Raw genomic sequence first — 72,089 nt, 5'->3', positions numbered from 1 at the left:
CAGTCCAGAGCCGGTTTCAAGAGGTCCGAAGAAAAGGGAAAAAACCACAGTCCAGGCAACTTCTTTGCCTCAGCTAGCTAAACTAACTAAAAGCATAAAAGAGCTCTGTCCTGCTGTCTGTCCATCCGCAGACAATAACAGTCCAGGAGCAGGAATGTGGAGAAGTGAGAGCAGTGTCTGAAAAAAAAACTGCGCGCTTCTTCTCTCCCCCCCCCTTCACTCTCTGGAACACATCTTAAAGGTGCAAAACTTATTATTCAGCATAAACAGAATGAGACGATTGGGGATAAAAGCATTATATAGCCAACCCAGGAAAGGAAGGAAGGAAGGAAAGAAAGGAAAGAAAGGAAAGAAAGGAAAGGAAGGAAGGAAAGGAAGGAAGGAAAGGAAGGAAAGGAAGGAAAGGAAGGAAAGGAAGGAAAGGAAGGAAAGGAAGGAAAGGAAGGAAAGGAAGGAAGGAAGGAAGGAAGGAAGGAAGGAAGGAAGGAAGGAAGGAAGGAAGGAAGGAAGGAAGGAAGGAAGGAAGGAAGGAAGGAAGGAAGGAAGGAAGGAAGGAAGGAAGGAAGGAAGGAAGGAAGGAAGGAGTGCGGGGGCGAGGGAGGGGGAATGGACAGGGGTTAGGTAAAAACATATCACTATTCTGGGGGTCCCAATGAGTCTCATTGCTCCCCTCCATCTGATCTTCCGGGTGGTGAGGGGCCATGCTGCCATGCTGCACTACACCACCACACCACACTGAGAAATATAGAGTCCATCGGATAAATATACATTTTGGGCAGGTGGGAATGCCCACATGCCTCCCTTGCAGGAGGACAGTTTGATACTGTCCACTGCAACACTGTGGATCTGTTGCATCATGCTGCAGTGCTCTGGTGCAGGGTCTGAGGCCTATTGGGGCAGGGAGGGGGCCTTTGATGGGCCATGACACCCCTCTGTCCTTCATGTAGATGCAGCCTCTCCTGGGGCGAAGGGGCCCCACAACTGACCTCCTCTGCACAGCAGAGGATGGGTGTTAACTGCCTCTCACCAGAGACTTTTTCATCACATACACAAAACCTCTCTCCCCCCCATTCTTTGGTGTGAGGGTCTGTTGGAGTCTGACAGCTGACAGCCCTGGGGCTGCAGTCTCCACTTAAAAGGTATTAGGCTTGTGCTCTGTGAATGTCCTCAGCCTTGAGTTGTTACTTTCTCTTATCTTTATCAGCAAGCAGTGTAGGCCCTCAATCAAGGCCCCACTCAGAATGTGGGGGTCTTCTCTGCAGCTTTTGAAAACAGTTTTACAATAATAGGCAAAAGTTCTTCATGAAGATGTTTAAGTCATAACCGATAATATTTCAGTCTCCAACACACAGCAGTCCAGGATCAGAACTGGGCCAAGACTTGGACCAAATTTTTTTCTTGGGCAAAGAAAAAATTTAGCAGTGGGTTTATTGACAATGCTGTGGTAACTGACCCTCGGAATGAGACCACATGGTTGCCATGGAAACAGGATCTGCTACAGGCCTCAGCTCATGCCCACAGCAACCACTTGTAGCAATGGATCTTCATGGAGCTGCTCCAGGACTGGTGTCAGCCATGGGTCCTGGTGATAGGCCTGGAGTGACAGGATGCGGGAGAATGCCTCCCCCCTGATAGAGAGCAGGTTTAGATCAGCTTCTAGAAAAAAATCTTGCCTGTGAGGGTAGTGAGGTCCTGGCACAGGTTGCCCAGAGAAGCTGTGGCTGCCCCATCAATGGAAGTGTCCAAGGCCAGTTTGGACAGGGCTTGCGGCAACCTCGTCTAGTGGAATGTGTCCCTGGCCATGGCAGGAGGGTTGGAAGTAGAGGCTCTTTAAGGTCCCTTCCAACCCACACCATTCTCTGATTCTATGATCCCATCAGTGGTGGGTGATGTGGAAGTTGAGAGTGTCTTGGGTAGAGCAACCACAAAATGACAGTTTTCCACTGTGGGAGTAGAAAGGACGGGGCAGCAGAACTGCCCCCTTGGACTGCTGGAGGGCACTTGTCCTTTTTAGGAGATCCATTGACAGAGTCCCTTGGGAGTCAGTCCTGAAGGGAAAAGGAATCCAGGAAAGCTGGAGATTCTTTAAAAAGGAAAGTTTAAAGCTCCAGGAGCTTTGCCCATGTGCCATAAGACAAGCCAGTGTGGGAAAATTACTGGCCTGGTTAAAGAGAGAACTTACACAGGAACTCAGGGCAAAAAAAGAACATGTGTCACCTCTGGAAGGAGAGGCAGAAAACTTAGGGGATTACAAGGATGTTGTGAGGTGATACAGCAAGAAAATTAGAAGGGCCAAAGCCAATCTGGAACTTAATTTGGCCAGTGTGATTAAAGTTAACAAGAAAAGTTTCAATAAATCCCTTGGCAGCAAAAGAAGGGCTCAGAAAAGTCTCCATCCTTTGCTGGGTGCAGAGGGCAGCGCCGTGTCAGGGAGGAGAAAAAGGCTCAGTCTTTAATACCAAACCAAGTTGTTCTGAGAATGCTCAGCTCCCAGGGCTGGAAGTTGTTGGTGACAGGGAGCTGAGTGAAGCCCCTGAATCCACTGACTGAAGGAAACAGTCAGTGACCTGCTCTGCCAATGAGACACACACACAAGTCCCTGGGCACAAATGAGATGCACCTGAGGGAGCTGGAGAAAGAGCTGGCCAAGCCTATTTCACTCATTTCTCAGCAGCTCTGGTAAACTGAAGGAGTTCCTGTTGACTTGAAATCAACAAATGTGATGCCCTTCTACGAGAAGGATTGGAAGGAGGATTCAGGGAGCTCCAGGCCTGTCTGAGACATAGGGTTAGGAATTAGAGGGGTATTTATTAGAAATAGATATTTAGATGATATTAATTGCTTAATATTTGCTGCATTTTACTGTGCTAACTGCCTGTAAAGGGAAGACAGGGTGAACGTGTGAGAGCAATACAAAATAATGCAAGGATGTGTGGTTAAGGGAAGGATGATGTTCATCAAAACAGGACAAAGTTACAAGGCTACTGAGATAACAAGGCTCCTCAGACCCCCAAACCAGATTAAACCAATCTCATGGTTTGGACTGTGACCAAAGGATCAGTAAGCATGTGCAAGAAGACAGGGTGAGAAGGTCAGCTTTGATAAAGACCACTTTCTTCATCCGCCTGTGACCCCCAAGGACCCCCAAGACAACCACCAACCACCAGAGACAAGTACGCAGGCACAAGGGACTGATAAGTTAAGTAGCATACAAAGTGGGACAAGGTGGAGCCAGGAAATGAATATGTATAAATGTATTGCAAAACCTAATGTATATGTAACATTTTTGAGGATGAAAAAGAATTCTGAGAGCGAGTAGATGTGCATGCCTTTGCAGAAGTATCCCACATGTGCCCAGCCAAAAAAAAATACATACCTACTTTATAACTCACTTTGCATTTTAGAGTTTTAGTCTTTCCGCGTATCATGTCAGCCTGACCTCTGTACTGGGGAAGGCCATGGAGGAGATCATCCTGAGTGCTATCCAACAGCATGTGGAGGACAACCAGGGGATCAGGCCCAGACAGTGTACATTTGGGAAAGGCAGGTCCTTCTGTGACAGAATGACCCACTCACTAGATGAGGGAAGGGTGGTGGATGTATATTTATAGACATCAGTAAAGCCTTTGACACTGGAGAAGCTGACTGCTCATGGATTGGACAGGGGAACTTTGCTGGATGAAAAACTGGCTGATGCCCAAGCCCAGAGAGTGGTGGGGAATGGAACTAAATCCAGCTGGGGCCAGTGTAGCAGGACATGTTCCCTGCCACAAGAGCTTGCTAATTGGTGAAATATCCCCACGTTTTGTGATGAAGTCCCACGGCTACAAGCGTATTCTCACCTGACTCTGAACGAGTCCTTTCTCGACTTCTGCAATGAGGTACACTGCGCACAGCATCCCGGTCCTCTGCCACTTCATTCTGTGATCTGCAGATAAGAAGGTGCCTGGGAGGGCAGCCGTGGGAGTTCTGGACAGGCAAAGCCTGAGATTTTTAACCCTTTTCTTGGATAATGGAAACCTTACAAATGCTGATCCTCCTGGAGTTGAATGAGAAGAGAGATAGAGATAAGAGGAAATGGGCCACGAGAGAAGTTGAGAAGAATCTTAGGTGGGAGGAGATGATAGAGTGGCCTTTGGCTGGACTTTTCTTGTATAGCCATGGACAGAAGCATTTTTCCTGTGACACAGAGACTGCATTTAGGGGGAGGCAATGGCTTGGAGCCAAGACACTGCAGTGATGTTATGTGAAGGAGTGCGTGAACAGAGACAATGGGTGAGGAGGGTGGTGGTACCCTCCATCTTCAGGGAAGAAGAAGACCTCTGTTCTCAAGACCCCTCAGCCCCAGAGGGTGAATTTGGGGGGAACAGGTGTCCCGAAAGTGAAAGACTGCTGCTTTTTTTGGAACTGGGAAAGCATCCTTAAAAGGGGAACCCTAGAAGCAGCTCTGGTCCATGTGCGGTGGTGAGAGCACTGGACATGGAAGGAATATGTCACAATGGCAAATGTTCTCCGAGCAGTACCACGTGTGACATGGAAACACAAGAGGTCTCAATAGTGTTTCCTGGGGAAGCCAATAGTACAAGAGGGACTCCTCTCTTCTTGATGAACTGAGAATTGATTGTCTAAAGGGTGGTGATGGACTTGAGAGTTGGTGATCTGAGGGGTGGTAACTGAATTGAGAATCCAAGGTTTTGTCCTACTGTGATGTATTGGAAATTTGGTGGGGGGAGGAGGAATGTTTTTGGAAGGTTTTCATTCTGAGTTCTGTGTGTTTCTTTTTACATATAGTTGTAGGTTAATAAAGTTGAGCTGGAGCCTGCTTTGCTCTATTTCTGATCACATCTCACAGCAGACACCAGGGAGAATATATTTTCATGGGGGCACTGGCATTGGGCCAGCGTCAAACCATGACAGAGAGTAAAAGCAGGACAGGTTACAAGAGTCAAAGAACAAAGCCGCAGAGCACCAGGCTAGTGGCTGCAGCATACCAGTTGTAAAAGGAGTGTGGCTGTTACTGGCTTATCAACTGAATTCACAGTGGCAGTCATAAGGATTAAAGTTCAGTGAGAGCTACTTGCTACTTGTGCTGCTACCTATGCCTCTTCCAACCCCTCAGTGGAAACAACTGTGCCTACCTTTAGGTTCCGAGATCCAGAACACAATGGTAGATGTAGCGGAGAAGGGAAGGACAGAGTGCATTGGTGAGTTTGATGTGCCTTATGTGGGGCACGCAGAAGGTGCAGGCAAGGCTCACTTTTACTTCTAGAGCCTTTTTCTATGCAAACAGCTGCTGGACGTTTGCAACAAAGATGTGAGAGTGAAAAAAGTGACAGCAAGTCTATCTGGGAAAGAAGACACAGAGCATTGTGCGCAGTTTAAAAGCTGTTAAGAAAAGGAGTTACTTTGAGAAATCTTCTGTCTTGACACTTGATCTGCATGATCTCTAGCTGCTTGGACACGGCCACAATGAAAGAATGTCAAAATATTTGCACTGTGAATGTCAGTTTGCACAGGAAAGAGGGTAGGTTGGCAAATGCCTTCTGTCCTGGCCCATCTGTCAATCAGAACTGCAGCTGAAAACGCTTGGCTGTAATGATAGTCTCTGCCACTTTGAGAAAATGTGCTGATGCTATATATATATGTAGTTGAGAAGGAACATGTGAATCACTACTAGTGTGTTTCATTTAGTTGACAGACTGCAAAGGAACTACTGTGGCCAGCACTGCCTTTTTGTTGTAGGATTTTTTTTTTTGAGAGGAGCTGCTGGATGTTTTGAAGCGGTTTGGGATCTGCAAGAGTTAGAGTGCAAGATGGTACATAGATCTTGAGGGAAAGTGCATATCTCCAGGGAGCTCGATGCAGTTCAGTGGGTGCGAGTTACATGTTGAGCAGCTGATGGCACGGAAAACGTTCTAAAAGGAAGAGGCCGTGCTGCATTTGCCTTTTATTTTGAAGCTTATCAGCTGCACAGCCAACAATGAAATGACTCCTCTTCCTTCTCTGCTACATGCAGGATTACATTCTTTCAGTGCCCAAGAGCCGGGATCCACAGCGAAGCTCTTGCCTCCACACTGATCCCACACGAACAGGGCTGGGCTAGAAAAGCGCTTGTCCTTTTCCTGGGCACTGTCAGCAGTCATCAAAACAACCACACCATGGCATTGTCAACTCACAAAACAAGGACATGCACCTAGCCCAGCTCAAAACCACCCCCAGGACACAGCCAAGTCAGAAACATCCCTGCTCTCAAATCAACTGTGTCAGGACAAAAAGATTTTGCCAATCTTCCCCTTCCAAGTGGATACTCTTCTTTGCACCACACTCAAAGGCCAACACCAACTCCTCTGCCCTAACAATTTTTTCACTCTCATAGAGTCTGGTAACAAACTTGAAAACATCTGCCAAAAACAGAGCTCACAAAACTGTTGGTGGAGAAAGCTCTTTGCTGCCTACAATTTCAATTGCACCCATCAAACTACAAACACACACCCTGCTGTCACCACTTTCCTTCTCAGCTCTAGGTACCATTGTAAGCCTTCAGTCTCAGAGTCAGGATCCAAATGGAATGGCACCAGGGACTGCTCACACACTAAAGCTACAAGGGACAAAAACTTGTCCTGTAGAGGCTTGGCCTCTGCATTCCCACTGACAGTTCAACAACTCTATTGGGAAAAGCCTTTAAATTCACTGACTCCACCCAAAGTGCCCATCCAAACTTGCTATAGATGGAATAATTGAGGCAAACACTCGGGCTCCAAGGTTCCAGAATTTGACATTATCATTGCAATCTGGGCTATATGTGTGTGTGCTACGCTTTGCTCATACTAATAATCAGTGTAGAGATGGTAAGTCTTCCTGGAAAGAGTGAAGCATAGGTAATCGCCCAAAAGTGCAAGGGCCTCCTACAGCCCTTCCTGGTATTCCTTTCCAGGCTCTATTTCCACATATCAAGACTATATTGTTTATTAACCCAATAGAAGCCACTCCAGGTAAAACTGGCTGAGGCAGGGTATGATTACACCAGGTAGAAGCATTGCCATAAATTCCCATGTCTGAAACATCAAGGCCAAATCTTTTATCAGCAAAGGGTCTGCTAGTATGATTCAGAAAGAAACACGCAAAAGACTGCATGGATCCAAAAATGTCCAATTCTTGAGGTGGTAGGGAAAGAGTAAAAAAGTCAGAAACTTTATTTACCCCTCATCCTCTGTCATTAGCAAAATACCACCCAACTGGTCTATTAGTCTATTTACAATATTTATCATTGCACCACCACACGGGCTCAATTTGACCTGGTGTGGCACAATCCCTGTGCATTGTCTTCTTGTATAAGGCATGCTATTCACCTTTCCCTAAAGGCATGACTATTAGGCAAGTCTGGAAAGGATCACCTGGGGAAGTCATGGAAAGGCACAGTGTAGATTCATCCAAAGCTTGAGCTAATGTAAGCCACACATTACATTCTGGAAGGGGTGGCATTGCAACCATTTCTCCTTCATCAAGGAATCCTACCAGAAGGATGAGCGTGAGAAAGCAGATCTGGCTCCCAAAAATACTGTCGGGGAAGCCAGCCATGCTTCTTCCCACAAACCAATTTTAAAATGACACAATCACCAAGAGAATAGCACAAAGGATCACACCACCATGGGCAATCCCGACACTGGTATTCTGATTTGTAATACCACTTCTTCTGGCACTTATGACACAAACACAAAGTCCACGCTTGGTGAGAATAGTCTCTGCAAATAAAACAAGGAATAGACTTATTTTCATGTATAAGTCCAAACCTCCTTTCACTCCGTCTCTTCCGTTTTTCCTGGAGAGAGACTTGTTCTTCAATTAGAGCTTCTACTATCTCTGGAATGAGTTGACTGTGCAGATCGCAAAGTAGTGAGAGGTCAATGAGTCTCCTTAGGTCAGGTAGAAGCTGGTTTGGGTGGTTGCGAGCTCTTGGTGGATCCAGACTCAGCGGTCTGAGAAGGCGAAGCCGGGGGGAAAGTGTTAGGGTGATCAGGATCCTCAGCAGAGATATGTAGGGATTCTCTGAAGGGTCTCGCATTCTTGGCTGGAATCCACCTCAGGCCGTTTTCTGTTGAAATACAAGCCAAACCTCTTCCCCATGTGACAGGGGGTTAAGCTCCCATGATTTTACCTGTTTCTGGGTCCTGAACAGGGACTGGGGCTTTCTGTTTTGCCAAAGCCTACCAGAACCCAGGCTAGCTCTGCACACTCCAGTAGCCACGACAGGAGTGGGGAACAGCTGGGGACTGGGGTTTGCCCACAGCTGAACCTAAAGAGCTGTAAGCTCTACAGTGCATGCTGTTACAGCCATGGCAGGGACCAGGTGAAGGAGGAAGCTCTTTGTTTTGAGGTTCCACGGGGAAAGTTTATTCCAGGTGGGGGGAGCAGGACAAAAAAGAGCCCCTCGTCCTCATATGCAAGGGGTTTTTGTTCAGATACAAGTCAGGGGGTAGATAAAAACAGCTAACCAATAAAGAATCCTCAGGGAGGAGCAAGGGAATTACATCAACACTTTGGGACCAATCAGGATAGGGGGAGAAGAGGAAAAGGTCACATGGGCCAATGGGACATCATGGATTATGGGATTTCTAAGTGGGTGTTTCAATCAGGGATTGGCCCAGGGGGTGAGTGGCAGGGAACATTCAGGAGAAAGGGGCAGGGTCACCTTGACAGGCAGGGAAGGAGGGCAGGATTGCCTTGATAGGCAGGGAAGGAACTAGAACAAAGGGAGAGGAATAGCTTGGGGGACAGCTTAAAGGGAGGGTACAACTTAGGGAAAAACCAACTTGGGGAAAATGTGGGAGGATAATAGAATGAACCATTTAACAAAAAATTAATGAAATAAACATGAACCGCAACACTGTTTGACTTCTAACTGAGAGTTATGACCAAAATGTCTTAAAATTGGAGGGTTAGGGTCCATGAGGGAACAATTTAAAAAGTTAAAAACGTACAATGCCTTCTGTAATCGCTCTGCCAGGGTGGCACTCCCCATTCCCCTTTTCTGTTGTAACAAAAGTTGCTTCAGTGAAGCATGGGCCCTTTCAATTATGGCTTGGCCCATTGAGGAATGAAGAATCCCTGTTTTGTGTGTTACCCTCCAGAGGGCAAAGAAGTTTGCCACCCTCTGGAAAATATATGCTGGGCCATTATCAGTTTTGATTTGTGAGGGGATGCCCAGGATTGCAAAGGCACTTGTAAAGTGACAGCAAACATCTTTTGCTGATTCTCCTGTATGACAGAATGCAAACAAAGCACCTGAGAAGGTGTCATTAGAAGACTGAATCTACTTAAGTCTGCCAAATTCAGGAAAATGAGTAACATCTGTTTGCCAAATTTGAAGGCTTTAGAGTCCTCTAGGGTTAGCACATCCTGCAACAGAGGGGAAAGAGTGTCTTTGGCACTCTGGGTACACAGCCACGATACTAGCAGCTTGGCGTGTGGTCAAGTCAAAGGCATGGGTGAGTGCAGCGGCATTCTGGTGAAAAAATGAATGACTGACTAAGTTTTGCCTGGGAAAAGTGGTCTGGCAGTTGAACAGCTAAGGCAAGCAAATCTGCTTGCTGTTTCCCCTCTGCAATGAAACTGGGTAAAGTTGTGTGGACCTGACATGCACAGCAAAGTAGGGGTGCTGTCTAGTATCTAAAAGGAAAACAAGTTGTTGTAACCACTGAAACAATTCCTTGTTGGGCACATCCTTTAGTACAGCAGCTTCAGCTCCCTCCACAAGTCCTGCAACATAAGCAGAATCTGTTATTAAGTTAAGAGGGATGACAAATCACTGAAAGGCTCAGACAACACCTGACAATTCAGCAATCTGGGGGAAACCTGAAACAGTAGAGACATCTGAATCCCATCGGCTGAGATCTGTGTTCCACCAAAGCAGTACCAACTTCTGGGTGTGGCCAAATCCATCTGTAAAGACAGTCAAAGCTTGCAATGGGACCTCACTTCTTGGGTCACGTTAGGAGATTAAAGCTGGTTGCCACAAGCTTGTGCCTCGGGGTATGTGTAGAAAGCTGTCCAGAAAAGTCAGTGAGGGCCATTTGAAAAACCTCAGATTGCTGCAACAGCCACTGTAAATAGACAGTAGTGACAGGCAAACAGATCAAGCAAAAATACACACCTGCAAGTGTGGTAAGTCTCTGTCTAGCTTTTACAATGAGCAAAGCAAACATCTCATGTTGTGTGGTGACAGTTTTTGACATCTGGTGTGGTAAAAAAATCCACTCTTGATCAGCAAGGGGTCAAGCGCTTTAGGATCCCAATGAAATATCAAAGCATGGAGTTGCCTAGATGGATTCAGAATAATTAAGGAAAAGGGCAACTCAGGGGCCCATCGGGCCACTTGCCAATTCGAAATAGCATCAGCTACTAGTTGCAGTGCCTGGCAGGCTTCTGGGGTGAGCTACCAAGGCGACAGGAGATCTGGTTCCCCTTTTAGCAGATCAAACAAAGGGTTCAAGTCAGCATTAGATATTCCTAACAAGGAAAGCACCCAATTAATTGAACCCAAAAGCTTTTGAGCATCATGCAAGGTGTGAATATTTGTTTGAATGTGTAAAGGCTGAGGAGAAATACTCTGGGTCCTAATGCACCAGCCAAGGTATTTCCAAGGGGGTTGAAGCTGGATTTTTTCAAAAGAAACACAAAGCCCTGCTTGGGTTACGGCAGCAATGACAAGGGCTAAGACCTCCTCCATGACTTCCTGTTTTTCTGCTACAATGAGAATGCCATCCATGTAATGATATAATAGGGCAGCAGGCATTTTTAGGCTAATGGGGCTGAGGACCCTCACTGTTGTAGTGTGTTATGTTAGTTTGTTTAATTGCTTCCCCATTTTGTATAATGGTTCTGCCCTCAACTAAATAACCTTTAACTTGATAAAGAACTCTCTTTTGAGCCGTGCTCTGCTTAGCACCCATCGCTGCTGTCCCCAAGTCTGGGGTTTCAGAGAAAGAGCGACGACTGTGATGTTATTGCTGCTTGCTCAGGGAAAAGAAGCAACTAAAACACAAACGCGCCTGCCACCGGCCCCTGCTAGGGAACTGCGCAGTTCGCTTTAAAAAGGACAGAGGGTAACAGGGAAAAATGGCAGGCGGCGTCTGCCGGGCTTCCCGCGGCACGTGATCGCCACGCAGGAGCTCGGAGCCGCTTGTGAAATCGCGCGCGCGAAAAGCGGCAGAGGGGCTCCGCCGCGGCGGCGGGGGAGCAGCCGTGCCACGAAAAGCCGCCCCGCGCCGAAAAACCGGGGGAGCTGCTCGACGCAAACCGCGCGCGCGAAAAGCGGCAGAAGTGCGCGCGCGAAAAGCGGCAGAGGGGAGCGGCCGCACCGCGCCGAAAAAACGGCGCCGCACCGAGACAGCCCGAAACCCGCCCCGGCGCCGCCGTGCAGGGAACGTGCCGCGACTGCGAAACCGCGCGTACGAAAAGCAGCAGAGAGAAACGCCGCGCGGCGCTGGAGGATTGCGCGTGCGAAAAGCAGCAGAGGGAAACGCCGCGCGGCACCGGAGGATACTGTCCCCAAGTCTGGGGTTTCAGTAGGAAAAATTAAAAGGGCAGGGGGGTAAGATAAACTGTCCCCAAGTCTGGGGTTTCAGATTAACTTACCTAAACAAATGGCGGCAAACGAAAATCCCGGGCAAGCAGGTCTCACCAGCAGAACCCTCCTCGGGTGCGCGGAGTTCCGGTCCTGCGTCCCTCAGGAGCGCCACTCCTAAAACGGAGTCTGCTGCAACTGAGGGTAGTTCGGCGGCCAGTGAGATCCAGTGATCTCGTCCGCGGGGTCCGGGCATCCAGTCATCCAGTTGGAACCCACGCTTGGGCGCCAAACTACAGCGGTCAGCGGCCTTAAAATAATGTCCGTCCGGCTACCAGGGCGGCCAGCGGGCAGCTGCAGCGGTGGGGAGTCAACCCCGGTGGCAGGGCCCCAAGGTTGCTCCTACGGACGCCCCTTGGCGGCAGTGGCTTTGGGCTGCGTCCGTGTGGACGAGATCACGCTGAGAGTCCAATATCAAGCTGCAAAGAATGACGAGACGAGAGACAGACACTCTCTGGGGACGGTCAGGTTTATTGCCTAGATGGAGGCCAGCCAGGGAGTGAAAATCTGGCTTGCACCTAACATAAGTCCAACAGGGAGTGACAAAGAACAATGATGGTAACAGAGTTATAAAGGGGGGAGGAATCCAGGGGAGGGGTTCAACCAGAACCAATCCAGGGCGTAGAGGGAGTGAACTTATGATAATAGACAGTAAAGGGAGACCAATCGATACATAACAAAGGAGGGGCTCCGGTCCCCCAGCCAATCATAACTCCCAAAGTGAGGAACCTTCTAGAAAATTAGGTGGAGTAGGGAGTGACTGGCAGGGCCCAGGGTGGGAGGAGTATGCTATATGTAAGGAAACAAGGGGAGGGGAACTGGGAGTTAACCAGGGGATTGACATAACTCAAGGCGGGAGTAACCAAGGCAACAGAATGACTGGCAACACAGTGGCGGGAAAAACAGTTGAGGGCAGAACCATTATACAAAATGGGGGAGCAATTAAACAAACTAACCTAACAATTGTTTTTCAGACGTCTAAAATAAAATTTGACACAATATGTGGCCTTGGAGGACCCCAACAGGTCCAATTCTTGGGGTTCCTCTAGTGCATTGGACAGCATTTTTGTCCACTCATCCCAAGTATCTACCAGGTTGGGTCTCTTACCTGTGGTGGGGAGGAGCTCTGAGTTATAGACGGGCCAGTCATCTGCTCCAAACAGAATTCCTACTAGACATGTGGAAAGTGGGTTATCAATGCCTCCCATGGACAAGCACATGTTATCCTGTTTTAATGTCTTTGCTAAGGTTACCCAAACATTATGGCTAGGCTGTGGGCTAATCTAGCCGAAGGCATGCAGTACGGTGAAGAACATCCAGGCAGCAACAGAGATATTTTTCATCTTTGGACAGGAATGGGGCTTCTGATAGGGAATGTAGACAAAATGTGTTACCTTTATGATTGGAGGGTTTTGTCCCTTGTTCTTTTCCCTGTTCGCCTCCTCCCCCCCTTTTTTTCTTTTTATTTCTAAGCTAAACTAAGGGAGGGGGAGTGGGTATAAGGTTAACGGGTTTTAAAAAGTTAGGAAAAGGGAATAATAAAGTTTTTTGAGGTAGAAAAGGGGTAACAACATATAACTCAGTGAACACTTTTGTGTTCAGCCTATCAATGCTTTGATGCAGCAGAATGTTATTTAGCTTTCTATTTTTTCTGCTGTAGCGTGATGAGGTGGTCTGTTCTTGTGTTTGTGGGTATTTGGCGACGTCTTTGTCTCCAGGCAGAACTGGTTTGGTTTTTAGGAGGTCTTGTGTTTGACTCGGGGAAATTCTTGTCACCATTTGTAGGAGTAGTGTTTGCAGTGCCTAGGTATGGTTTTATGTTTTTTCCTGGGTACCATCTTGGACCAGATGGTAATAGCACGCAAGCATATCCTCTGCCCCAGGTATTCAACTGGAAAGGCCCAGAAATTTGGTGTGTTTTGGGGTCCTTCACGAGCACAGGTAGTTTCACACTGAGCTTTGCTTGGGTGATATTTGCAAAGTGGCAAAGTATTGGTGGGTCAGGCTCTGATGTTGTACAGTTCAGGAAGTTGATGACATAGAGAGTCTTGCAAAGTCTTTCCACTGGAGATATGATTCTCGTGTCTATGTTCTGTTGATTGAGGACTCTTTTGAGGGTTTGATGTGTCTTTTCACGATGGATTGTCCTGTGGGGTTTGCAGGTATGCCTGCCTTATTTTCTATTCCCCATTCACTGAAGAACTCCTTTAACTTGCAGGAGGTATAGGCAGGTCCATTACCTGTTTTAATCTCCTTTGGTACTCCCAGAGTGGCAAAGGCGATGAGGAAGTGGTTTTTTGTGTGCTGTATAGTTTCTCCTGGATGTGATGATGCAAATACTGCTCCTAAAAATGTGTCAATCGATACATGCACGTATTTTGACCTTCCAAAAGATTTTAAGGGAGTCACATCTGTCTGCCACAGCTGGCAGCTGTTCAGACCTCGGGGACTGACTCCCATCCCCATAGATGGTATCTGATAGTTTTGACAGTTCGGGCATGTAGATTTTGCCTGATCTTTTGAAAGCTTGAACATTCTGATAAGGGCAGGTACATTTTGATGAAAAAATGCCAGTGACAACTTTGCCTGGGCAAAGATGTTAGGGACATTGGCACTTTCTACTGCCATGGCTAATGCATCCGCTTTCCTGTTCCCTTCTGCGATGATACCTGGGAAGTCAGTGGGTGACCTCACATGCATTATATGGTAAGGTTGCTTTCTGTGGGAGATTAGGTTTATTAATTTGGAAATAAGTGGTATAACTTTGGATTGGAAACCTCTTTGAGAAGAGCATGTTCTGCTCTCATAGCTATACCAGCAACATAAGCCAAATGTGTAACCAATTTGAAGGATTCGTTTTTGAACTTTCCAAAGGCTCTGACAACAGCTGCTAACTCTGCAATCTGTGTCTATCCCTCCACTATTTGTATGTCAGATTCCCATTTTTGTGTCCGAGGGTTTTTCCATGTCATTAGAGACTTGTGGGAAGACCCTGAGCCATCTGTAAAGATCGTTAGAGCTTTGAGAGGTGTTCTACTTTGCACTAATTTTGGGGTCAAATGAAAGGTTACATCAGGATTAAAAAGTTTGTGTTTTGGGATCTGAACTGAGATTTGGCCTTTATAGCTATCTAGGGCAAACTGGAGATTTTCATTGGTCTGGAGCAAATCCTTCAAGTCCCCAGTGGTTATTGGCTAGTATATGCATGTGAACTCACACCCTGCAAGAGAGCAGAGGCGAATTCTAGCCTTTTTTATTAAATGTGCCATGATTTCCTGGAAGGTGGTAACTGTCTTTGTAGGTTGGTTGTCTGTAAAAATCCATTCCAGTATCTGCAAATTGTCTCGAAGCTCAAAGTCCCATTGTAAACCAGTCCATAAAATCGAGGTGCTTTTCCCAGTATGACAAACTGGAAAGGCAGCCTGGGATCAAAACGATGGGCTTTGCGTGAAGACAGGGCTTCTTGGACCTTGGTGATGGCATCTCGGGCTTTTGTTGTGAGAGTGCATGGAGAGTCCAGGACTTTGTTGCCACGAAGAAGATTGAACAGGGGAGCAAGGTCCTCTGTTGTAATTCCTAGTAGTGGACGTACCCAGTTGATGGATTCGCACAGGTTGTCTAAGTCTCTCAGGATTTTTGGGTCATCTCAGATGGTGAGCTGCTGGGGTACGATGGTCCTTTCCTGGATCTGGACTCCAAGGTAAGTCCATGGGTTGGTGTACTGTATTTTGTCCTCACAAATCTCAAATCCTGCTTTTTCTATGGTTTCAATAGTCCTTTTACCTGCTTTGTCTAAGTAAGCTTTATCTGATGCACAAACCAGGATATCATCCATATAGTGGTGGATGATAGCATTTGAAAATAATTTCTGAATGGGAGACAGGATGTGAGCCACGTACCACTGGCAAATAGTGGGACTGTTTTTTAGTCTTTGGGGCAAAAAATGCCAATGATATCTTTTGAGTGGGGTGTCTTTATTAAGAGAGGGAACGGAGAAAGCAAACCATGGAGCATCCTGAGGGTGCAGTGGGATGCTGAAGAAACAATCCTTAATATCTATGATAGCAAGTGTCCAGTCTCTAGGCAGCATCGATGGGGAGGGCAGGCCAGGGTGGAGGGGGCCATGTCCTCGATGACCTCGTTGATTTTGGGAACGTAGTGGAGGAGCCTACACCTGTTCATTCCAGGCTTTGGTAGTACGAAGACTGGGGAGTTCCAAGAGCTGGTGGTCTCGACAATGTGGCCGTTGGTGAGCTGTTCTTCCACGATGGTTTGTAGTGCATGCAGCTTGACTTTAGAGAGGGGCCAGTGTTCAATCCAGATTGGGTCATGGCATTTCCAGGTGAGACGAGGGGTATCTGGCAGTGCGCGCTCCTCAGTGGCCTGGATTAGAAATCCCAAGTGGGAATACGTACAAAAGCCCCCCATTGGGATAGAACGTCCCTGCCCCAAAGCGTGATGGGGGCCTTTACCACAAATGGGCGGATGGTTCCCAGCCTGCAACAGGTTGTAGATCCCAGCGTGATGGCCATTCTGAGCGAGTGATGATGGTCACATCGGCACCAGTGTCCAGCATCCCCAGTAGATGGATCTTCTCTCCTCTGCAGGTAAGACTGCACTCGATGATAGGCTTGCTTGGTCCCACAACTTGTGCCCACATTGACTGTAGGGTTGAGAGGAATCTGTTCCCTGTGATTCTTCCGGAGTAGAAATGCTTGTGCCATTGGAGTTCCCTTTGAAAGGAAAAATAGTAAGTCCATGCAGTACACCTGGACAAGAATCTCTTGTCCCGGGCACACTCTTTGTACTTCTGGAACAACAAAGATTTCCTTTGGGCTGTGGAGAGAGTCACCTATAATTAAGATGTCTGAAGGACCACCTTTTGGCCCATATTTGCCTGTGGGAACACAATAAACATTCTCGTTAATAAAGTCAATGGACAGAGCAGTTACCAGTTGGTGGCGGGTTCCCATCTGAATCGCACCGTGTGTTGGATCCTTTTCTTGTGGTCTGGAACCTCCTGGGATGGTTCGTGGTTGGGTCTGGGTGGCCTTTGATTTGTTGTCATAGCCCAGGGCTCCACCAGGCTGTGTGAGGTGTTTCCTGGACGCTGCTGATAGTGCTGCTGATTTTCGGGTCTTTGATAGGTGTTACGAGTGTGTTGGATAGGTGACCTGTCTGGACAATCGTTTATAAAATGTCCAAAATCTCCACAGTAAAAGCAATGGGCCTGGTCTTTAGAAGCTATTACTGCATATGCACCAGAAACTCCTTCAGCAAAACCCTTAGCAACTGCTTGGGCCACTGTATTTTCAGTGGACATGTGAGATGTACAGCATTCCAGCATTTGCTCTATGGTAGGGTCTGTATCCAATGGTAGAGACATCAGAATCTCTTTGCGTTGTTCGTTTGAGTTACTCATGGCAAGTTTTCATTAGAGTTCCTTTCTTGCCTCTGAGCTCTCTATCTGTTTTTCCAGAGTATCTTTAATTCTGTCCACAAATTTGATAAAGCTTTCATCTACTCCTTGTTTAATAGCAGAAAAATGCATTGTCGACATTGAATCGTCGTGTATGAGAAGTAAGAAGATTTTTGCTGCAAGTGCCACATCTTGCAGTGCCTCTTTGTTCAAATTTTCCATTTGATCCCCAGGTTTCTATAAATCCCTTTCCTGAGCCAGCTGTTTTAATGTAAAATTTGTCTTTTTGGCATCTGCGGAATATGAGTCTGATAATGTTTTTAACTGTTTTTTCCAATGCCTTTCTCATAACATATATTCTGCTGGGGACAGGAGGCAATGGGAAATATTTTTAATATTGTGGGGAAATAAAACATGTGCTGAGAACATAGCTTCTAAGAAATTTCTAAAAATATGTGAGCCTCTGCCATGTTCTTTGGCTATATTTCTTAATTGTACAAGTTCCTTTTCTGAGTTTGGTTTCCACGTCTTTATAGCAGATTCCTCGCCATTTCTTCCCTGTCTATACTCTACAGGGAAAGCATTAATTTTCTGCACCATCTGCCAATCACCCGTCTTAGTTGCTTCTATCTTAATTAGAGCCCATGGATCAATGTCCACTGAAATAAACAAAAAGGGCTAGGAGACTGCTTCTCCTTTTTAATGCCTTTATTAAAAGTGATCAGCTCAGGATTGGGCGGCTCGACGGGTCTGCAGCGTCCGTCGTCTCTCCCAGGGCGGCTCAGAGGAGGAGGATATGCACAGCCCTGTCTACCAGGGGCAGAGCTGGGGATGAGATCTTCTTGGGAGCCTTTAGGGCCTCTTGATCTCTGTCAGATGGTGCCTCTCCCACTCTGTCAGCTTGGTCTCACCGCCGGGGTCAACTCCCTTGGTCAGGGCGAGAGGGTCCGAAGGTGTTCTGCGTCTCTGCAGGCTCAGCACTCGGTTCCTCACGTCTAGACATCACTCCAGTCTCTCAACTCTTAGGTGGCTCGTTGTTTTTGGGGTTTCTCCATGAGTTTGGAGATGGGGGTCCCACAAAGCATTCTGGTCTTGCGAGTCACTTTGCATAACCCCTCCCACCTTTTCAGGTGTCTTCCTTATTCTGAGAAAGGTAAAACTTGGCTTCCGGCAAGGTCTCCACTCAGGAGAAGGGCCATTAGTTCGCTCCAGCCAGGGCTTTTACTAATACAAAAACAACCATTAACGACAACGACTCGTGATTACAATAACAAAGGCAGCAGCTCAGCAGTAGTGGTAACTTTTTCTCACAAAAAAAAATATTAACCAAATTTTTGTTCATAACAGTCCCCCCTCTTTTTCTTTGATCGAGCTTAAATTCTAAGCTCGCATAAACTCCCAATTTTTTGTTTTGAATCTACTATAAATCTCTTGTGCACTTTGGTAATCATGGTTACTTAACTTTGTTACTTTCTTTGGTTTTTTCAGGTTGGTCTGCACGGCTAGTACTATTTTACTAAAACAGATAAACAAGCATAGTAAAAAGAGCAATCCTCCAAGTATATGTCGGTTTCTCCGCTGTTTAGGTGGCCTGGAAAGGCCTTGGACAGCCCGGCGCTTCAAAGGACGAGAAGAGACTTCTGATCTTTTCTCGGTCTCGGTGTTTATTAATTGTTTATCTAAAAGATTTTCTTTCAGCCCAACAGAGGTCTGCACAGCAAGCCAGCCATGAGCACACTGAGAGCCCCCGGGGCGGTCACTTATCTTTATACCCGAAGTTACGTATACAATATTTATAATTATTCCCCAATACCTTCTACCCTTATTAACCGGTGCACTTCTAGTAAAGACCAATCCCAAAGTGCCACCATCACCACAGAAGATGGAGGCCAAGAAGAAGAAGAAGAAGGACAGGACACGCCCCAATTCCTCCATCTTACTTCTTTAGACCCCCCTGTACAGAAATCCTAAACCCTGTGTTCTACACTCTAATTAACTTATCCCTTCACCATTCACCCCAGTGAAATCCTCCCAGTCCTTATACAGGTGTCATCTCCTGTGTAGGATCAAAGTCCTGCCACCAGACACTTCTGGCAACATTCCAGGACTCCCAAGCCCCCCAAGGGTGTTCTTGGCCACTCTGCACCTCCATCCTGAGGTGCTGAGATCCCACAAGTATACACACACTGAGAAAAACTACCTTCTCCCATACATCCTTTTTGAAAATCTTTAGGTTCTCTCACCCACTGGGATCAAGTGTAGGAGTTTGATCTTCATTATTTACACATGCTAACCTTTTTATTTCGTTTGACATGTTCCTAATAATTGAATTCTTAATTTTTAATACTGCCTGGAGCCGGATAACTTTCTTTAACATAGATATTGGGATCCGAATTTGGCTTTTACAATTTTGGATTTTCTCAATTTCTATTTCACTGTGCCTGTTCTGTTTAATTTTTCCCAAATCATTATATATAGGAACTCCCAAACTTGATCCAGTTTCTTTGGGTAATAAGAAAATTGGTTTTATCACTCCAGCGGTGCAGCTGCCAGACAAGATCAAATCTAGGGGTTTAAGGCTCCCCTGAAATGTGCTCTAAAAGGAGTTTATCTTTTTTCTAGTATACTCATATAGATACTTGTAACAAACAATTTTTCTTACCATTTTCACCATTTCTTTGCTTTTTACTAGATCTGCTGAGCTTGTTTCAGCAGCATCCCATTCAAAGCACAACCAGGCTTCCCCTATAGGGCACTCTCCTAGGAGTGGCTTCCCCTATAGGGCACTCTCCTAGGAGTGGCTGCCTAAAAGTGGCAGTATTGTATACTATCTAATACACTCTCTTATTTTTTTGATAAAAGACTAATTGGGAGAGGTTAACACAATCAGGGTTAGAACTGATGTGGACTCTCGACAAGGAGCTCACTTCCTCCTCACAGAGGGGTTGGTAGCATTCATTGCACGGCACAGCTGGGCTCCCCTGAGCACTACCAGCAATTAGAGCCATCAGCACTACCCTTCCCAAGAGTCCGGTATGGGTCATCTCACACAGCCTGCCCACCCGGCCTTGCCTCTCGGGGAACTTTACTGAGGAAAAGCTTCCAAGCTCTTCAGAGTCCCTTCTACCCGTTTCTCTGGTTAAACTTCTCTTGGTCTGTTCCCTACCAATTTTGGTTTCCCCTCCCAGGGGAGTGTTCTGTAGAGGATTAACTTGGAGTCTTTAGAAATAAATTGGAGAATTAACCAGAATTACTTATTTACAGTCTTAAACTTTTTACCAACATAATTTACACAGAACAGTCTTAAAACATTTTAAGCAATATTAGAACTCTTAACAAACAATTTTTTTCTCACACAGTTCAGTCTTTTTGACTCTTCCTTCTGAGAGTCAACTTTAAATCTTTTGGTCCTTTTACCACTGTGAGCTCAGGTGATTTAGCTTGTGAAGCAGATGAATCTCGTCCAGCGCCGGGGGGTGAGAGTGGTGTAGACTCTGGTCCAATGCCAGAGGGGGAAGCTGATGTTGCATCTAGTCCTGTACCTGGGGGTGAGACTGGCCCTTTTATTATTGTGATATGAGTCCAACCTTTTTCTTTGGTCCGCACAGCTGAATTTGTGATCAGGAGCACCTGGAAGGGGCCTTCAAATTTAGGCATTAATGTTCCCATAGTCTATGAGTTTATCAAAACCTAATCTCCTGGACTAATGTTGTGAACTTTTGTGTCGAGAGGGGAAGTTTGAGGAAGGTATCCTTTCTTTCTAAGTCCCTCTAGAGTTCTTCCAATTATTTCTAAATACTTTCTGGTAGCTTCTTCCCCTTCCAGATAGTCTCCTGTGCTATAAGGTGTTAACAAGAATGGCAGCTCAAACATAATTTCATAAGGTGAAATTCTTATGTCAGCCCGAGGTCTTGTTCTGATGCACAATAGCGCTAGGGGCAAACACTTCAGCCAATTCATCTTTGTTTCTTCAATCAATTTAGTTAATACATTTTTGAGAGTTTTGTTCATTCGCTCCACCCTCCCAGAACTCTGGGGGTGCCACGGAGTATGCAACCTCCATTTCATTCCTAAAGCTTCAATTATATTTTGTAATGTTTGGGACAGAAAATGTGGACCTCGGTCTGAGTCTATGGTGTTCACAATGCCATATCTGGGGATAATATTCTCTAGGATTGCTTTTGCCACGACTTGAGCTGTTTCCCTCCTGGTCGGGAAGGCTTCTACCCAGTGTGTGAGATGATCAACTATACTAGTAAATATCTGTACTCTTGCACTGGGGCATTTCAGTGAAATCTATCTGTATGCTTTGGAAGGGTCTCAAGGCTAATTCCCTTCCTCCAGGTGCTACTTTTCTCATAACTTTCTGGTTCACTTTTTGACATATGATACACCCTCTGGTAACAGCTTTAGCCAGGCTATATACTCCGATGCATAGGTTATTTCTTAGGAAATGATCACATAGTCCTTGGACTCCCCAGTGAGTTAATTTATGTAGTTCTGTTAGCACTGTCCGAGCCAGTGCTTTATTCAAAAACACTCGTCCATCTGAGGTTAACCACTCTCCCTGTTGTCCTTGATGTAACTTTAAATCTTTTATTGCTTCTAATTCTTCTTCACTAAATATAGGTTCCTCCCCTTTTTTAGGTGTCGTTTTTGTCTTCAAAATTTTTACTGGGTCTCCTGGTTCTAGAGCTGCTTCTTTGGCTATCTGATCAGCCAGTCGGTTTCCTTTAACTTCTAAACTGTCTCCTCTTTGGTGCCCCTTTATATGGACCACTGCTATTTCTATAGGTTTTTGTAGGGCCTCTAGTACTGATCGGACTAGGTTCTCATGGGCTAAGCTCTTTCCCTTTGAACTTAAATACCCACGTTCCTCCCATATTTTCCCAAATGTGTGAACTGTCTCATATGCATATTGGGAGTCCGTATAAATGGTTCTCTGGTCCCCCTCCAGTAAGTCCAGTCCCCTTTTCAGGGCATATATTTCACAACTTTGGGCTGACCAGCTTGGGGATAGTTTCCCTTTTTCTGCAATTTGTAATGTTTCTCCATCTATAATGGCATAACCTGAAGCTCTTTTTCCATTTACTACCCTCGAAGAGCCATCTATGAATAAGCTTCTTCCAGTTGCTAGAGGCTGATCTTCCAAATCTTCTCTTACTTTTGTTCGGAGATAAACCAATTCTAGACAATCATGTTCTAAATTCTCTATAGGCTCTCCCATTAGGAATTGTGCTGGATTGAGGGCATTTGATGTGATAAATTCTAAGTCCTCTGTATTCATTAGTATTATCTCATATTTTAATATTCTAGCATCGGTTAACCACTGCGGAGCTCTCTGTCTCCGTACTGCCTTAAGATCATGAGGAGTATGCACTTTAATTTTTCCCTGTAAGGTCAATTTTTGAGTCTCTTCTATCAGGATTGCAGTTGCTGCTACTGCCTGTATACAAACTGGCCAGCCTCTAGCCACTGGATCCAAAAATTTGGAGATGTATGCCACGGGTTTCTTGCACCCTCCCCACTCTTGAGTTAATACTCCATAGGCTATACCTCCTTCTGCACTCACAAACAGGTCAAAGCCCTTCCTGAGGTCTGGTAAGCTTAGGACCGGGGCAGAAGACAATTTGTTTTTTAAGTTTTCCAATTGTTGATCATCTTCAGCTGTCCAAATTAGGGGTTCTGGATCTACTAGTTTATTATACAGAAATTTCACACTCTGTGTGTATTGATCTAACCATAACTTACAATACCCGAACAAGCCCAGGAGTTTTCTCACATCTCTTTTCGTTTTTGGGGCCGGGAGAGCTAAAATACCTGAAATTCTGTCAGGGCTTAGTTTCTTATACCCTCCCCCTATTATGTGCCCCAAGTATGTTACTTCTGATTGCACAAATTGTAGTTTCCCTTGGGAAACTTTTAGTCTTTTCTCCTCCAGAAAATTCAAAAGTTTAATACTAGTTTGTCTGACCTGATCTTTTTCCTTTCCTGATACCATCAGGTCATCAACATACTGCAAGATCTGCACTTCTTGTTCAGGGACAAGTTGTTCTAACAAACTCTCTAAAGCTTGTCCAAAGAGATTGGGGGATTCAGTGAACCCCTGTGGTATTTTGTTGAGACAGGACTTATCTGTTCCTGTATCTATTCAAAAATTCTAATTCTTCATTTAAGGTTTCTACTTCAAAGTTTACCAAGGGCTCTTCTAGATGTTACATCGGGTCCCCTATAGTGTAAAGCCCCTGACCCTCTAATTGTCACCTTTAAGGATCTTCCCTAAAGTATCGTGTTCTCTGGCTATTGCCGCATCGAGTCTGAGCTTTCTACAAAACCTCCTGACGTGTCCTGCCTCCCCACAGTAATAACACTGTCGTCCTCTCAAAGGGACTTCTTGAGATCTCTCAACCCTTCGTGCACTGGTCAGTACTGGCCTACCTCTGCCTCCTCCTGGTGGTGGACCCGCCCACCCTGCACTTTCTCTAGCTACTGCAACTATGATCTTAGCCTTGGCCTTTACTTTTTCTTCCTCCCTCCTTAAATACACCTTCAATGCCTCTTTTAATAACTCATTAATGTCCTTCTCTTGCCAATCTTCCATCTTTTCCAGTTTTCTCCGTATATCAGGCCAAGATTTGGTAACAAATTGGACTTTTAGTAGCATTTGACTTCCCGGGGTGTCTGGGTCTATTCTAGAGTACAACTGAAAGTTCCACTTTAGGCGATTAAGCCAGGCAGCAGGAGCTTCATCTTTCTCCTGTGTACCCTCAAATGCCAATTGGGTATTAGTTCTTTGGGAACTGACTCTTTGATCCCCCGTATTATCAAAGACTTATATTCCCTCATGGCCTTCCTCCCCTCCTCCTGGTTAGAGTTCCAGTTGGGCTCTGTTAGTGGCAATTTCTGTTCACCTGTTGGCACCTGGGGTCCTGGACTGTTATCTTTCTCCCAAATTCTTATGCCAGCCGCCCTTATCATCTGGACCTCTTCTGGGGAAAATAATATACTCAGGATGGAATTCATCTCCCCCCAAGTGTAGATATTTGGACCTAGAAATCGATCCACTTGGTTGGCTATGCCCACTGGGTCCTCAACTAAATGCCCCAACTCTTTCTTGAATCCTCTCACCTCAGAAGCAGTTAGGGGAGCATTCACAAAGCTAACACCTCCCGCCACTCCTCCCATAGGAACCTCTCTGAGGGGAAAGAGTCTCTCTGCCTTGGAGGTCTTGGATCTGGTGCTACAGTATGGCCCATCTTCAGATGCCAAACTACTTTGAGGGACATCTGGGTTACCCTGAACTTTCTGCCCATCAGCAGGTATATTTGCTCATAGCTGTCTATCGGGCGAGGAGGCATATGTGTCCCAGGTAGAAGGAGGTAAAGGGACAGCAATAGGAGGGGGAGAAGAGCCTGAGTGTATATTAAGCGGAGCTGGAGAAGGGGTGGAGAATGCAGCAGGTGGAGTAGGCACTTGTGGTGGTGCAGAAGGAACTGGAGGAGATACTGGGTTCATGACAGCGGCAGCTGAAGAGGTAGAAGGAGGAGTTTGAGCAGGTGGTTGTGAGATGGCAGCCGGGGGAGGAATCAGACCTGCCATTTGAGGTGCTTGAAGAAGAGGATTATAAGGTGGAGGGGCAGAAGGAGGCAAATAATCCAGGGGGTCCCATCTTTTACTAGTTCTATCATCCCCTCCTTCATTCCCCTCTTTCTTCCTCTGTACCTTACAAATTCGCACCCCTTCATCCCCAACAGCACTCTTTAACCAGCAAGCCACATACAATAATTGCTCAGGATCAGTATCTCTTCGAGCTGTCAGATAATTATTTAATTGTTGGCACATCCACTTATCCTTTGTCCCACACCAAGGCCATCCTCCTTGCAACTCTAATTCTGGCCACGCTTACATACAATAATGGATCATTTTCACTTTATCTAATCCCTCCGTGGCCTCTATAGAATCCCATTTTACTAACAGTTCTCCTAAGGGACTACTAGGAGGTATATCTCTCAGTCTCTTGCCGGTCATTTTACTATTACAACCTCCCATTTTTCAAGTCTCAATAAAAAATCCCGAAGGTGCCTCTACTGACCGGGAATTTCAAAAAAAACTTTTTTTGAGGAGCTCCAGCCTCCTCTACTGAACTTCAAATTTCTGCCTGATGCTCAGGACTTTATACTGAAACAACTGCTTAATCTCTTGATTGCCCAACTTCCCAGCGTCAGGTCTTACATCTATTGGGACTTAAACACACGAAGCCCCGGCCAAGAATCCAGGTCGTGCCTGACACCCTCAGTCAGGAAATCAACTGCCTGATTTTTAGTTTGCCTAACCTGCCAATTTTTAGGCTTCACCGTATCAGGACTTAAAAGCAAACCGCAGCCTCCTTCGCTGGGGTTTGTGCCTGACTCCTTTGTCAGGACTTACTTTGCCTGCAGGGCTTGTGAAACACCCGAATCCTTCTCGGGACTGACAAATACTCGAATCCTTCTCGAGACTTACAAAAGTGCCGGACCTCCCTTTGTCAGGACTTTGGGGTGCGTGCCACTCATACACAGTAATTCACTCCGCACGCCCGGAGTGGGGGGGCCCTTTATTCCCCCTTGGGAGACGACTTCACTCACGCTAATTCCACTCGCGTCCCCCTTTTCCTGGCCGGTTTTCTCGCGAAAAAGCCGGAACCGCAGTACTGTGGGGTCCACTCTCGCTTCGAAGGTCTGGCTGCCGTCCCTCGTCTCACTCACAAACACATGCGCACGTCTCCCACTCCCGCCACCGAGTTTCTCACCAGTCCGGTGCTCCGGTGCTCCTCTGCGTCACTGTCCTGAGCCGGTCCCTCTGGTCCTGGTAGCCAGCTGTCCTCTGAAGATCCAAGATGGCCAGTCCTGAGTCCTCTTGCGGCGTGGCTATCCCGGACGAGAGCCCCCAGCTGAAATAAACAAAAAGAGCTAGGAGACTGCTTGTCCTTTTTAATGCCTTTATTAAAAGTGATCAGCTCAGGATTGGGCGGCTCGACGGGTCTGCAGCGTCCGTCGTCTCTCCCAGGGCGGCTCAGAGGAGGAGGATATGCACAGCCCTGTCTACCAGGGGTAGAGCTGGGGATGAGATCTTCTTGGGAGCCTTTAGGGCCTCTTGATCTCTGTCAGATGGTGCCTCTCCCACTCTGTCAGCTTGGTCTCACCGCCGGGGTCAACTCCCTTGGTCAGGGCGAGAGGGTCCGAAGGTGTTCTGCGTCTCTGCAGGCTCAGCACTCGGTTCCTCACGTCTAGACATCACTCCAGTCTCTCAACTCTTAGGTGGCTCGTTGTTTTTGGGGTTTCTCCATGAGTTTGGAGATGGGGGTCCCACAAAGCATTCTGGTCTTGCGAGTCACTTTGCATAACCCCTCCCACCTTTTCAGGTGTCTTCCTTATTCTGAGAAAGGTAAAACTTGGCTTCCGGCAAGGTCTCCACTCAGGAGAAGGGCCATTAGTTCGCTCCAGCCAGGGCTTTTACTAATACAAAAACAACCATTAACGACAACGACTCGTGATTACAATAACAAAGGCAGCAGCTCAGCAGTAGTGGTAACTTTTTCTCACAAAAAAAAATATTAACCAAATTTTTGTTCATAACATCCACTGTATCAGAATCAGAGTCACTGGAACTGCTGTTGTCCTCCGAGGAGGAGTGAGAGTTAGCAGTCCATCTCCTATGCTTTTTGCGGCGTGTAAAAGTGGGATTTTTCAGGGGCTTTGGGGGCTGTGAGGAGGCACATGGCAGAGCTTGGCTAGAGGAAGGCACCATTGGGGCTGGGATGGCAGCACAGCATGCACAGGACTGGCAGGGAGGGGTGGTATCGTGGGGGTTCTCTGGGATTCTGCTTGGGTGATATTGAGGGTGGGTGAGAGGCTGGGAAGTCTTGGGGTTGTTGCCCAATTGATAAATGACACAAAACTCGGATAAGTTTTGTGGGTGCTTTATTAAGGGCCCGGAGAACTGGGGGACTCACGTCCCAAAGTCCGAGCCCCCAAATTCACATATGGGTGCTTCCCTCTTATACATGCGATTCACAACAAAGTCTCCAAGAAACAGTTTCCCGTTCCCCTTGCCTAGCCTCCAAGAAACAGTTCTCCGTTCCCCTTGCCTGGTCACAGACCCCTTGTGATACATTCCTTGGTTCACAAACAAGATCATTAATCCTCTGCTTATCTTATTCTAAGAGCATTGTATGCTGCCTCCAGACAGGTTAGCATTCTTACTTTCCTGCACTAGTTTAATTATTTATTAAATCCCTAAGACTACCTGCTGGATTGCACACAAAACTCAACACACTTTTCAACGGCTACAAAACTACTTTTTAACATACCAGTTCACACGCAACTCACTATAATTAAGTATTTTGCTAAATTTCATTTCTTTTCCAACAGGGTGGGGGCAAGGGGGGAGTGGGGGAGCGAGGGCAGTGAGACTGGTCTGAGGTGCCTCGGGTACAGGGTGATGTGCTGGGGCTGGAGTCTGCCGGCACGCAGGGGGACAGCCTGATGTGGCAGGCAGGCTGGAAGGGGTGGGGGTGGAGGTACACGTGGGGGTGGAGGGGAAGGCAGTGGGAGTCGGGGCTTGGATTGGGGAATGGGCGGCGGGGGTGGGGAGGACCGGGGCAGGGATGGGGGGGCGGGAGGGAGGACGGGGGAAGCCGCTGCAGAGGCAGGCAGAGCCCCCACAGGGGGGGCTGCAGCGGGGGCGGTGGAAACGGTGACAGGGTTGGGGGGGAGAATGGGAGGGAGGGGGGAACCCGAGACAGCGGTAAAGGGGACAGCTGGGGTTGTAGATAAGGCTACGGAGGAATTTGTGTTTGCTGCGTTCGAGGGGATGGGCGGGGGAAGAAAGGATGGCACAGACACCGCAGGGACGGGGGGGGGGTGGGGGGGGGGGACGGTGCATCTTTTGCATTGAGAAGGACAGGGGAAGCTGCAGCACTAGGACCCAGGGAACCCGAGACCTGGAGGCCACATTCCACAAATGGAGTGTTATCAGTGTAATTAGCATTTGAAGGGAGATTGTCTGTGTCTGTTCCTAAAGATTGCTAGGCATGTGGTTTATCTCTGTTAACTTTCTCTACAGTTTTAGTTATTATGTGAAACAAAGGCATATACTGAGTTACAGAGAAGTCTTGGTGTTATGGTTTGGGCCTGGCAAAGCCAGAGCCCCCATGAGTACACCTTCTCCCCGGTGTCTGCTGTGAGATGTGACCAGGAATAAGCAAAGCAGGCTCCAAACTTAAACATAAAGAAAATTTTATTACCTAAGCTACACACAAACAATTACTAAACTACACACAAAAGAAAGAAAGAAAGAAAGAAAGAAAGAAAGAAAGAAAGAAAGAAAGAAAGAAAGAAAGAAAGAAAGAAAGAAAGAAAGAAAGAAAGAAAGAAAGAAAGAAAGAAAGAAAGAAAGAGAAAGAAAGAAAGAAAGAAAGAAAGAAAGAAAGAAAGAAAGAAAGAAAGAAAGAAAGAAAGAAAGAAAGAAAGAAAGAAAGAAAGAAAGAAAGAAAGAAAGAAAGAAAGAAAGAAAGAAAGAAAGAAAGAAAGAAAGAAAGAAAGACGAGGAAAATGAAAACCTGACAAAAAACACTCTCCCCCTCCTCCCCCCTAAATTCCCAATACAATACATCCTCCAAAATCACCAATTCTAGGTCCAACACCACCCTTTAGATTACTCAAACTTTCAGCTCCTCAAGAGGAGAGGGAGTCCTTCCATGTGTCATGGTGGCCTCTTCCGTCCTTGTTCTGGTGCTCTCACCACCGAACAGGGATCAGGGCTGCTTCCACGGTTGTCTTTTTTTAAGGATGCTTTGTCCAGTTCCAGAAAAGCACAGTATCTCACCTTCCCACCTTTGGGACATCAATCCCCCCCCATATTTTATATACCCCCTGTGGCCGAGGGGTCCCCACACTGAATCTTCTTTGGCACTGGGACATTTCTCCCCCTGGACTCAGTCTCTGTATCACACGGAAACATGGCTCTGTCCATGGCTACATGAAAGAGTCCAGCATAAAATGCCACTCCATCTTCTCCATTCTTTCAACATCTCTCACTCTCTCTCTCTGGTCCAGACCTCCATCACTCGTTCATTTCCTTCGTCCTCCTCCACTCTTATCACTCGTCTGGGAAGGGTTAATGTTCTGTAAGGCTTTCATTGTCCAAAAAAGGGTTAAAAAACTCCTCCAGGCGGCTGGACTCCTGGCTGCACCCCCCCCCCCCCCCCATCTCCTCAGCTGGGCTGCCTGCTGCCAGCACATATTTACTGAATTTCAAGGTAACGACACTGGCTGCACTCTCTCTCTCTCTCTGTCTGTCTCCAAAGGGGGGGGGCGGGGGGGGGGGGAATGGCTGCCCGATGTCTCTTGTTGCTCTCCACCCTTCCATCCTCCAAGGCCTCCTCACTCCCATCTCTGTCCAGGCCCAGGCCTACCACATGGCTGCCCCTCCCCCGCCCAGCAGCAGCGGCTGGACGGGGGAGAGATCCCTCCTCCCGTCCCTCGAAGTCCCAAGAGAGCCTCCCAGGGCCGAAGCTCTGCTTTTAACCCCTGGGTGTTCTCGGAGGTGTGTCCTAAAACCCACTGGCTATACCAGGTGCCAATATCAAAATCCAAGCACCCATTGGTTTGACCACAACATCCCAGAATTCCCACTTCTTCCTGGTCAAACCACCACACTTGGTTAGCTTGCAAGATATATATCGTAGTTCCAATTTTGTCCCAAAATAAATTTTTAGTGATAATTTCTTTATCAGTATCAGGGTACTGTGAAAGAATCCATTTTATAAATTTTTTAAAGTTAGTCTTAGAGAGTTTGCGGTTAGAGAAAGATAAGTTGTTAGAAGATAAGATTTCTAGGTGTAGTAAAAATAAATCTCTCTCATTCTGGGATCGTTTCGAAATACTAAGTTTAATCCCATGTTAACGTGTCCCTTCCAGCAGATAAAAACAAGAAAAAAAGAGGAAAAAAAAATCAAAAAGGGAATTAGAACTCAAGGGAAAAAGCGCACAATAGAGGCTGATTTAAAACTTACACTTCTTCAGCCGTGTGGGGTCCGAGGTCTGCGGAAGGTAGCCTGCTTTTGTCAGTCTCCTCGAACAATTTCATTCAGATGTAGATTTCTGAGTGTCGAACTGACACCCCCTGCAGAGAAGGTCTTCTAAAACAAAGAGCTCTCTCCACAAGAGGACGCGGCGTTCCAAAGGCAGTTACTGTTTTCCATGGAAAACGCTGCTCTTCTGAGGTATTCTCCTCCTGTTCAGTACGCCACGTAAACCCGACTGCCTGGTGGTCTGATCTTGCCCCCGAGCAGGCAGCACAGGCCAGATAGCTCAAACCCTCCCGGGGGCAGTGTCCGAGTACCCAGGCCGCTCGTGGCCATGGCTGCCTTAGCAAGCTTTGTGGATATCAGCTCTTTAGTGATTATCAGCTCTCTTAGGATTCCAGCTCTTTGCTTGCTAAAGCACCTGGCAGGCTAGTGGGGAAGCAGACGCGAGAGAGGAGAAGAAAATCGTCCTGGCGTTCCACAGCGATGGTTTTATTGAGGGGTCTGTGAAGGGTTCCAGCGACGGCTCTTCTTCTGCCTAATGGGCTAAACCAGCCCCTTTTTATAGGGTATTAGGGGATCCAAACATGTCCAATAGTGGGGCTTAAGGTAAAGTGACCTGTGGGGTTACAGAGATAAGCTGGGGTGCGAAAGGCAGAAAACAGGAGCTTATTTTGCTATTTCATCATGACTCAGCAATTCCTATCGTTAAGCCTCGAGCCATCAGGGGCCCTAGCCAACTCCATGGAGCCTGATACAAAAGGCCACTCCATCATCTCCTCCCACCTAGGATTCTTCTCAACTTCTTCTGACATCTTTCACTTGCATGAACCTCCATTACACTTGCCCATTTCCTCCTATTTCATCTCTATCTCTCTTCTTATTCAGATCAAGGAGATTCAGTATTTGTAAGTGTGAAAAATGCATATTTTATGATTGCCTTTTCGCAAATATTAAAATAAATATTATTTGTGTTGTTTTAGAAAGTAATGCTGCATTAATTCACATAAGTAGTGTGTTAAATATAGTTTAAGGTTACAACAAAATCTTAAAATAGAAACTATGTTATGTAGGATACTTTTTTAAAGAAAGGACTAGCAACTAGATAGCAGCCACAGGACACCTAAATCTTTCAGAGAAAAAGAATTTATTGCCCTCTTATCAGAAGAAATGAACTTCTTCCTGCCTGGCTAAGGATTGAAGGCGCCTTAGGATTAGGGGGAAAAAGTTGACGATGACCAGACAGAATCCTGTATTTGAATAGAATTTATGCATCATGTGAAATAAACAGGGCCAGGAGACTTCTTCTCCTTTTTAATGCCTTTATTAAGAGTTATCAGCTCAGGATTGGGTAGCTCGGCAGGTCTGCAGCTTCCCGTCGTCTCTCCCAAGGCGACTCAGAGGAGGAGGATATGCACAGCTTTGTCCACAAGAGGCAGAGCTGGGGATCAAGTCCTCGTGGGAGCCTTTAGGGCCTGCTGATCCCTTTCCAGTTGTTCGTTCTCCCAGCCAAGTCGGCCCGGTCTCACCGCCGGGGACGACTCCTATGGTCAGGGCGAGAGGGACTCCGAAGGTGTTCCGCATCTCTGCAGGTTCAGCACTCGGCTCCTCACGTCCAGACATCACTCCAGTCTCTCAACTCTTATTTGGCTCGTTGTTTTTGGGGTTCCTACACGTTTGGAGTAGGGGTCCAACAGCATGCTGGTCCTTGGAGTCACTTTGCATAGCCCCCCCCACCCTCTCAGGTCTCTTCACCCTTCAGGGAAAAGTACACCTTAGCCTCTGGAAGGTCCCCACCCGTTACTGTCTCAGGAGAAGGGCCATTAACTCGCCCCAGCCAGGGCTTTTACTAATACAAAAACAACCATTAACGACAACGACCCGCGATTACAATAACAAAACACGCAGAACTTGGGCAGGGCCAGTGATCTGGCTGCCTCTTTGTAATTTTTCTCACAAAAAAAATATTAACCGAATTTTTGTTCATAACAGTCCCCCCTCTTTTTCTTTGATCGAGCTTAAATTCTAAGCTCACATCAACTCACAATTTTTTTGTTTTGAATCTACTATAAATCTCTTGTGCACTTCGGTAATCATGGTTACTTAACCTTGTTACTTTCCTTGGTTTCTTCAGGTTGGTCTGCACGGCCAGTACTATTTTACTAAAACAGATAAATAAGCATAGTAAAAAGGGCAATCCTCCAAGTACACACACTGTGAGACAAAGTACTTTTTCCCATACATCCTTTTTGAAAATCTCCAGGTTCCCCCACCCACTGGGATCAGGTGGAGGAGTTTGTTCCTCATTATTTACACATGCTAACCTTTTTATGTCGTTTGAAATGTTCCTAATAATTGAATTCTTTATCTTTAATACTGCCTGGAGCCAGATAACTTTGTTTAACATAGATATTGGGATCCGAATTTGACTTTTACAATTTTGGATTTTCTCAATTTCTATTTCACTGTGCCTGTTCTGTTTAATTTCTCCCAAATCATTATGTATAGGAACTCCCAAACTTGATCCAGTTTCTTTGGGTAATAAGAAAATTGGTTTTATCACTCTAGCGGTGCAGCTGCCAGACGAGATCAAATCTAGGGGTTTAAGGCTCCCCTGAAATGTGTTCCAACTAGAGTTTATCTCTTTTCCAGTACACTCATATAAATACTTGTAAGAAACAATTTTTCTTACTATTTTCACCATTTCTTTGCTTTTTACTATATCTGCTGAGCTTGTTTCAGCAGCATCCCATTCAAAGCACAACCAGGCTTCCCCTATAGGGCACTCTCCTAGGAGTGGCTGCCTAAAAGTGGCAGTATTGTATGCTATCCAATACACTCTTTTATTTTTCTGATAAAGGACCAATTGGGAGGGGTTAACACAATCAGGGTTAGAAATGATGTGGACTCTCGACAAGGAGCTCACTTCCTCCTCATAGAGGGGTTGGTAGCACTCACTGCACGGCTCAGCTGGGCTCCCCTGAGCACCACCAGCAATCAGAGCCATAATTACTACCCTTCCCAAGAGTCCGGTATGGGTCATCTCACACAGCCTGCCCACCCGGCCTTGCCTCTTGGGGAATTTTACTGAGGAAAAGCTTCTAAGCTCTTTAGAGTCCCTTCTACCCGTTTCCCTGGTTAAACCTCTCTTGGTCTGTTCCCTACAAATTTTGGTTTCCCCTCCCAGGGGAGTGTTCTGTAGAGGATTAACCTGGAGTCTTTAGAAATAAATTGAGGAACTTAACCAGAATTACTTATTTACAGTCTTAAACTTTTTACCAACATAGCTTACACCGAACAGTCTTAAAACATTTTAAGCAATATTAGAACTCGGATATCAATTTTTTTCACACAGTTCAGTCTTTTTGACTCTTCCTTCTGAGAGTCAACTTTAAATCTTTTGGTCCTTTTACCACAGTGTACTCAGGTGATTTAGCTTGTGAAGCAGATGAATCCTTATCCAGTGCCCGGAGGTGAGTGGTGTAGACTCTGGCCCAATGCCAGAGGGAAAAACTGAGAGTCTGGCCCAATGCCAGAAGGAGAAACGGGTGGAGTCTGGCCCAATGCCAGAAGGAGAATGGGGTGCAGTCCGGTCCAATGCCAGAGGGAGAAGCTGATGTTGGATCTGGTCCTGTACCTGGGGATGAGACTGGCCCTTTTATTCTCGTTATATGAGTCCAACCTTTTTCTTTGGTCCGCACAGCTGAATTTGTGATCAGGAGCATCTGGAAGGGGCCTTCAAATTTAGGCATTAATGTTCCCGTAGTCCATGATTTTTTCAAAACCCAATCTCCTGGACTAATGTTGTGAACTTTTGTGTCGAGAGGGGAAGTTTGAGGAAGGTATCCTTTCTTTCTAAGTCCCTCTAGAGTTCTTCCAATTATTTCTAAATACTTTCTGGTAGCTTCTTCCCCTTCCAGATAGTCTCCTGTGCTATAAGGTGTTAACAAGAATGGCAGCCCAAACATCATTTCATAAGGTGAAATTCTTATGTCAGCCTGAGGTCTTGTTCTGATGCGCAATAGCGCTAGAGGCAAACACTTCAGCCAATTCATCTTTGTTTCCTCAATCAATTTAGTTAATACATTTTTGAGAGTTTTGTTCATTCGCTCCACCCTCCCAGAACTCTGGGGGTGCCATAGAGGATGCAACCTCCATTTCATTCCTAAAGCCTCTACTATATTTTGTAATGTTTGGGACACGAAATGTGGACCTCGGTCTGAGTCTATGGTGTTCACAATACCATATCTGGGGATAATATTCTCTAGGATTGCTTTTGCCACGACTTGAGCTGTTTCCCTCCTGGTCGGGAAGGCTTCTACCCAGTGTGTGAGATGATCAACTATAACCAGTAAATATCTGTATTCTTGCACTGGGGGCATTTCAGTGAAATCTATCTGTATGCTTTGGAAGGGTCTCAAGGCTAATTCCCTTCCTCCAGGTGCTACTTTTCTCATAACTTTCTGGTTCACTTTTTAACAAATGATACACCCTCTGGTAACAGCTTTAGCCAGGCTATATACACCGATGCATAGGTTATTTCTTAAGAAATGATCACATAGTCCTTGGACTCCCCAGTGAGTTAATTTATGTAGTTCTGTTAGCACTGTCCGAGCCAGTGCTTTATTCAAAAACACCCGTCCATCTGAGGTTAACCACTCTCCCTGTTGTCCTTGATGTAACTTTAAATCTTTTATTGCTTCTAATTCTTCTTCACTAAATATAGGTTCTTCCCCTTTTTCAGGTGTCGTTTTTGTCTTCAAAATTTTTACTGGATCCCCTGGTTCTAGAGCTGCTTCTTTGGCTATCTGATCAGCCAGTCGGTTTCCTTTAACTTCTAAACTGTCTCCTCTTTGGTGCCCCTTTATATGGACCACTGCTATTTCTGTAGGTTTTTGTAGGGCTTCTAGTACTGATCTGACTAAGTTCTCATGGGCTAAGCTCTTTCCCTTTGAACTTAAATACCCACGTTCCTCCCATATTTTCCCAAATGTGTGAACTGTCCCATATGCATATTGGGAGTCCGTATAAATGGTTCTCTGGTCCCCCTCCAGTAAGTCCAGTCCCCTTTTCAGGGCATATATTTCACAACTTTGGGCTGACCAGCTTGGGGATAGTTTCCCTTTTTCTGCAATTTGTAATGTTTCTCCATCTATAATGGCATAACCTGAAGCTCTTTTTCCATTTACTACCCTCGAAGAGCCATCTATGAATAAGCTTCTTCCAGTTGCTAGAGGCTGATCTTCCAAATCTTCTCTTACTTTTGTTCGGAGATAAACCAATTCTAGACAATCATGTTCTAAATTCTCTATAGGCTCTCCCATTAGGAATTGTGCTGGATTGAGGGCATTTGATGTGATAAATTCTAAGTCCTCTGTATTCATTAGTATTATCTCATATTTTAATATTCTAGCATCGGTTAACCACTGCGGAGCTCTCTGTCTCCGTACTGCCTTAAGATCATGAGGAGTATGCACTTTAATTTTTCCCTGTAAGGTCAATTTTTGAGTCTCCTCTATCAGGATTGCGGTTGCTGCTACTGCCTGTATACAAACTGGCCAGCCTCTAGCCACTGGATCTAACAATTTGGAGATGTATGCCACGGGTTTCCTGCACCCTCCCCACTCTTGAGTTAATACTCCATAGGCTATACCTCCTTCTGCACTCACAAACAGGTCAAAGCCCTTCCTGAGGTCTGATAAGCTTAGGACCAGGGCAGAAGACAATTTGTTTTTTAAGTTTTCCAACTGTTGATCATCTTCAGCTGTCCAAATTAGGGGTTCTGGATCTACTAGTTTATTATACAGAAATTTCACACTCTGTGTGTATTGATCCAACCATAACTTACTGTCGGTTTCTCGGCTGTTTAGGTGGTCTGGAAAGGCCCAGGGTGGCCTTGGACAGCCTGGCGCTTCAAAGGACGAGGAGAGACTTCTGATCTTTTCTCGGTCTCGGTGTTTATTCATTGTTTATCTAAAAGATTTCCTTTCAGCCCAACAGAGGTCTGCACAGCAAGCCAGCCATGAGCACACTGCGAGCCCCCGGGGCAGTCACTTATCTTTATACCCGAAGTTACGTATACAATATTTATAATTTTTCCCCAATACCTTCTACCTTTATTAACCGGTGCACTTCTAGTAATGACCAATCCCAAAGTGTCACCATCACCACAGAAGATGGAGGCCAAGAAGAAGAAGAAGAAGGACAGGACACGCCCCAATTCCTCCATCTTACTTCTTTAGACCCCCCTGTACAGAAATCCTAAACCCTGTGTTCTACACTCTAATTAACTTATCCCTTCACCATTCACCCCAGTGAAATCCCCCCATCCTCATACAGGTTTCGTCTCCTGTGTAGGATCAAAGTCCAGCCACCAGACACTTCTGGCAACATTCCAGGACTCCCGAGCCCCCCAAGGGTGGTCTCGGCCACTCTGCACCTCTATCCTGAGGTGCTGAGATCCCACAACTTAGAATACCCGAACAAGCCCAGGAGTTTTCTCACATCTCTTTTCGTTTTTGGGTCCGGGAGAGCTAAAATACCTGAAATTCTGTCAGGGCTTAGTTTCTTATACCCTCCCCCTATTATGTGCCCCAAGTATGTTACTTCTGATTGCACAAATTGTAGTTTCCCTTGGGAAACTTTTAGTCCTTTCTCCCCAGAAAATTCAAAAGTTTAATACTAGTTGGTCTGACCTGATCTTTTTCCTTTCCTGATACCATCAGGTCATCAACATACTGCAGGATCTGCACTTCTTGTTCAGGGACAAATTGTTCCAACAAACTCTCTAAAGCTTGTCCAAAGAGATTGGGGGATTCAGTGAACCCCTGTGGTAATCGGGTCCACCTTAGTCGTTGTCTCCTTTTCGTACTCGGGTCCTCGCATTCAAAGGCAAACCAATCCCTACATTCTGTTGCCAGAGGACACGCCCAGAAAGCATCCTTCAAATCTATGACAGTGAACCAAGCATGTTCTCTTGGAATTCTGCTTAAGAGACTATATGGGTTGGGCACAACTGGATGTCTGGCAATGGTTCTTTTGTTGACTTCCCTCAAATCTTGTACCAGCCTATATTTCCCTTTAGCATTTTTAACTGCCAGTATAGGGGTATTATGTGGTGACATGCAGGGTTCTAAAATTCCCTCTTGCAACAGTTGCTCAATGACTATAGCAAGCCCCTTCTTTCCTTCTAGGGAAATTGGATACTGTTTAACCCGTATGGGTGAGGTATCATCCTGCATTTTTATTGTTATCGCTGGAATGTCTAATAAGCCTCTCTTTCCCCCCTCAGCCCATACCTCAGGATTTATCTCTGCAACATCTCCTTGAGACAGCTTCATCACTTGTACTACCATCCTCCCTTCCCTTGGAACAATCCCAACACCCAAATGGACTTGCAGATCCCTTCCTAACAAACTTTTTTCTAAGTTAGGCAGATAAAGAAAATTAGCTTTACATTGCCTTGAGTTTCCAATTATTTTCACTTCTTCAATCACTGATGCTCTAAATGGTCTCCCTTCTGCACCCAATACTTCACAAAATTGTCTCCCAATTTCCATACCTTGTGGTATTTTGTTGAGACAGGACTTATCTGCCCCTGTATCAACCAAAAATTCAAATTCCTCATTTAGGGGTCCACCTTCAAAGTTTACCAAGGGCTCTTCCAGATGTTTCATCGGGTCCCCTATAGTAAAAAGCCCCTGACACCCCTAGTCCCCCCCCCTTAAGAATCCTTACTAAATTGTCCTGTTCCTTGGCTATTGCCTCATCGAGACTGAGCTTTTTACAAAACCTCCTGATGTGTCCTGCCTCCCCACAGTAATAACACTGTCGTCCTCACAAAGGGACTTCTTGAGGTCTCTCAACCCTTCGTGCACCAGTCAGTACTGGCCTACCTCTGCCTCCTCCTGATGGTGGACCTGCCCCGCCTGCACTTTCTCTAGCTACTGCAACCATGACCTTCGCCTTGGCCTTTGCTTTTTCTTCCTCCCTCCTTAAATACACCTTCAATGCCTCTTTTAATAACTCATTAATGTCCTTCTCTTGCCAATCTTCCATCTTTTCCAATTTTCTCCTTATATCAGGCCAAGATTTGGTAACAAATTGGACTTTTAGTAGCATTTGACCTCCCGGGGTGTCTGGGTCTATTCTTGAGTACAACTGGAAATTCCGCCTTAGGCAATTAAGCCAGGCAGCAGGAGCTTCATCTTTCTCCTGTGTACCCACAAATGCCAATTGGGTATTAGTTCCTTTGGGAACTGACTCTTTGATCCCCCGTATTATCAAAGATCTATATTCCCTCATGGCCTTCCTCCCCTCCTCCTGGTTAGGGTTCCAGCTGGGATCCGTTAGTGGCAATTTCTGTTCACCTGTTGGCACCTGGGGTCCTGGACTGTTATCTTTCTCCCAAATTCTTATGCCAGCCGCCCTTATCATCTGGACCTCTTCTGGGGAAAATAATATACTCAGGATGGAATTCATCTCCCCCTAAGTGTAGATATTTGGACCTAGAAATTGATCCACTTGGTTGGCTATGCCCACTGGGTCCTCAACCAAATGCCCCAACTCTTTCTTGAATCCTCTCACCTCAGAAGCAGTTAGGGGTGCATTCACAAAGCCAACACCCTCCCGCCACTCCTCCCATAGGAACCTCTCTGAGGGGAAAGAGTCTCTCTGCCTTGGAGGTCTTGGATCTGGTGCTACAGTATGGCCCATCTTCAGATGCCAAACTACTTTGAGGGACATCTGGGTTACCCTGAACTTTCTGCCCATCAGCAGGTATATTTGCTGATAGCTGTTTATCGGACGAGGAGGCATTTGTGTCCCAACTAGGAGGAGGTGAACGGACTGCAATAGGAGGGGGAGAAGAGCCTGAGTGTATATTAAGCGGAGCTGGAGAAGGGGTGGAGAATGCAGCAGGTGGAGTAGGCACCTGTGGTGGTGCAGAAGGGACTGGAGGAGATACTGGGTTTATCATAGCTGAAGCTGAAGAGGTAGAAGGAGGAGTTTGAGCAGGTGGTTGTGAGATGGCAGCCGGGGGAGGAATCAGACCTGCCATTTGAGGTGCTTGAAGAAGAGGATTATAAGGTGGAGGGGCAGAAGGAGGCAAATAATCCAGGGGGTCCCATCTTTTACTAGTTCTATCATCCCCTCCTTCATTCCCCTCTTTCTTCCTCTGTACCTTACAAATTCGCACCCCTTCATCCCCAACAGCACTCTTTAACCAGCAAGCCACATACAATAATTGCTCAGGATCAGTATCTCTTCGAGCTGTCAGATAATTATTTAATTGTTGGCACATCCACTTATCCTTTGTCCCACACCAAGGCCATCCTCCTTGCAACTCTAATTCTGGCCACGCTTACATACAATAATGGATCATTTTCACTTTATCTAATCCCTCCGTGGCCTCTATAGAATCCCATATAACTAACAGTTCTCCTAAGGGACTACTAGGAGGTATATCTCTCAGTCTCTTGCCAGTCTTTTTACTATTACAACCTCCCATTTTTCAAGTCTCAATAAAAAATCCCGAAGGTGCCTCTACTGACCGGGAATTTCAAAAAAAACTTTTTTTGAGGAGCTCCAGCCTCCTCTACTGAACTTCAAATTTCTGCCTGATGCTCAGGACTTTATACTGAAACAACTGCTTAATCTCTTGATTGCCCAACTTCCCAGCGTCAGGTCTTACATCTATCGGGACTTGAACACACGAAGCCTCGGCCAAGAATCCGGGTCGTGCCTGACTCCCTCAGTCAGGAAAAACAACTGCCTGATTTTTAGTTTGCCTAACCCGCCAATTTTTAGGCTTCACCGTATCAGGACTTCAAAGCAAACCGCAGCCTCCTTCGCTGGGGTTTGTGCCTAACTCCCTTTGTCAGGACTTTGGGGTGCGTGCCACTCATACACAGTAATTCACTCCGCACGCCCGGAGTGGGGGGGCCCTTTATTCCCCCTTGGGAGACGACTTCACTCACGCTAATTCCACTCGCTTCCCCCTGTTCCTGGCTGGTTTTCACGTGAAAAGCCGGAACCGCAGTACTGAGGGGTCCACTCTCACTTCGAAGGTCCGGCTGCCGGCCCTCGTCTCACTCACACACACATGCGCACGTCTCCCACTCCCGCCACCGGATTTCTCACCAGTCCGGTGCTCCGGTGCTCCTCTGCGTCGCTGTCCTGAGCTGGTCCCTCCTGGTCCTGGTAGCCAGCTGTCCTCTGAAGATCCAAGATGGCCAGTCCTGAGTCCTCTTGCGGCGTGGCTATCCCGGACGAGAGTCCCCAGCTGAAATAAACATGGCCAGGAGACTGCTTGTCCTTTTTAATGCCTTTATTAAGAGTTATCAGCTCAGGATTGGGTAGCTCGGCAGGTCTGCAGCTTCCCGTAGTCTCTCCCAAGGCGACTCAGAGGAGGATATGCACAGCTTTGTCGACAAGAGGCAGAGCTGGGGATCAAGTCCTCGTGGGAGCCTTTAGGGCCTGCTGATCCCTTTCCAGTTGTTCGTTCTCCCAGCCAAGTCGGCCCGGTCTCACCGCCGGGGACGACTCCTATGGTCAGGGCGAGAGGGTCTCCGAAGGTGTTCCGCATCTCTGCAGGTTCAGTACTCGGCTCCTCACGTCCAGACATCACTCCAGTCTCTCAACTCTTATTTGGCTCGTTGTTTTTGGGGTTCCTACACGTTTGGAGTAGGGGTCCCACAGCATGCTGGTCCTTGGAGTCACTTTGCATAGCCCCCCCCACCCTCTCAGGTCTCTTCACCCTTCAGGGAAAAGTACACCTTAGCCTCTGGAAGGTCCCCACCCGTTACTGTCTCAGGAGAAGGGCCATTAACTCGCCCCAGCCAGGGCTTTTACTAATACAAAAACAACCATTAACGACAACGACCCGTGATTACAATAACAAAACACGCAGAACTTGGGCAGGGCCAGTGATCTGGCTGCCTCTTTGTAACTTTTTCTCACAAAAAAAATATTAACCGAATTTTTATTCATAACATCCTGTATGCGATGTATTAATATGAACCTGGCTATTGTTTTTAAGGGTTAATCATTGTTAAGGGGTGTCCTTTCTCGGGCTTGTGCTGCCCAGAAAAAGGTACCCAGACGTCTGTAACTCTTTGTTTCTATTGTCTCATATTGTCCTAATTCAAATTGCCCAAATTATTATTACTCTAATTGTATTACTATTTTTATAAGAATTTTATTACTATTAACCTTTTAAAATTTTCAAAACAAATGACTGGCATTTTTCACATAAGGTTTCCATAATACAAGAAAAGGGTTAAAATCTCGAACTCTGCCTGCCCAGAACTCCCATGACGACTGCCCTGCCCGGCACCCTCTCACCATGCCCTCGCTGCACGCCCCCCCCCCGCCCCCCCCATCCCCTTATCCTTCTTGGCTGGCTGCGCTGCCAGCACATGATATCAAATTTTAAGGTGGCACAGGCACAGGCTCTCTCTCTCTCCTGGGGCAGGGGGCAGGGCGGGGGGAGCTGCCTGATGCCTCTCAGTGTTCCTCCACCCTTCCATCCTGCAGGGGCCTTCATCCTCCTTCTCTGTCCAAGGCTCTGGCCTACCTCACCCGGCTGCATGGCTTCCCCTCCCCCGCCCAGCCCGCAACTGGGCAGGGCAGGTCTGACCTCTTTTACCAACCAGATCCAAGAGAAAGTTCCCCTGGGAGTTCTCTGCTTTTAACCCCCTGTGTTCTCAGAGGCATATCTATATCCTCAGTGGCTACACCAGTTGCCAATATTCAAATCTGAGTACCGATTGGTTTGACCACAGCATCCCAAAAAACTCACTTCCTTTTCAAACCAGGACACCTAGATTTTAAAATTCGTAATGTCAATCCTGGGAACTGGGTAATGGTTTAATAATGGAAAGACCAACCCTTAACCCCACAATGGGAAGGTCTCTTTCAGGTGTTGCTGACGACCGAATCAGCTGTACGAACTGCAGAATGAGGATGGACAAACACTGGCAGAATAAAAGGACCAGTAGAAGAACCCCACGACTGGAGGACTGTCACTTCCACAGCAGGACTGAAAATGACTCTAGAATGAATCATGCGGGCTCAATGTGGCAAGTAAACTACGAGTAACTGCACATCAGTTCAAACTGGGAGGGAGTTCTCTGTGGGCTTTATCAATTCTTTTGTATTCCCAAGGGCCAGAGGCTTTCCAAACTCTGGGGTAGTAATTTACTACCTACCCAATCAGGGGATCAAGGATATATAGATTAACAAACACCAGGTCCATAAGTGATCCTAGAGTTTTTGCTTTTGCCTGTGACCTGCATAAAGAAAAATCATTAGCTCTCTTGGCTGAAACATCTCCCAGATTTATTCCTGGTCACATACCCTGCTTGAAGCACCCTAGAAGGAGACACTCAAGCTGGGTACAATGTCAGTGCAAAAATTTTGGCCAGATCTGGCGTTGTAGCTCCTCAAGGCAACAAGTGTGTTGCAAAATTTATTGAGATAAAGGGAGAAGTTCTAACACTAATTGAGGGCAAGTACCAATTTTAATGCTTTGTTGCGGAGATGAATGGATGCTCCCCAATACTCACAAGCTATTAGAAGCTGAGTGGAAGGCTGTAGTAAATCAAAAACCAGGACCATATTTTGAATGCAGACAACAACTCCATATCGTGGGGAGGTAGTAAGATCCTATTCTGCAAGTGAAATTAATAACTGCTGGCTGACTAAGGAACAATAATGAACCACAGTATAAGAAAAGCAGGTGACATAGATAAATTTGTGATAAGGAGATAAGGAGGCAAGGCCAGATTAACCACTGTACTCGCCACCAAGATCATATTTGCATTCTGTGGGCAGTAATGCCATCAGGTATGGAAAGTGGGAATACATGTTATACTGGGCTCCTATTACTCCTGGTTAGTCTTTTCCCTCTTAGGAATCTGGATGATCCATGTCACCAGTGCTACAGACCACTATACCATGGAAAATTTGAAGGTTCTTATTTTAACTTTCAGACCTTCCTCAGCCACCACTGTTATAATTCATCCAAAGTAGACACCTGCCTACAGAATGGCCAAATGTATGGGGTTACAAAAATTCTAGGGTCAAATCTAGGATGCCCGCAAGAAGGCAAATAGGTTTGTTTCTCCTTGGGTCAGACTTGAGAATGGAAAAAGGAACAAGATTTGATACGAGATTTGATACAGGAACTAATAATAGGCAGGAAAAGAAAGCAGATACAACAATCCAACCCAGAGCCAACTCCACATGGAGATTTTTATACAAAACTCAAATAACAAATAGAAAATTAGACAGAAATCCCAAGGTTAGGGAAGAATTTGTTTGTAGATCTGGGAGAAAGAATCAGCAAAGAACTACATGTTACCAACTGCTGGGTATGTGGGGGGGCTTTAATGTCTGAAGAGTGGCCATGGAAAAGTAGTAGCCTAGGCCCGATTGAACTTCTCAAATGGAATAGAACCAATATGAAAGGGGAAAACTGACCAGAGGGGTGAATATTGAGTTCAGAAATATTAGGAGAGGAGTGCCTCTGGCGTTGGGAAAAGAATTCTCAGATAATGTAGGACAAACCTCCTGTAAAAGATATAAGGTCTATAACATGGTGGATCCCTGAAAACCCAGCACAATAGTGGACCCAAGAGAGGAAAAATAATTTCAAATATGAAAAAGAGATTAAACTTTTCCTGTGTAATAACCCTGGAAGAAACCCCTATTATGGAATCCCCAAAATATCTTAATTCTGGGGAAATGTGAATAACTGAGGAAAAGAGTACTGGAGAGCACTGGATGGCTTATTCTGGATATGTGGGAAAAGGGCTTATCCAAAACTTCCTCCCCTATGGAAAGCAAGTTGTACTCTAAGAATCATACAACCAGGATTTTTCCTTTTACCAAACCAAGACAGAGCCAATTTAGGAATACCAGTCTACAGTGCCTCAAAAAGAGACAAAAGAGAATTATTCAGAGAAATTGGAGGATATCAAAAGTGGGGTGAGGAGGAGTGGCCTCCTGAACGAATAATACAAACATATGGTCCAGCCACCTGGGCACAGGATGGGAGTTGGGAATATAGTCCTCCAATATACATGCTTAACCATATCATAAGACTCCAAGAAGTTGTAGAAATCATACCTAATGAAACAGCTGGGGCCATGGAATTAATAGTCAGCCAACAAAGGAAAACCAAAGCTGCAGTAAATCAAAAACGGTTAGCACTAGACTACTTATTAGCAGAAGAAGGAGGGGTTTGCGGAAAGTTTAACACATCTGATTGTTGCCTACAAATTGATGATAATGGGGATGCAGTTTTGGATATAGCCAAAGGCATCCGGAAAATAGCCCTGTACGAGTTCAGAGGTGGGAATCTATAATGAATAAAGGATGGTGGGAAGACTTTTTTGGAATATCCTGGTGGAAAAAGGTGAGGTTTATAATGCTATGTGGAATAACAAGTTTAATTTTTCTTCCATGCTTAATTCCATGTCTAATTCAATTATTACTTATGTGGCTCAAAATATGCAATTAATAGCAATGCCCACCAATCCCAAATTAGGAACATTGAGAGAAAGGCAGAAAATTATGGTGTTAAAGAAAACAAAAGATGGCAAGAATCTAGAGAAGACACTTAAGATCTACAAGAGGTATCAGTGTGCTGAGAGCACAAAAGTTCAAAACCTGTAGCTCAAGCCAAATAAAGTAAGAAAAGGGGGAAAATTTTTAAAAATGACAAAATAATTTTGGCTTTTGCATTCTCGTACTAGCTTTTGCGCTTTGTCATGAATCAGAAGTATTTTTGATATAGTACAATTTATACTTACTTTTAACTGTTTTTGTGTATAGTATAATCTGTTAGTTTATGTACACACCATATAGTTTATCTAAATAGTAGTATGAGAAAATTACTATATTGTAGACTTTAGCAAAATGCTAAAATACAGACTATGTAATGTTAAAAATGCTTTTATGTAACTAACTCAGAGAATGGTGTAAAACAATTATGCTGTTTCTCACATCTGTGGACTGGCCTTTCCAAGACATAAGAAAACATTGACAGAAACCAGAACCCCAGAGAGGATTTATTAACTACTTGCTATCAGGGAATGTGAAACAACAGGACAGAACTTCAGGAAGAAATAAAATATATGGACTTAATCTACAGAATGATATGCAGACAAGTCAGAGGTTGAAAACAAATAAAAGAGCTCCTGGAACATCAAAAACTTCAAGGAATGTTTGAATAATGTATAAACAATATGCATGCAACCCCTGCAATGTAACTATATATAGATATGGGAATAAATCACACAGGATTATTTTCTTCATGGTGGAAAAAGGCAATTCTTTATTCACAAAACTCCTTGTCTTGGTTTAGAGCAAATTTGAGAGAGAATCCCCAATGGGGCGCCGGTAGGAAAGCAGATTCAATCAGCCCCTCCCCCCAACTGGTCCGGGAGAAAATATCTCCTTGGAGAAAGGTGGAAAAAAACTGTTTATTAAACAATAAGACCAAAACAATATTAAACAATAGAACCCCTTGCCACTCCAAAAGAGATGACAAACTGAGAAAACCCCCTCCCTGGGTTGCAGCTGAGCTCACTCAGTCTCTGATCAGTCCCTCCGGTGCTGGAAATGTCACAGGCCAGGCCCGGCCTGGTGGGCCACAGGTGCTAGCTGCTGGTGCTCTCCTGGGTGTTCAGTCAAGAGCAGGTTTCAAGAGGTCCAAAGAAAAGGGAAAAAAACACAGTCCAGGGAACTTCTTTGCCTCAGCTAGCTAAACTAACTAAAAGCAAAAAAGAGCTCTGTCCCGCTGTCTGTCCATCCGCAGACAACACAGTCCAGGAGCAGGAATGTGTAGGAGCGAGAGCAGTGTCTGGAAAAAAAAACTTCTCTCCCCCCTTCACTCTCTGGAACAAGTCTTAAAGGTACAAAACTTATTATTCAGCATAAACAGAATGAGACGATTGGGGATAAAAGCATCATATAGTCAACCCAGGACACTCCTTTTATACAGTTTTACAGACCTTGTGTGGGACTCTAATTGGTTATCAGTTTTCTTGCTAATTACTTTGGTTAGCAACATAGTTGTCCTGGTTTAGGGCAAATTTGTTAAAGAATCTGCAAAGGACAAACCAGGACAAAATATTGGCGCCCAAACGTGGGGCTCGAGAGAGAGTGGAAAAACCCTGTTTTGACTGCATTTTGGTTGCTAGTCCTCTGTGTTCATTTAAATCAGCTAATAACCATGCTTTTTGAATTCATAATGTCTATTGGGGTGAAGGTTTGCATGCATTTCTGGTCCCTAGGGTTTTTTGAGATTTTAATACCTCTCTGGTCCCTAGGTTTATTTTCTTATCCAGAAATAGCTTTAGTATTGCCCCTAATACGTAGTTTTTATATCAGAGGGGCAGTGACCAGAGTAGCTATCCTGCTGGGCTTGGTGGCAATAATGTGCAAGAAGTTTATAAACATGCTAGGGTCTGCTCTAGGTATGAATGGTTCATGGCTATGGTTATGCATCCAGTTTGTTGCAGGAGGAGCAGGAGGGAATGAGGTTTTTCAGCCTCTGCTTTCCTCCTTCTCCTATGAATCAGTTGCATCACTAGTGAAGGATGTTCAGTTTCCCCTCAATGTTAAAGAAGCCATCTTCCTGGTATTCAATCTGGTAACCTTCCTCTATACAGCCTGCTGCTTCTCTAGAATGTAGGCGGAGATTTCTAGACGGGCTGATGAGACCCCTGACTCAGGAGTAAACCCCGGTGTGGAAAATCCTAAGTGGTGTGGGAAATGGGAGGATATGGGCCAAATCCTGAAGGAATTCTCTGACCCTATAGTCTGGGATTTTCCCCATGAACAAATTCAGAACCCAGCTGAGGTGGGCAAATATCTGAAAGAGAAGTACCAGGATGAGCCTGAGGAGAGGAGGGTCATTGCAGTGAGCTGGGCCCTGGCGTATGCTTATCGCACAATGCTAGATACTGTCAGGCAGCAGACAGAGGCAGGGGGGCAGGGAGATAAATCAGCAACTGTCCCGGTGACTCAGGCTGCAGCTAACAGCCCAAGCTCAAAGCCAGCATCTAAACCCATGGCTGTTGCTACCAGCACTAGAAGTGGGAAATGCACGGACAAGACCAATCGACCAGGGGATGATGATGATGATGATGATGATGAAGGAGAAGGAACCTCAATGCCTTCTGACATAAAATCAGGAGTCAAAGCAGCAGGTGCAAGATCAGATGAGTCCTTTTCCCTGAAGGACCTTCGTGGCCTATGGAAGGACTACACTTGAAGGTCTGATGAATCCATAATTAGTTGGCTTGTCCATCTCTGGGATGCTGCAGGCGAGGCTACAATTCTGGATGGCACTGAAGCCAGGCATTTGGGATCCCTGTCACAGGATCCTGTCATAGACCAAGGAATGATGAGGGGGCTAACCCTCACAGCCTCTGGGAACGGGTCCTAAGAAGCGTAGCAGAAAGATACCTGTGTGCAGACGATCTCTATATGCAGCAAAATCAGTGGAAGACAATAGAGCAAGGGATCCAACGCCTGAGAGAAATGGCAGTGGCAGAGATTATCTTCTCAGATGATGTAACAACTAGGAACCCAGACTTAGTACCATGCACGTCTGTGATGTGGTGAAAACTCGTACGACTTGGGCCACATGAATATGCTTCTGCCTTAGCCATCATGAAGAGGGATGAGAGGGATGAGACTGTGCTTGACATGGCAAGGAAGCTCCGAGCATATGCAGATGCTGCACATGGCCTGACACATGCCAGAATCGCAGCGGTAGAAACACGTCTGCAGAACTTAGAGGATAAGATAGAGGAGAACCATAAGAAGCTTAGAGAGGAGATTAAAGAAGACCTTCTCCAAATTTCAGCAGTACAGATCCGAGGTTCTGGTCTCCAAGGCAGACGTTTCCCAGATGGTGAGAGAAGGTACACCCCACGAGCTGAGCTGTGGTTTTACCTGCGTCATTGTGGGGAAAACATGAGAAGGTGGGATAGGAAACCTACTGCTGTTCTGGCACGACAGGTGCGTGAACTGAAGGAAGCCACTAGGAGGAAAGCAGCTCCAGTTGCCCGTAGCTGAACGGCCAGGTATGATGATGATGACATGTCTGATCCCCTCGAAGGAACATCCAAAACATACGCCCAGGGAAAGAAGGATAACCAGGCTTAGAGGGGCCCTGCCTCTAGCCAGGTAGAGGCCAGGGAAAATCGTGTTTTCTGGTCTGTGTGGATTTGTTGGCCTGGCACATTGGAACCACAAGAATATAAAGCTTTAGTCGACACTAGTGCGCAGTGCACATTAATCCCATCAAGACATGTGGGGGCAGAATCTGTTTCTATTGCTAGTGTGACAGGGGGATCCCAGGATTTCACTTTGGTGGAAGCTGATGTGAGCCTAACGGGAAATGAGTGGAAGAAGCATCCCATCGTGACTGGCCCAGAGGCCCCATGTATTTTGGGCATAGACTACCTTCGGAGTGGGTGCTTCAAAGACCAAAAGGACTCAGATGGGCATTTGGAATAGCTGCTGTAGAGACAGAGGGCATCCAGCAATTGAACACCTTGCCTGGGTTGTCTGAGAATCCATCTGCAGTAGGATGCCTGACGGGAGAAGAGCAACGAGTGCCAATTGCCACTTCCATATTGCATCGATGGCAGTATAGGACCACTCGAGATGCTGTGATCCCCATCCATAAGATGATCCGAGAGCTGGAGAGCCAAGGGGTGGTCAGCAAGACCCACTCACCTTTCAACAGCCCCATTTGGCCTGTGCGAAAATCTGAAGGAGAATGGAGATTGACTGTGTGTTGTGGTGTGCTGTAATGTCCCATTTTGGCCTTCCAGGTCACTTCCCCAGGTGTCCCTATACCTCTCTCCCTTCCCCCTTGCCCCCATGCTGAGTGAGTCCTGTCAATCAGGCTTAACATTCCAGCAAGGCGTCGTGTGGTTGGTCAAGTTCAAAGGATGCCCCTATGCCCAGAGGTCATTGGCCTATCTGGGTGTCATCTTCCCCTGAGACCCTGCCCCTCTCACCTGGTTGGTGGCTCACCTGTACCTCCCCTCCCCCTGTCCCTGAGCTTAAAAAGGTGATCAGACCATGCGGCCGCATTCTGTTGGAGCAGTTGCTCATGTTCAGACCTCTGTAACCATGGAATAAACCTCTGGACATTAAACCCTCCAGCAGAATCCTCTCCTTTTTCTCTTCACCATCGCCTGAAGCTATTCCTCCTGAGGTAACGGGGTTCCTAACAAGCCTGGACTTGTTCAGTGCCCAGCTGCAACCACCAGCAAGCCAAGGTATCTCTGGGGTGATACACCGCAGTTGCTGCCTTTGGCCCAGCAGAAAGGGTCAGACCGGCCCAGGCACTACCTAACTGGTAATATTGGGAGCCTTATTCTAATATTTGGCGTCCCTGGGTGGGCTAAGTGACTCTGCAGCCCGAGACGGACTTGCAGTACCTCGGAGAAGCTTCTAGCAGCCGTGCATCCAGCTGAAAGGGGCTTTGGTTGCATTGCCCTCAGCTAGAGACTTTGGGAATATTCCCAGAAGTTTCATGGACTGTTCGGCACCTGTGGAAAGCCCAGCTCCTTTCTGGTGAGCAGATTTTCCAGAGGGAGGACAGGGTAGCCTCTCTCGCCCACAGAGAGGTCCTGTTCCGGTGAAGAGACCTGCCTGTACCCAGCCAGCTACAGCTTCCATTTCGGGTGAGTATCTCTGCTCTCGGTAGAGCAAGAGCTCAAAAACAGACTCTGCCGTGATTTCTGTTCCTTTTTGCCTTTGTGTTTTTGGCTGCGCAGCCCCACAGATTGGAATTCATTGCGTTCTAGCTTTTAGCTTTCTGCTGCGTGTGTTACTGTCTTTTGGAATTCGCGCAGGAGCTCTCTGCCCTTCCCCCCGGCTCTGCAGCGCAGCGTGCTCGGCTCTCTCCACGTGGTCGGGGGATCCCTCTCTCTCTCTCTCTCTCTGTGCGGGGGAGGGGGGGGCTCTCCACGTGGTCGGGAGATCTTTCTCTCTCTCTGTGCGGGGGCGGGGGGGGCTCTCGGCTCTCTTGCCGCGGGGGACTCTCTTTCTCAGCTCTCTGTGCGAGGGGAGGGGGGTTCTCTGCACACGCGGCGCGGGGGGGCCCCGGTTTCGGCTTGCCACGTGGCGTGGCTGCTCTCTCTGCTCCGCGGGGGGGGGCTGCATTCCACGGCGGGGGAGGCTTTGTTTCTGCCTCAGCTCGGCAGGGCGTGCCCTGCTGCTGCTGCCCGGGAATTTTAAAAGCAGTATATACAGCTGCATTGTGAAGCTTTTGTCGGCTCGTTATCGCTTTCCTATCTGTGTTTTTTTTTTTTTTTTTTTTTTTTTTTAAATCGGTAGCTGATTTTAGCTTTGTTTTTGGTCAGGCGGGATCTAGTACTTTGCTTTCTACATCTAACATGGGTTTGAAACTCAGCATTGTACAAAAAGGAGTGTTTTATAATATTGCTAGCATTTTAGTCAGTGGTAATGTGAAGTTCTCAAAGGGAAAATTGAAACAGTTTATAAGATGGCTTTTCCTCCACTTCCCAAAAATCTCCCCTGAAGAAATCCACAATATTCAATTCTGGGATAAAGTTGGGAATGAATTGATAACCTTAGGACAATCTGGCAATGCACCCTCAGCTAAATTTGTGTTTTGGAGTTTACAAATTCAAACAGCATTGCTCAAACAAAAGGAAATGGAGAAAAAGCCAAATGTAAAACCATGTACCTCTGCTCTCCCCGTTTCTCCCTCTCATAGCTCTAAAACCCATAAACCTCTTTCCCCAAAAACTGTGGACTACCGTGCATTGAATGAAGTGACTCCACCACTGAGTGCTGCTGTGCTAGACATATTAGAGCTCCAGTATGAGCTTGAGTCCAAGGCAGCAAAGTGGTATGCCGCTATAGACATTGTCAATGCATTTTTCTCCATTCCTCTGGCAGCAGAATGCAGGCCTCAGTTTGCCTTCATATGGAGGGGAGTGCAGTACACCTGGAACCAACTGCCCCAGGGGTGGAAGCACAGCTCCACCATCTGCCATGGACTGATCCAGACTGTACTAGAAAGGGGAGAGGCTCCAGAACATCTGCAGTATATTGATGACATCATTGTGTGGGGGAACACAGCTGTGGAAGTGTTTGAGAAAGGGAAGGAAATCATCCAGATCCTCCTGGGAGCTGGTTTCGCCATTAAAAAGAGCAAAGTAAAGGGACCAGCTCGTGAGATTCAGTTCCTGGGAGTGAAGGGGCAAGATGGACGGCGTCAGATTCCGACAGATGTCATCAACAAGATCACAGCAATGTCTCCACCCACCAATAAGAAAGAGACACAAGCTGTCTTTGGTGCAATAGGTTTTTGGAGGATGCATATTCCTGAGTACAGTCAGATCGTGAGCCCTCTTTACCTGGTCACCCGCAAGAAGAACAATTTCCAGTGGGGCCCTGAGCAGCAACAAGCCTTTGTCCAGATCAAGCAGGAGATTGCCCATGCAGTAGCCCTTGGCCCAGTCAGGACAGGACCAGAGGTGAAGAATGTGCTCTACTCTGCAGCCGGGAACCATGGCTTGTCCTGGAGCCTTTGGCAGAAGGTGCCTGAGGAGTCTCGGGGTCGACCACTGGGATTTTGGAGTTGAAGCTACAGAGGGTCTGAAGCCAACTATACTCCAACAGAGAAAGAAATCCTGGCTGCCTATGAAGGAGTCAAGGCTGCCTTGGAGGTAATAGGCACTGAAGCACAACTCCTCCTGGCACCCCGACTACCAGTGCTGGGGTGGATGTTCAAAGGCAAGGTTCCTTCCACTCACCATGCCACCAGTGCCACATGGAGCAAGTGGATTGCTCTCATCACTCAGCGCGCCCGTATAGGTAAAGTGAATCGCCCTGGTATTTTGGAGGTAATTACAAATTGGCCCGAAGGTGAGAATTTTGGTGTCACGGATGAAGAGGAACAAGAACCAGTGATACGTGCTGATGAGGCTCCTCCCTATAACCAACTGCCCCCAGAGGAAACACGCTACGTTCTTTTCACTGACGGTTCCTGTCGCATCGTAGGGATGAACCGGAAGTGGAAAGCAGCTGTATGGAGCCCCACACGACAGGTTGCACAAGCTACCGAAGGAGAAGGTGGATCAAGCCAACTTGCAGAACTCAAAGCTGTTCAACTGGCCCTAGACATTGCTGAGAGAGAGAAGTGGCCAAAGCTCTACCTCTACACTGATTCATGGATGGTAGCCTATTCTCTGTGGGGATGGCTGGAGAGGTGGAAAAAGGCTACCTGGCAACGTAGAGGGAAACCAATTTGGGCTGCTGATGAGTGGAAAGACATTGCCACCAGGGTAGGGAGGCTACCTGTGAAAGTCTGCCATGTAGAAGCCCATGTACCCAAGAGTAGGGCCAATGAGGAGCACCAGAACAATGAGCAGGTAGACCAAGCTGCAAAGATAGGGGTGTCCGAAATAGACCTAGATTGGGAACATAGGGGAGAGTTATTCCTAGCTCGATGGGCCCATGATGCCTCAGGCCACCAGGGCAGAGATGCCACCTATAAATGGGCACGAGACCGAGGGGTAGATCTAACCATGGACAGTATTTCTCAGGTTATCCATGACTGTGAGACGTGTGCTGCCATCAAGCAGGCCAAGCGAGTGAAGCCCCGGTGGTACGGTGGGCGGTGGTCCAAGTACAAGTATGGGGAGGCCTGGCAGATTGACTACATCACACTGCCCCAGACACGCCAGGGCAAGCGCTACGTGCTGACCATGGTGGAAGCCACCACTGGATGGTTGGAAACCTACCCTGTGTCTCATGCTACAGCCCGGAACACCATCCTGGGTCTTGAAAAGCAAGTTCTGTGGAGACACGGCACCCCTGAGAGGATCGAGTCAGACAACGGGACTCATTTCAAGAACAGCCTTATCAACACCTGGGCTAGGGAACATGGCATTGAGTGGGTGTACCATATCCCCTACCATGCACCAGCTGCAGGAAAAGTGGAGAGGTACAATGGACTACTAAAAACCCAGTTGAAAGCTTTGGGTGGGGGATCTTTCAAGAATTGGGAGCAGCATTTAGCAAAGGCCACCTGGTTAGTTAACACCCGAGGTTCCACCAACCGAGCAGGTCCTGCCCAGTCTGAGTCCCTGAATGTAATAGAAGGAGACAAAGTCCCAGTGGTACATATCAGAGGTTTGTTAGGGAAGACTGTGTGGATCAATTCTGCCTCGAGTACAGACAAACCCATTCGTGGGGTTGTCTTTGCTCAGGGACCAGGTTGCACGTGGTGGATAATGCAAAGAGATGGAACAACACGATGTGTACCTCAGGGAGATCTGATTGTGGGGTAAGAATGATATGCAATATCACTGTTCATTGGATGTTACTGCCATTGTCTGTACATTAAACCATACAGACATGAGATAGAAGGAAATGTGTAAGAGTTGAAGGTCTGGGCAAGTGGAAGATGGAGAAGGAAATGTGTAAGTGTCAAAGGTCTGAGCAAGTGATAGATGGAGCTTTTAGTGACTAAAGTGAAAAGGGGGAATCCTGCAGCTCTGTAATATAGGGCCTGGATTCAGTGGTCCAGTGTGGGGATGTGATGAAGGTATGATGGGTATTGCTTGTAATTTTGGAGAAAGAGATGGAAATTTTGTATGAATAATGCATGATGTGTTGTAGTATGTTGATGATATGGGGGTAAGGGGTGGAATGTCCTGGGGTGACGTTATGATGCTTGTATCCCCATTCATATGTTCTGTGCCTTTAAGACCGACTCTGAAGAGTGGAAGTTTTGTTTGGGTTTCTCTTATCAGGGACACAGAGACAGGCAGTATACATAGGGCTGTTTTTCACTTCTTGCTTGCAGCTTGCTGCTTTGCTTGCTTGCTTTTCTGCTCTTGCTTCTGCTCTCGCTTTTGCTTCTGCTTATTAGCTAGTTTAGCTAAACAGTCCAAATTCCTTCCTGGAATGTTTCTCCTCTCCTGTTCCTGTGACCATCTCGAACCTGCTCCGGACTGGGACCTGGGAAACACTGAGGGTTTGCACCGTTCGGCTGCAGCAGCTGGCCCAGTGCCGGAGGGACTGAGAACAGAGCAACCACCCCCGAAAGAGACTTTCTGATTTTGTCATCTTTCTCAGAGCGGTGTCAGCTGGTATTGTTCATTTTGTGTGCTGGGGAGTGCTGGGGCAGTCAAATAAACAGGTTCTTTCCACCTCTCTCCAAGGAATTTTTCCCAAACCGGTTGGGGGGACGGGCCGTGTGGGTTTTCCTTTCTGGAGGGGCCCTCCTTTGCAGATTCTTTAACAAATTTGCCCTAAACCAGGACAATGTTGTTATTCTATATTCATTGGTCACTCAAACTCTCCGTATCTATGTGCAGGGACAGTTGTTTGTGAAAGATAGTGTTCATTTTTCTTTGTAACAGTGTAAAAACATTTTATGCAGGTGCAAATTATTTTTTTACCCAGGAATTGCTTGTTATGTTAACAAATTGCTCACAATAGGATTGCTATCACATGGGAACTTGGAAAATGCTAGTTTTGACAAGGTGTCCTGGGTTGACTATATGATGCTTTTATCCCCAATTGTCTCATTCTGTTTATGTTGAATAATAATAAGTTTTGTACCTTTAAGAGTGTTACAGAGAGCGAAGGGGGGGAGAGAAGAAGCGCGCAGTTTGTTTTCAGACACTGCACTCCCTCCTCCACATTCCTGCTCCTGACTGTGCTGTCTGCGGACAGACAGCGGGGCAGAGAGCTCTTCTTTTGCTTTTTAGTTAGTGTTAGCTAGCTGAGGCAAAGAAGTTCCCTGGACTGTGTTTTTTTCCTTTTTCTTTGGACCTCTTGAAACTGCTCTGGACTGAACACCCAGGAGAGCACCGGCAGCTGCAGCTGTGGCCCACCAGGCCAGGCCTGGCCTGCGACAATTCCAACACCGGAGGGACTGATCAGTGAGTGAGCTGCTGCTTGAACCCGGGGTTTTCTCAGTTTGTCATCTCTTTTAGAGTGGCAAGGGGTCTCATTGTTTTGATATTGTTTTGGTCTTATTGTTTAATAAACAGGTTTTTTCCACCTTTTTCCAAGGAGGTATTTTTTCCTCCCAGACCAGTTGGGGGGAGGGGCCGATTGGATCTGCTTTTCCCACCGGAGCTCTTTTGGGGGATTCTTCCCCAAATTTGCTCCATACCTGGACACAAGGCTAGCCACTGATTCCAGGAGAGCAGGCTTGATTTTATGAAGCCTTTCTTTATGATTTTTCTACCTTACTGCAACATTTAGAGAATATGGTTTTTAGCTACCTGTATGCTCTTTGGCAGTTTGCCAAAAGGACCCCAGTGCTGGATATTTCTCCTTGTTTTATCCCTTATTAAACTTTTAAAAATTATAAAGTGTGAACTTTTTTTATTACACAGTATTTCTGCTACTTGCTCTGCTCACCTAAATTCTTGCAGAGTTCCAATTCTTGCAACAGTTTTGTCACCATTGTCAGCAAAGTCCACAAAGGACAGAGGTTTATGTCCTAATAGGAGACAGAGGAGTCCTTCAAGTTTATTAGAATAAAAGGAGACAGTCCACTGGGGCACACACCAGTGAGTGTTTTCACTCTTGGGATTTCGGAGGGCGCAGCCTCCTTTTATCCTAAACTCCTGGCCGTGCGTTGCTATCTTCCTTTCCCCATTGGCTGAAGTACTAGGAAGATACAGCTGTAGCAATGTATCTGAACAACTTTAGCCTCAGCGTGCACCAGCCATACTGCTTGTAACTGTTCTTATCAGAATTTTCTCAGGGCCTTCTGGAATTCATGAAGGTTACAACAACAAACTGTCTTAAAATAAGAAAGAAGCTAAGAAAATAAATTCCAAGACCACAAGAAAGAGAAAACAGAAAGCTGTGAGCCACCTGGATTGTAACCAATCACATATTCTGAGAAGTGCATGCAAAACACATGGACAAGCAAAGGCACCAATAAGAAATGTGTGATCAGCATGTGCAGTAGAGTTAGAATGTATAAATAAGTGCATAATGTAAACAATAAATGGCTTCTGCTTAATCATATTTGTTAGAGATACATATTATATGATTGGCTCTTTGCAAATATTAAAATGTATACTATGTGTTATGTTGGAAAGTTATGCTGTATTATTCTCTTTTAAGTAGTATGGTAAATAAGGTTTTTAGGCTATAGCATAATATTAAAATAGAAACTATGTGATGTAAGATACTTTTTGTAACTAGTGCAAGGAATGGAAAAGATAATCAAGAAATTCTTCACATTATCCTATCTGGATAGAGATAACAGCAACAGACACCAAGATCTCAAGAGAAGAATCATTGCCTCCTTATCAGGAAAGCTCAGACTTCGAAGGGCCAAGAAGACTGATTTACAAGATGAGGGGGGGAAGCTAAAATTAAGCAGAAACACCCTAGTGTGAAAGGAATGTTTGAATCATGTATGAGATATATGAATGTGGGATAGACTATTGCTTTTAAGGAGTAATCCTTTGTTAGCAAGGTGTGCTTTTTGGAGGAGTGCCAGGCACCCCGTTGTCCATAATTCTTTGCTTTTTATTGTTTCTTATTGTCTTTATTGTCCTAACTTTGATTGTCCTAATTTTTACTGTCCCATTTTTTATTACTATTTTCATTACTATTAAACTTCTAAAATTTTAACAAAAGTGAATGGCGTTTTTCACAATAATGATTAGTTGTCCAGGTGACATGCAGAGAGTCTCTAAAACTCAAAGAAAAAAATAGTTTTAAAGTAGGTATGTTTTTATTCAGCCGGACACATGTGGGATACCTCTACAAAGACATGCATAACCCCTGTGTACTCATGTTTTCTTTTATTCCCTAAAACGTTACATATGCATCAAGTTTCCCAATAGATAATTTCCTGGCTCCCCTCACACTCTGCTTTGTATGCTAATCATCTTATCAGTCCTTTGCACCTGCACAGTTGTCTCTGCTGGTTGTCTCGGGGGTCTCAGGGGTCATAGGGGATGAAGTAAAGTTGTCTTCCTCAGGGTTGACTTTATGACCGCGATGCCCTGCGCATGCTTACTGATCTTTTGGCCACTGTCCAAGCCAGGAGTCAAGATTCATCTGGTTTCAGAGGCTCAAGGGGCCTCACTATCTCAGCATCCTTGCATACTGTATCCTGTTCTTGATAAACATCCTTCCCCTTATCAGGCATCCTTGCATTCTTTCTTGCTATTTTGCACATAGTCCTTTCCTTTCTCATGCAACCAAGGATGCAGCAAATATTAAGCAATCTCCATCATTTATGTGCCTATTCTTAATCAATACCTTCTAATTTCTGTTATTAATATATGTCCTCTAGTTTCTGACCCCATGTTTCACAGGAGTCCTGAATTTCTCACATACAGCCTTCCCGAACCACCTACCACATGTTCCCCCATTGAACCTGTCATTTTACCACAAAGTTCAGAAGTTCAGGCTTGTGCAGGCCCACTTGTCTGTTTCAGGAGCTAAAGTGTCTAGGCTCTGCAACAAACCTGATGCCCAAAGTTAGTAGAGACATTAAGACCCATTTCAAAGACCTTACCACTCATACCTTCATCCATCAAATTGTTTGTAAAGACATTCACACACATCTTTCCTATCACTGATTCCGGAAGAAAAAAAAACTCTCTAGCACTAAATTTGTAGTGATGGAGAATTAGGCATTACTTTATTCTGAATCATTATTTTAAAAGGTTAAGATTTTAGCTGAGGGTTAGAACCAATTCATATTGAAGTTAGGTATACCAACGATAGGTTAAGGATTATAATATGCTTAAGCTAAAGATAATTTTTATATTATGAGCTTATTTGTAGAAGGAAATGAAGTAAGTGAACCATTATAGGAACATATTGAAACTAGTAGAACAATGCCCAGCACCTGGACTCTATGTCAATCCATCATGAAGCAGGGGGCCTTGCATCGTGCCAGAGGGTCACAGAGACCTGACGAAGATGTTCCTGACTTCATCCCTGGGACCATTGACCCAATTCAAAACCACTGACCCAATTCAAGAGAAAAACTGCTCACCTGTGAAGGACTAATAACCTCATTTTGATACAAAGCAGGGATGGGAGGTGCTGGGGTTATGCATGTGTATTATTTCAGGAAATAAATAGAAGGCAAAAATCCTTATGTGGTACGGTTATGCATTTCAGGAACGACCCCCCCCATGCCGCCCACCAGCGTAATAAGCATACCACTTTCTAACTTTGACTAGTCAGAGAGTCTTTGTCCATGATTTTCGGTTTTAACGATTCAATTCCAGCCAGGATGTGCCATGGAAAACATTCCATTTCCACGTCTTTTTACTAGACTTTCCACAGATTTATACACACAAAATCCAATGCAATTCCCATTCATTGGTCCCAAATTACACAATTCTTAATATTTGATTTCTTATTGGTTATGGATCCCTTCACCTCCGATGCTAATTTGGTCCTCATTCCTTGGTTCTAAGTCTTTTCTAGGCCAGGTGTCTTCGACCATGCTGTTAGTATAGGGTTAAATGTTTCTGAAAATCATGTATAACTAGGCCGAAAGAATGCTTAGTATTCAGGATAATTTAGCAAGCTAGAATGTTTATAGTAACAGGAATCAGTATTTGGAGTTCCTAAGATACCTATAGATAAGATTCGTACATGTTCATACAAGCTCGGGCTAAGCTCTAATGAAGCAATATCAATAAGGTTGTTATGTTGATTAGTGCTGCAGCTGAAATTGTATACATTTGTGCACTTCTGAACAAAAATACGGACCTAGATTTGAGTTGCTAATATCCCTAGTTCCCGCACGCCTTAATAAAGCACCTGCATATAATCTATCTGTGATTATGTGTGTTCCCGAACGCTAACAATGTCAGGGTGAAAGGAATGAGAAAGTGTCTTTGCAAACTGTGGGCCTCCTGGTAGATAAAGCCAGATACTGTGAAGTGAAAGAAGCAATGAGAGGCACCACAAACTCCAGAGGAATTTTTCTGTGAAAAACACCATTCACTTTTGTTAAAATTTTAGAAGTTTAATAGTAATGAAAATAGTAATAAAAACTAGGACTACAAGAGAAAATAAAAAGCAAAGAATTATGGACAACGGGGTGCCTGGCACTCTGTCACAAAACACATCTTGCTAACAAAGGATTACTCCTTAAAAGCAATAGTCTATCCCACATTCATATATCTCATACATGATTCAAACATTCCTTTCACACTAGGGTGTTTCTGCTTAATTTTAGCTTCCCCCCCTCATCTTGTAAATCAGTCTTCTTGGCCCTTCGAAGTCTGAGCTTTCCTGATAAGGAGGCAATGATTCTTCTCTTGAGATCTTGGTGTCTGTTGCTGTTATCTCTATCCAGATAGGATAATGTGAAGAATTTCTTGATTATCTTTTCCATTCCTTGCACTAGTTACAAAAAGTATCTTACATCACATAGTTTCTATTTTAATATTATGCTATAGCCTAAAAACTTTATTTACCATACTACTTAAAAGAGAATAATACAGCATAACTTTCCAACATAACACATATAGTATAAATTTTCATATTTGCAAAGAGCCAATATTATAATATGCATTTTTCACAGTCCCCCCTCTTATCCTTTATAAATCATTTGGCTTGAGCAATATTTCTTGTGAACCTGCATTCTTTGGACTATGCTGGTAGTCAAATAAAACAGGGGATTAAAAAGAAAGAAATATCAAGAGTTGTAACACATAAAAGGAAGAATCCTAATTTCTTCCACCATCCTATCCCAAATACATAACCCTACCAGATAGTTTTTAACACTGTTTTCCAATTTTGGACCTGTACCTGGGGTATTTTTATGATATCTTTTGCTTTTTTCAGAATGACATTCCCATTGTCATCCATTTTCAACAATCTGATATATTAAGCTTTCCACAAACACCCCCTTCTTTAGCCAATAAATTGTCGCAGACATTTTTTCACAGGAATCCTTTCTTTCAGATTTCTGTGTCTTCTGGAGGGCAGAGTCCTCAGAAGATAATGTAAACAATTGTTATCAGTTGCTGTGGAATGTAACAGGGGCACCTTGATTGGCTCATGTTCCTATGTTTATAATTAAGGGCCAATCACAAAGTGCAAGCTAGGGACAGAGTCCTTGGACACAACTTTGTTAGAGATTCTTTCTTTCTATTCTTAGGCCTGGCCTAGCAGCTCTGCAAACCTCTCTCTTTATTCTATTTAGTATAGTTATAATGTATTATATATCATATATCAATAAATCCAGCCTTCTGATCTAGAAACAAGATTCACCGTCTCTCTCTCACCCTCAGTGACCCACTCAGGATGCTGTAATAAATAAATAGTCTAAAGCCAACCTATTCTGATACACTACAGTTTTTGTTTGGCTTTGCTGACTTCATATTAATTCCAGTGCCTGAGCAGCTTTGTTTGTTATCATCTCTATAACTGCTTGGAGTCTTATAATACGATTCTGCATATAATTTGGGGCCAATACAGGCTTAGATAGCTGTACTGGTTTTACCTTTGTGTTTACTAGCTGTTTTTTTACCGAATCTTGGACTAAATCTCTAAGTTCAAATGTAAAACAAATCCATCTCTCTTCTTTTGGACATTCAATTCCCCGTCTATTACCACTTTTTCCTAACTTTCTTGCAGTCCAAGATTTTTTTCCCATTTTGCCTACAGGTACTTAATTGGGATGGGTTATAACAGTGACTGCTGATATGGGTGTGTGTAATAAAAGAGGGACTTGGGTTTCTTTCTATGTAATGCTTTCAGTAGCATTTGTGACACGATCTTGCTGGTATCCCAAAAGGGAAAGGACAACATAAGAGTTAAAGAAAAAGGCATAACAGCGGTCTGGTCTGGCTTATACCCCCATCTTCCCTGCCTATGTGGTTGCACACCATAGCAGGTGTATAAGGTCTTCTCGGTGACAAGTACAGTGGCCAAACCAGGCTTGCTCTCTTTCTCCCTTGTCACTTTCTTTTTACTAATTTCCAGGTAAATTGGTTTTGACACTCCTTAATTGTGGTTTCCCACCATTCCTCAGGTATCTCTCATTCAATAGGCACTAATAATTTCCATCCACAAAACAAAGTTATTATTACTGTTGTTTGAATTCTATCTGGGTAGGGGATAGATTTAGTACTTGACACTTCCTGCAACGAGAGCATAGATTTTTTGAACTACAATACCAATTATTCCCACAATTTAAACATTTACTTATAACCCAGCTAGTGTGTCCAGTATTGGGATGAATCAAACAGAGTATACAGTATGGTACTGATGGAGATTGTAATTTCTTCTCTTCTTTGTATAAGTTACAGGCTAAGGCCAAAATATGAGAACAATTTGACTAAAACAGTCCTGATCTGTGGGAACTCAGCACATCCGTCTGGATGTTCAGAGTTGCCAAGACCCCCGTTGGGGGACTTGGAGACCCTGGCATGTTGCCCAGAACACCTGGTGGCTTGATTTTGATCCTTCTAACGAAGTGCCACCTATGTATGAGGACATGAGAGCCACACTAGTGTCAATGGTGCAAAAATGGAGTGTTTACAGGGTGAAAATATAGATTTTAGGATTTTTGGTATAGGAGTTATGGGGACAAGATGGAGGAACCTGGGCGTGTCTCGTCCTTCTTCTTTCTTCTTGTTGTTCTCCATTTTCTGCAGTGATGTTGGCACTTTGGGATTGTTTTAGAATAGAAGTGCACTGTCTAACATAGGTGATAGGTATTGGGAACTAAAAGTAAATATGATGTACGTAGTTTGTAGTATATAAGGACGACACTGCCTTGGGGACGGTCAGAGTGCTTGTGGCTACCTTGCGGAGCAGACCTTGGCCGGGCAGAGAGAAAATTTTGTAGATAAGAAATAATAAACAACTTGAAGACCGAAAAGCGAAGAGTCCGGAGTCATTCTTGGGAGCGTGGGCTGCCTCAGAACCATCCCACACATCTCAGGGCAGAGACTAGGAGCTGGACCCAAGACTGATCCTCCTGTTTGAAGTGGAAGTATTCCTTCCCAAGGAGGTGTCAGAGGCGTTTCAGGGCTTATTCAGGCAGTGCTTGAAACTAGTGATGTAAGCTTGGCCTTATTTCCCAATTAGGTGTGATTCTTTGTACATTCCTTAGATCATTTGGGTCTTCCCAAACCATTACCACCCAGTCCCCGTTTGAAAGTCAATTTGGTATCACCCGGTTTAGATGTGATAGTCCATTCCTCAGGTTCCTTCACAAGTCCTTTGATTCTGCTGGCATGCATCCACCCTCTTTCCCTGGCTCTGATTGCTGCTTCAGTAGTACCTGAAAAGGACTTCTTAATAGCCCAGGGACAGTGACAAAAGGAAGACAATACTACATCAGTTTTCTTCAAAGCTTTCTGGGTTTAGCAAAAAGCATTTTTCCACAGCTGCCTCTTCTTGTATCCAGCTATGCTTGCAGCTGCAGAGGCAAATTCTTCTTTTTGTAAGCCACAATTAGTTAAACAAGAAAGGCCAGGCCAATTTTAACACGAGATGTATCACATCTATTTTTTTTTTTACCCTCTGGGCAATATTTAACTGTTTTAGTATCACAGGCCCATTCCTCAGAACAAAAGCCCTCCCCCCAGCAAAAAAAAAAAAAAAAAAAAAAAAAAAAAAAAGGAAAAAATAAAAGAAACAAACAGAAAGAAGAAAGGAATCTTGCTTTAAAAATAAACCAACTTTTCGAGGTTTGGAGAATTAGCAAGAGATTAAGGCTATCTCTGCCTTGGTCTGTTGCCCGATTGATAAATGACACAAAACTCGGATAAGTCTTGTGGGTGCTTTATTAAGGGCCCGGGGAGCTTGGGGGACTCACGTCCCCAAAGTCTGAGCCCCCAAATTCACGTATGGGTGCTTCCCTCTTATACATGCGATTCATAACAAAGTCTCCAAGAAACAGTTTCCCGTTCCCCTTGCCTGGTCACAGACCCCTTATGATACATTCCTTGGTTCACAAACAAGATCATTAATCCTCTGCTTATCTTATTCTAAGAGCATTGTATGCTGCCTCCAGACAGGTTAGCATTCTTACTTTCCTGCACTAGTTTAATTATTTATTAAATCCCTAAGACTACCTGCTAGGTTACACACAAAACCCAACACACTTTCAACGGCTACAAAACTACTTTTTAACAAACCAGTTCACACACAACTCACTATAATTAAATATTTTGCTAAATTTCATTTCTTTTCCAACATTTCCCCCCTTTTGAGCATCCTTCAGTCCTGCTGCAAGGATGCTCAATCAACAGTAACATCTTCATAACGAGGTGGGGAGTGTTCTTCATTCTGCCGCCCGCGGGTCATCGCCTTCAGCAACCGGAGAGATCGCCTCTTTTCCTTTTCGATCACACCTAAGTGGCATCTATATACAATCCATATAGTCACTAGAAATACTAAAAACATTAGTACATATTTTATAGCAGACGTAATAAAGCCAGACAGGTGAAGCCCCAAAGAATCAAATAGTGCTCCTATCCAATTATGCTGTGCTTCCTTTTCAATTTCCTTGGTTTTTGTTTCCACTTCTGCCAGTTGAGAAATATCTTTCTCAACTTCAAGTGTAACATTTGGAATGTGTACACAGCAATGATCTATTCTCCTACTCAGGTAGCCACAAACTCCATGCTCTTTTAACAGTAGCAAATCCAATGCCATTCTATTTTGTAGGGTCATTCTTGATGTAGCTTGCAATTGCAAATTTAGTTCTTTAAATCCCTTCTTAGTAGCTGCTGCCAACCTTTCTGTCTGTCCTAACAAATTGTTGAGCATTTCCCTGTTTCGATATGTCGCTACCGGAGGGAATAATGACTCCAATATCCATCCAAATTGTACTCCTGAGCCAGGTTCATGCCACTGCTCCTCTAGGGATTCTTCCCTACTTCTGAGTCTTTTCCTTTGGATCAATCTATTCTGTTTCCAGTATGGACACAATGTGGGAACCCCTAGGGTGATTTGTGTTACTGATCCATCTAGAGCTAAATGTGTGGTCCACTGTCCGTGTCCCAACACCCAGACTAGATTTCCAGGGCTATGCACAGTAGTATATCTGCAATCTATAGGTCCATCCATGGACTCTCTGCTAACCGTGTGATCATACCCCCTACACTCGCATTCCCACTTTAATGCCATTTTCACCGGTACCAATCCAATTCGGTCTTCCGGTGTATCACATGTAAAAACCTCAGTACAATTCCAATCCTCCTTCTGCGGTCTGAACTCTCGGGAAGATGTAGACGTGATAAGGGCCCTATAATGTGACTGATTCTTTACTCCTGACCATTGGATGCACCATTGTACTTCCCCAAGGTAATGATAGTGTTCCAAAACACTAGGTCCCCATAATGTCTTCCAACTATTCCAGGTGTCAAAATTCTGTTTGACATTCTGACAACTCATCTCATTTTGTTGGGATTTCGTTCTTATTCGTACTGTATTGCATGGCTCATCTATTGGGGTTGCAATTAAACACCTCCTGGTATTTTGAATCCAACCATAATGATTGGATTTCTTTTCACATTCTTCTCTAGTCATAGCCCGAATGGTCATACACAAATCCCTCCTTACATCTACTGGTTTGGGAATTGACTGGCAGGACCACGAAACATTCTTGAATGTTTCAGGCATTTTGGTTACCGGTATTATTCCCCAGGGGATTGGTTCACCTGCAGCCTGTGGTAATGGCAGGCAAGCTGTTATTTTAGTCACATTCTGCATGATCCCAAAATCTCTGATTAATCCTACCACTAAATTTTCCTGCTCAGTATTTCGTTCTATTGTATCATTAACCTCCCGTCTACTCCTTCTACCGTGTCTCTGTAAGGATAACATCATTCTGTCATGCCTCCACCATGCATTTCCTATTCTAGGATTAGTGACACTTGACCACCCACAACCTTTGCCTTCCTTCTCCCACCAACTGGTCCCGTCCTCTATTCTGTCCCAGGTCAGTTCCCTATTTTGCTTCCACCATTTGACCCAAAGGTTCCTTTGATATCTTGATCTTACTAAGAAGGAACAATTTATTCTGAGAGGTGGCCCATCCCACACGTCCACTGCCATTGATACTGGATTAACCTTTATGTTTTCAGCACGATCCCCTGTCCATGGCAAAACCCTCATACTCACTCTTTTGTAATCAAAACTATCCCGTATTTTGACCAAACATGTATATTCTCTCGTATCGTTTGTGGTTACCTTGGTAAGATTCAGTACCGTGTTTCCTTGTTGTTTATCCTGATCCCAACCGACTCCTATCTTGCCTCGGCTTCTTTCAGCCCCCCGTTGCCATATTGCAATAACTTCACTGGCCTCAACTTTCTGGCTGTCAAAGATAACACAAGTTAATTGAACATCCATCCCTTCCATGACTGTAACCTTTGTTTCTTCAACCTGCACTAGAGTAGACCCTTGAACGGGTACTAGTCTCATGATCACTAGCAGTAATATAATTAAGAAGGCGGCTTTGCGCGGAAGATCATCCGGGTTGGAGACACTATCTGGGTTTCCCATTGGAACGGTGCCTTCTTTACCCTTGTGTAATGGATCCAAGCATCCATCCCCTGGACCTTCACCGCCATGTAGGTCGTCATCATCACCTGGTGGGGTCCGCTCCATGATTCCCGTAGCGGATCCGTGATCCACTTCTTGACGTACACCTGGTCCCCAGGCTGGATGCCGTGGACAGAATTCTCCAGCGTGAGCGGTCTATTCCACTGTAACGTATTTCTTAAAGAATTCAAGATCTTATTAAGTGACATAACATACTCTGCAATCACCTGGTCCCCACTCACATGTACCTCCCCTTTTAATACAGTTGCATGATATGGTTTGCCATATAATACCTCATATGGACTTACGCCTACCTTTTCCCTTGGTTTAATTCGAATCCTGAGTAGGGCCAAAGGCAAAGCTTGAGGCCAGTGCAGTTTAGCTTCCTGGCAAATCTTTTTGATTTGTCCTTTCAGGGTTTGATTCATCCTTTCCACCTGCCCACTAGACTGAGGTCTCCAGGGGGTATGCAAATTCCAGGTTATATCTAACATTCGTGCTAATTCCTGCACTACCCCAGCTATAAAATGTGGACCCCTATCTGATGACAATCCTAAAGGTACTCCAAATCTTGGTATTATTTCTTTTAACAAGGTTTTTACCACCTCCTTAGCCTGATTAGTTCTACATGGAAAGGCTTACGGCCACCCTGAGAATGTACATACGTACACTAACAAGTATCTGTATCCCTGCGCCCTAGGCAGTTCAGAAAAATCAACTTGCCAGTAATCTCCTGGTTGTGGCCCGACTTGCAACTTTCCCATTTGTATTTGTCTCCTAACTACTGGATTATTTTTCAAACATACTGGACACATTGCATTAACTCTTTTTGCCATTGTTAACATCTGATTAGAGATTATCTCATTCTTCAAAAATTTTACCAATACTTCTGCCCCCCAATGACATTTATTATGTTCTGATTCCAAAATAAATTTCATTATGCGGGTAGGTACCACTATTTCTCCCATTGGTGTAACGTACCACCCAAGTTGATTCCTCTGTGCCCCTAGCAAGTTTATTAGTTTTCCATCTTCTATTGAATATTTGGGCTCCTGATTCAGGTATGGGGTAGCCGGATTTGTTCTTACCGGTACCAATGCCATTTGAGACCATACTTCCCGTGCCACTTGCCGAGCTGTAACATCAGCAAATCGATTTCCTCTGTAAATGTCTCCTTCCGCAGTCTGATGTCCTCTAACATGCATTACTGCAACTGCTTTGGGACTGTGTACCGCATCCAGTAGCTGTAGCACTTCTTCCCGGTGCTTGATGTTGGTTCCCTGTGAATTCAAAAGCCCCCTTTCCTTCCATAATGCCCCATGTACATGAACCACACCAAAGGCATATTTAGAATCTGTCCAGATATTAACCCTTTTGTCCTTGCTCAAATACAGGGCTCTGGTGAGTCCAATCACCTCTGCCTTCTGGGCCGAAGTTCCAGGTAACAAAGCCTTTGCCTCTATTACCTGATCCAATGTTACCACTGCATACCCGGCATAGCAAGTCCCATTCTCGACAAAACTGGATCCATCAGTGTATAGTTCCCATTCAGGTTCTTCCAATGGTTCATCCTTTAGGTCGGGTCTGCTGGCATATACTTGTTCAATTACCTCTACGCAATCGTGCACCAGTCCCCCAGCCTCCTGGTCACTGCGTAAAAACTCTGCTGGATTAACATGATTAGTAGTCCTTATTTCAATATCATCCTGTTCTCTCAGGATGGCCTGGTATTGCAACATTCGACTGGATGATAGCCAGTGACCCCCCTTTTGCTCCAAAACGGCCATGACCATATGGGGAACAAACACTTTCATTTTTGCCCCCAAAGTCAATTTCCGGGCCTCTTGAATAAGAATTATTGTTGCCGCCACGGCTCGTAAACACGAGGGCCACCCGGAACTTACCGACTCCAGTTGTTTAGAGAAGTATCCCACTGGCCTCTTCCAGGATCCCACCTTCTGCGTGAGGACCCCCAATGCCAGTTTTTGCCTCTCATTCACGTACAACTGGAATTCCTTGGTCAGGTCAGGGAGTCCTAGGGCTGGGGCCTCCTTTAGTGCCTGCTTCAATTCCTGGAAGGCCTTCTTTTGCTGTGTCGTCCACTCCAACCGATGCTGCTTCAAGGCCTCATATAGTGGCTTGGCTAGGAGACCGAAATTCATGATCCACAGTCGACACCATCCCACCATTCCTAGAAAAGATCTCAATTCCTGATGGTTACGAGGCAAAGGAATAGCACATATTGCCTCTATTCGGTTTACTCCCAAACGTCTCTGCCCTTGTGTGATTTCACAACTGAGGTAAATAACGCTATTTTTGACCAATTGAGCTTTTTCCTTAGAAACCCGATACCCTGCTTGGCCAAGCATGTTGAGTAATTTAATTGTTAATTCCACACACATTTCCCTTTCCTTAGTAGCCAGAAAAATGTCGTCCACGTACTGCAGGACTACATACAAGGATGGGGATATTGTTACCTGGGTTATCTTCCATTCCTCCAGCTCCTTGGCCAGTTGGTTTCCAAAAATAGTAGGGGAGCATTTAAATCCCTGTGGGAGTCTCGTCCACGTAAGCTGCTTCTTTCTCCCCAAATCAGGACTCTCCCACTCGAAGGCAAAATATTTCCTACTCTCTACTGCCAGTGGGATGCAGAAGAAGGCATCTTTAAGGTCAATCACTGAGAACCATTTAAACTTCTCCGATACAGATGTTAACAAGGTATAAGGATTAGCAACAACTGGATGTATGTCTTTCACTATTTCATTAATAGCCCTTAAGTCCTGTACTCAACGGTACTTACCATTAGGTTTCTTTACTGGAAAAATTGGAGTATTATACTCCGATTCACATTCCTGTAATATTCCTTGAACCAAAAATTGTTTAATTAACGGGGCTACTCCCCTCCTTGCCTCAAGCTTCAAGGGGTATTGCTTTATCCTCACTGGTCAGGCCCCTTCCTTTAGTTCTGCCTTTACTGGCTGCGCAGCTTTAGATTTTCCGGGGACCCCTGACTCCCATACCCAGGGTACTACAGCCTGCTCAATTTCTTCTGGAATAGGAGAGGCATCCACTTCCTTGATCACAAAAATGCCTGCTATTTGTTCCTCAGGTATTTCCAATTTCACCCTTCCCCCTTCAAATATTATTTTCACATTAAGTCGGGACAACAGATCTCTGCCAAGGAGGGGTGTGGGGCAGTTTGGCATATACAAAAATTGGTGATCTAATTCCTTCCCCCCAAACCTAAGATTTAAAGGTTGTAAAAATGGTTGTTTCTCTAGCTTCCCTGTTGCCCCCACCACCTGTACCATTGTGTCACTCAAAGGTCCCAATCGTCTATTGAGTACAGAATAAGTAGCTCCAGTGTCTACCATAAATTCTTGATCCTTTCCATCTATTTCTAAAACTACCCTTAAATCTTTTTCTAGTCAGCTTTGATTCTGATAGTTTCCCAAAACTAGTGCTTGAGCGACTTCTGCTGGTCCTCCCGTGAATCCTCCCACAGGAGCATTCCCCATTGGACCTGTCCTTCATCCCATGTTTCCCATGCCCATACCTCCTCTAACCGGGCATTCATTTTTCCTGTGTCCCAATTGTCGGCAAAACGCACACTGGTTTGGATCCAACCTCCCCATGTTAGGTGCAAATCCAAATCCTCCCCGACCTCTTGCCAACCCCCTTTGTCCGCGATTAGCTCCTCCCCGACCTCGACCCTTAATGGGTCTTCCTCCTGCCCCTGTCTGTTGCATTACAGCCAGAAAACTAGCTTGTTGTCTTTTTGCAGTTTCTTTTTCCCTGTTGTTGTATACCTTCCACGCTACTTCCAGCCTTTTCTCTAGTGGCTCTAATAACCATTTCCTTTTTCAAGGAATTCATTATAGTATCTAATAATACCTGTAAATCATTCCAGTCCAGATTCTGAGTCTTTATTATCATTTTAACCACCCTTGCCACCCTTTCAGGAACCTCCCGATAACTCCCCGCTGATTGCTTCCATACTACCAAATCCCCGGGGGAGAAAGGCACCTTTATAAGTATCCTTTCTCCCTGTGGTCCCACAGATTCCCTTAACGGCGCAATTAACTGTGGCCCCTTCTGCCCCTTCCTTCCCTTGCGAGTCCGCCCTGCTAACAGAGTTCTTTTAACACTCTCATTCTTTTCACCATCACCACCATCACTATCACTCTCACTAGATCCCGTTTTTATAGCTATATCCTCAGGGGGAGCAGGGGGCACATTAGGAGCAACCGGAACCCTCGGAGGTGCTATACAATAAGACAAATCTTCCTCGACTGAAGGATACAAATTACGCTCCTTTCTTTCTTTACATCCCACACACTCTCTTTCATCATTCACTTCTAAAACCAAAATACCACATTCCTTTTGCCATTCCTCTTTCCGATATAAAACGAAAACCAAATCCAAATATGGTATTTCATCCCATTTCTCATTTCTCCTTAAAAATTGCATCAAAGATTCCATTATCCCCAATTCCAGTGTACCATTCACCGGCCATCCCGCTTCCCCAATCTCATATTCAGGCCACCAATGATTACAATAATCTATCATTTTGCTTTTATCCAATTCTTGATAATACCCCTCACTTTTCCACCGTTTCAATATACAACCTAATGGTGTATTTCCAGGTATTTTACCATTGGCTTGCACTAAGGTTTTAAAAGTTTTAAAAGACATCATATTACAACCTTTAATTCCACTATTAATCCCAATAAACCAATATACCTTAAACCAATATACCTTCTCGCCGTCCTTCCCTAAAACAAACAGGAGGCGAGTTCCGGTCCTGCGTCCTTAGACGTCTTATGGCCGGAGCCTAGGCTTTTTTTTTTACCAACCACCAAATCCAAATCCAATTATCACCTTTTTCCAATATAAAGCACCTTCGGGCTTACCTTGGCAGTTGTCCAACAGGCGCAGGGTGTCGGGCACAACCGATTACTCCCCGAGAAGTGCTCGGTGCCAGCTTGGAGTGGATCGGGACGTGAACCGCCCCAGCAGCCCTTGGAGTCCTGCCGCGGTCGCCAGAAAACTGTTGCCCGATTGATAAATGACACAAAACTCGGATAAGTTTTGTGGGTGCTTTATTAAGGGCCCGGGGAGCTTGGGGGACTCACGTCCCTAAAGTCCAAGCCCCCAAATTCACGTATGGGTGCTTCCCTCTTATACATGCGATTCATAACAAAGTCTCCAAGAAACAGTTTCCTGTTCCCCTTGCCTAGTCTCTAAGAAACAGTTCCCCGTTCCCCTTGCCTGGTCACAGACCCCTTATGATACATTCCTTGGTTCACAAACAAGATCATTAATCCTCTGCTTATCTTATTCTAAGAGCATTGTATGCTGCCTCCAGACAGGTTAGCATTCTTACTTTCCTGCACTAGTTTAATTATTTATTAAATCCCTAAGACTACCTGCTAGGTTACACACAAAACCCAACACACTTTCAACGGCTACAAAACTACTTTTTAACAAACCAGTTCACACACAACTCACTATAATTAAATATTTTGCTAAATTTCATTTCTTTTCCAACAGTCTTATCTCTAGCACTGGCCTCTCTCTCTTTTCACAGCAGCGCTTTCAATGCTGTCCCTTGCCCCTCCCCCGCTGCCACCACTTCACCACAGCAGCACCAGTCAGGGCAGATCCTGCCCTAGTGGGAGCGAGGAGGGAAACTCCCAGACAGCCACGTGCGCAGAGACCCTGGGGGCATGCCTCGCCTCCCTCCTCTTGTTCTCTCTCTGTCTCTTTTTCTCTTTCTCTCTCTCTCCCTCCCTCGACCCGCTTGCCAGGGCCAAGGATACCATTCTGGACCTGGGACCTCGGCAGGCTAGGAGCTGTCCCTGGCAGCTCAGCCAATGAGCCAGCCAGCTCCTCAGCAGAAAACCCACATGATATGCTATTACAGCGACCTGATGAGGTCTTCAGGGTGAGAGAAGTGGACGAGAATCTTAGTTCATGATCAGAAGGCTGGATTTATTGATATATGATATATAATACATTATTACTATACTAAAAAGATTAAAGAGAGAAGTTGCAGAGGCTGCTAAGCTAAGAATAGCATAGAAAAGAATGAATAACAAAGTTCTGTGTCCAGCAGAAAGCAAGGACAAACTCTCCTGTGAGTGGTCAGCAAATCCAAACACTCACAGAAGACCAATCACCGCTGCACCTGTTACATTCCACACCAGCCGATAACAATTGTTTATATTCTTCTTCTGGGGCCTCAGCTTCCTAGAAGATGAACAAATCCCAAAGAAAGGATTTCTATGAAAAAATGTCTGCGACAATCCTCAGCCAGCACTGCTGCTGGGCTGGCAAGTGCAACCGGCAAGCCCTTGCCCTCTGGGACCCTGGCAAAAACAAGC

Source organism: Melospiza georgiana, chromosome W (genome assembly GCF_028018845.1).
Source record: "Melospiza georgiana isolate bMelGeo1 chromosome W, bMelGeo1.pri, whole genome shotgun sequence".
In the NCBI taxonomy this organism is placed as follows: domain Eukaryota; kingdom Metazoa; phylum Chordata; class Aves; order Passeriformes; family Passerellidae; genus Melospiza; species Melospiza georgiana.
The sequence above is the reverse complement of the archived record's forward strand: the minus strand, read 5'-3'. Positions refer to the sequence as shown.